General features: G+C 40.0%; 5 protein-coding genes across 5 annotated transcripts in view; 1 reads left to right on the plus strand and 4 right to left on the minus strand.

Moving 5' to 3' along the window:
• The window catches only part of calml4b (calmodulin-like 4b), a 6267-nt gene extending 3590 nt beyond the window's left edge, over nucleotides 1-2677 (minus strand). The window contains exons 1-2 of the mRNA XM_054620525.1: nucleotides 2642-2677; nucleotides 408-438 (exon numbers count right to left, since the gene is read on the minus strand). Of these exons, the coding sequence (XP_054476500.1) occupies nucleotides 408-438; nucleotides 2642-2677 (67 nt within the window). The remainder of the gene's footprint in view (nucleotides 1-407; nucleotides 439-2641) is intronic.
• Nucleotides 2678-3241: 564 nt separating this feature from the next.
• On the minus strand, nucleotides 3242-16102 carry cln6b (CLN6 transmembrane ER protein b). The gene is made up of 9 exons (XM_054620526.1): nucleotides 15771-16102; nucleotides 13116-13394; nucleotides 11102-11222; nucleotides 10177-10275; nucleotides 9540-9728; nucleotides 8307-8362; nucleotides 6894-7016; nucleotides 3593-3721; nucleotides 3242-3407 (listed from the first exon to the last, which is right to left on the minus strand). The coding sequence occupies exons 2-9, from the start codon at nucleotides 13175-13177 to the stop codon at nucleotides 3242-3244; spliced, it is 945 nt and encodes a 314-aa protein (XP_054476501.1). The 5' UTR covers nucleotides 13178-13394; nucleotides 15771-16102.
• A 51-nt stretch (nucleotides 16103-16153) lies between these two features.
• fem1b (fem-1 homolog b) lies at nucleotides 16154-22350 on the plus strand. Its single transcript, XM_054620652.1, has 3 exons — nucleotides 16154-16421; nucleotides 16488-16642; nucleotides 18245-22350. Exons 1-3 carry the CDS (start codon nucleotides 16326-16328, stop codon nucleotides 19878-19880), a joined length of 1887 nt encoding a protein of 628 aa, XP_054476627.1. The 5' UTR covers nucleotides 16154-16325; the 3' UTR covers nucleotides 19881-22350.
• Nucleotides 22351-24509: 2159 nt separating this feature from the next.
• Nucleotides 24510-59903, minus strand: itga11b (integrin, alpha 11b). Its single transcript, XM_054620627.1, has 30 exons — nucleotides 59849-59903; nucleotides 52070-52181; nucleotides 46271-46380; nucleotides 45646-45737; nucleotides 45424-45538; nucleotides 44469-44596; nucleotides 43132-43280; nucleotides 42887-43031; nucleotides 42542-42707; nucleotides 41314-41384; nucleotides 38648-38792; nucleotides 37910-38058; nucleotides 37242-37385; nucleotides 36282-36485; nucleotides 36075-36205; nucleotides 35557-35729; nucleotides 33203-33342; nucleotides 32970-33080; nucleotides 32646-32735; nucleotides 32349-32558; nucleotides 31591-31689; nucleotides 29843-29919; nucleotides 29280-29363; nucleotides 29052-29166; nucleotides 28304-28417; nucleotides 28123-28206; nucleotides 27078-27188; nucleotides 26819-26914; nucleotides 25237-25350; nucleotides 24510-24590 (listed from the first exon to the last, which is right to left on the minus strand). The coding sequence occupies exons 1-30, from the start codon at nucleotides 59901-59903 to the stop codon at nucleotides 24510-24512; spliced, it is 3615 nt and encodes a 1204-aa protein (XP_054476602.1).
• A 9825-nt stretch (nucleotides 59904-69728) lies between these two features.
• The window catches only part of si:ch211-284k5.2 (uncharacterized protein CFAP97D2), a 3537-nt gene continuing 1176 nt past the window's right edge, over nucleotides 69729-72089 (minus strand). Inside the window, exons 3-5 of the mRNA XM_054620527.1 lie at nucleotides 71886-72004; nucleotides 70015-70192; nucleotides 69729-69821 (exon numbers count right to left, since the gene is read on the minus strand). Coding sequence (XP_054476502.1) covers nucleotides 69729-69821; nucleotides 70015-70192; nucleotides 71886-72004 — 390 coding nt within the window. The remainder of the gene's footprint in view (nucleotides 69822-70014; nucleotides 70193-71885; nucleotides 72005-72089) is intronic.

A 72089-nucleotide genomic window follows, 5' to 3' on the forward strand; every position in this document is an offset into this window, starting at 1 on the left:
TTAGCTGTTGAACTCAATTAATGTCACAGAAATAAAGCTTTAATAACTCCTCCATCGTTCTCAGCAGAGACAATAGTCTGAATGAATGTCCCCTCATTAGGCAGAAAACCTCGTTCACATACAGAAGCTTTGTGTTTAATCACATCAGCGGGTCGAGGACGTGGGCCAACAGATCACTGAGTGGATCTGCTCAGAGGGAATAAATGCTGCTTTGTTCACAGGAAACCTCTGATGATTAAATACAGAAATAATCACCTAAAAGCTGCTGAATTCATCCCTTCTGCTGCCAAAATATTAAGAAGAAAAAAGCCTCCATCATCTGCAAAGTGGCTGTTTTGATTCCACTAACTGGGAGCTTTTAATCCCGTCCTCACACAGCGGCAACGTGAAATAAGTGAGCGTCTTACCATTAATCTGATCCTGAGTCAGGAACTTGGCCTGGAATTAAAAAAGGAAGAAAAAAAAACATCATGAGTCGACTGATGAGGCAGAAAGTAGACGAGGGAGGAATCTTCAAAGAGGAACTCAAAAATGTCTCAACTCACCATTGTGTCTGTCTGTGAGTGTGTGTGTGTGTGTGTGTGTGTGTGTGTGTGTGTGTGTGTGTGTGTGTGTGTGTGTGTGTGTGTGTGTGTGTGTGTGTGTGTGTGTGTGTGTGTGTCTGACTCAGCTCAGGAAACTGATCCAGGTCTCTGTAAGATGAGGATCGTAATGGAGGTGGATGGAGGATCCTGTCTGGGACTCCAGGAGAAGGGATCCGAGGGGGCAGGACTGGATCAGGACACACACACACACACACACACACACACACACACACACACACACACACACACACACACACACACACACACACACACACACACACACACACACACACACACACACACCCCTCTCTGCTGTCAGAGCCCAGTGTGTCATGTTCACTGATGAGACTGTATTTTTGAAGTTGAACTGTCTGTAGTGTCTGCAAAATGTATTCTTTCCTGCCCTAAGAACCCTTATAAACCACAGAATGTTTTGATCTGTGGAGAGCAGACGGAGTAAAGTGATGGTTTCCTCTCCAGCTGATAAACGCGTCCTCCCTCCTCAGAACTGCTTTCAGTCTATTTTCTGCTCTTTCGGGTGAACAAACCTCAAAGGTGGATTTTTTTTTCTGACGTAGACCTACGCAAGATTAAAACACACGGATCAACTGGATGAACCTTAATGCTGTGAAAATGATGTTCCCAGACAATGAAACTGCATTATGAATTATGTTACGAGGGAAACTTATTAAAGTCTTTTACCTCCAGACTGCTGTTTGTGTCCCGATGAACAAAGTATTTATGTATCGTTTAAGTTTAGTTTTAATTTACAACATTTTGAATACGTGTTACAAAATGTTTAAAACCGCAAACTTAATCAAAGAGAAAACATTTTCCCCCAAAACGAGTGACTGATGTCGACCTGTCAATCAATGTGTAGCCCCGCCCTAAAGCATCCCCTGCTTTATGGTCTGTTTGACTCTAAATGGAGCATCATTTACTAAATGAACATCATGCTGTATTGAAGAAGACTTGAAACTAGAGATTGAGACCATAAACTCATGTTTTCAACAGTTTAAAGAACCGGAGGATGACGATTGAGAATCAACAGACAAATGTAGAAAACACCGACATCAGCAGGAAACATAGAAGAGCTCCTCTGATGCTGAGAGGAAACAAACAGCTGAACTTCACGGTTGCAGTCATTTTATTTAGAGCAAAATAAAAAACACTGCAGTTGAATCAGAACTGTGGGACTGCTAAAGGTTAAGAAAACAGAAAAACAAGTAAACATGTGGAATGAATTCAGTATTAACGTCCCCTGTTGTGGTTCAGTTTAGTCTGCAGAGGATTCATGGTTCAGACATGATTCATATTTTATAACTAAAGTGATTTTCTCACACAGCAGGAAAAGGATGAAAACATCCGAGGGCAGAGGTTTGGATTCAGAAGTGCCTGAGGGGGAAGACAAAGAAAATAATAAAAAGAGATGTTCGTGATATTTAACTGTGCAAATCACACATCATTAAATAATTCACCCTACTTTCCAGCATGCATTTCTGTATTATTAATGCACTCACACAGATAACTGATATTGAACTTGGTTGCCCCGTGGAGCCTGAGACTGCTGCAGTAAAATGAGAGGTTTTCTAAAGGGACGCTGGTGTTGGAACACCAGAATCAACACTAAATGAAAGCTTCTCTTAGTAGATACAAACCCTGTTTTATTGGGTTCTCACTGTATATTCTGAAGAGTTCTGATGAGTGGGCCCATTTTCACACGTTTATTGTTACCGTGGATTAACCTAAGCTCAGAGCTATACGCTTCACACTGCACTTCTGTAGCCCCAAAAGAGTTATGCTAATTCCTCTTTAGCCCCATTTCACACTGGCAACTTTCAGCCTTCGGTTCAGTCGATTCTTCAGGGGATAAAATCTCAAATTAGAGGCCAACTAAAGCCAGCAGGCCTCGGGCTAAAGTCGGGTTAGCACACTTTGAAAGTGGTGGTGTTAAAATTCATTAGCCCGAGGCTAACAGCTGCCTGAGGCTAAAGGCAAATTGAAAATCTGTGTTATCTGACAAAATACATTATTTTCTTGCAGAAAGTTTTAATTACATTCAGGCAAAGACAGCCTCGGGCGATGTGAGACATGCTCGTCCTCTTCTGTGTTCAAACATTTTGTCAGGTCAACATTTAAAAAGTCAAAGAGAGCAGAGAAAATATATTATTTATACTTCCAAACTCAACAGCAGCAGAGCAGAGCTTCAGATTGAAGTTACACATTAATCGTGTGAATGCTCTAGTTTGTCGATTTCGCCGTCACCATCTTGGAAAACGTCTGTTGCCATCTAGGCCTTTTTTCAACCAGTGAGCAGGAAGTGACCATATTTGGAGTGAGGAGGAGTGACGTAGAGACGCCGTATACGTCTCTGGTGTGGACCTGTCAATCAGTGTGTAGCCCCGCCCTAAAGCATCCCCTGCTTTATGGTCTGTTTGACTCTAAATGGAGCATCATTTACTAAATGAACATCATGCTGTATTGAAGAAGACTTGAAACTAGAGATTGAGACCATAAACTCATGTTTACAATGTTTACTGAGGGAATAAATCAAGAGAGAAGTAGAGTCATTTTCTCATAGACTTCTATACAACCAGAGGAGTCGCCCCCTGGTGGACAGGAGAGAGGATGCAGCTTTAACACAGGAAGCTTTGGCTTCACTTTTCAGAACCAGAGTTGTCTTTCTGGTCCTGACGGAGGTGGAGCGTGTAAACCTCTCGAGGTTGTGGGATGTAGATGAGTCCTGGATGTTTCCTCCTGAGGACGCCGTCGCTCCACAAACACGCCACCCAGACCGCCACCAGGAACAGAGCTGCAGAGAAACTAGCAACAGACACACGTTTTCACATCAGAACCAACTGAGATTCCATAAGAAATCCATAAAGTGTAATCCCAAAGAGGGAAACCTCGACGTCTCCATCTGCACACCTCACAAGACTTCTGGGTAATGTAGTCCATAAACTGCTGAGGTGCCCTCATCAGGTTGACCGGAGCACCTGTTCATATACCTGTAGAGCATGAAGAGGCCGTTGCCGTCGGGAACCAGGCTCCTCCTCCTCTGGTGCATCACCATGGCCGTCATGGCAAAGAAGGTGAAGATGAAGAGGATGAAGGTCTGACCCTCGGTGATCAGGAACCTGGTGGGAAGAAAACAGGAGAGTCGAAGGTTCAATCCATACTTTTCCAACTAAAACATCAATATATCAACATATTCTTTATTATTGATAACGATATGGTGTTTCATGTGTTATTTTGTTAACTGGTGGATGGTTTAATGTATGATGATGACTCAGAGACTCAACAACCAAGCAGTTCTTTTAAAATATTTACTTACAATTTACTTTACAATATTCAAAATGCAAAAATTCAGTATAGAATATATATATATATATATAGAGAGAGAGAGAGAGAGAGAGAGCGAGAGAGAGATTATTTGTTTTTTGCCTTGAAATTAGTGTTTTATTTCATTGTATGTTTGTTTATCATATCACAACATATCAAACTTTGTACCCGTCTGTAAACAACGATGACGTTCCTCAGTGTGCTTAGACAGTTTGTCAAGCTAAATAAGAAGATTAACCACAAAACATGGAGAAAGAAACCTCAACAAAGTGAAATTTCAGATCCATGTCCTGTTAGTGATGATAGAATGTATTAGCTAACGTCCAGGTATAAACATTTATCTGGAGGATAAACGTTATGAGAGACGTTATGAGCTACAAGTCACCAGATGATCAACTCTGTTATCTGTCAAACACCATGAAGAGACTCAGAGGTTTCACTTCATTCACTTTTAAATGGAGCTACAAACAGTCCAGAGGTGGTCAACACGGTTAACAGCTTCAGTCATACACGCTGCTGGTGCATTCGCTGGAAGTCACCAGTTAACACGGTCACTAGTTAAACTGAAACACCTGTTGCTCTGAGTTCTGTAGAACATGAAACACATTTAGACGCTGCGAACAGATTCAATTCATCGTTTTAAAGCTTGTTAACTTGTCTGGATGTCTGGGACAAAACAACAACGCCAACATGTTCCTAGATATTTATGATCACGTTCTTTTTAAAGACTTCAAAGTAAGTATGTTTACATCCAGCTGATTTTATGCAACGTCTTAATTCATGCAATTTATGATGCAAGTCTAGAATCTCAATCCTCACATTAACACATGAAACGAACAGAACGTTTTGCATCATGTTTGATCTTTGACTGAAGTCTTTTAATCACCTCTTCTTCTTCTGCAGGTTTAACGAAACCGACCAGCTGATTTTAGATATTACATTAATATTCACACAACAGGAGTGGATGGAAACAAAACTTTTTTCGCACATTTTTCTGGATGTTCAGTTAATATTTAGATGAAAGTTGTATAATAATGAATATTGTGAGTGTTTGTTGTTTGTGTTTAACTCTCTGAACCCGAAACGCTTCTTGAGTTCTGCTTTCATCAGAGAGTGCTGTCCTCGTTGAGTTAAGTAATCAGTCAGCAACACCTGAGAACCACCTAATCAATTATTACACACACACACACACACACACACACACACACACACACACACACACACACACACACACACACACACAGGTGTTGGCTGTTGTTCATCAGACACTATAAATGTTTCTGTCCAACACACCAACACACAGAATAAATTAATTTACATTTACAGGCCTGTGTTCATGTCCCCAAAATGATAACAGAGATGCTAAATTACCAGAAACAACCACAAAACAACTACAAACAACCCAGACAAATACAAAGAGACACAGAACGACTAAACAGAGACGCTAAAGGACTACAAACAACCCAGAATGACTCAAAGAGCCACAAAAAACACTACAGGGGGACGCTAAATTACTGAAAATAGCCGTTAAACAACCAGAAACATAACAGCTACAAACAAACCAAAATCACTACAGAGATACACAACATAACTTAAAATGACCCAAAACATCAAAGATACAAAACACGATGACAAAGAGACACAAAATCAAAACAAAGAGATGCTTGATGACTGAAAATAGAAAATGACTAGAAAGATACACACAATGAAAACAAAGAGAGGCTTAATGACACAGAATGACAACAAACGACCAAAAACGACTACAAAGTGACTCCAAAAAGACACAGAACGACTGACCTTACATAATGCGACTTCAAAGATACACAAAAGGAGATCAAGAAGACACTAAATGACTGAAAACAGACACTAAATGAATATAAAGACACACAAAAGGACTAAAAATAGATGCAGAACAACCACAAAATGAGCACAGGGAAGTAAAAAACGATTATAATTCAACGTAGAACAACCGCAGAAACATAGATTGTCTTATTTAAACAACTTCAAAGGGAAACAGAATGACTGAGACTTTCTGACCCTCTGAGTCTGGTGCCTTCAGGGTGGCTGTCCCATAATGCACTGTGTGATATGGAACTCGGTATACGAGCTGTGCGATCCTCTCTGTCTGTGTAATTATGAAAACAGAACTTCTTCACGGTGATTATGTCGTTTTAGCTCGTCCTGGATTCTCACATAATCTCTGAGTTACCTTTACTTTGATGTGTGTGTTGTCTGTGAGGATGAGAGCAGCTCTGCATGTAAAGGAGCCCAAAGTAAAGTCACTGAACACAAAGTGAGTCCAGGTCCACGCTGCTGCAGACCGCTAATGAACACAGAGCTTCACCACAGAGACAATCTGTTTGCTTAGTTTTCCTCCAGTGGGGCGAAGATAAAAAAAAGCTGGTCTTATAAGTTTCTGCAAAAAAACAGATTTGTTCAATGTCAAAGTTTCTGAACCATAGAATTTCACGCTTGCAGAAACATACAATGTCACATGGTTAACGGTGTGAAATGATTGGTGATTAGGAGACAAAACTACCAATAAAGGTTAGAAAAAGATCATGTTTTGTGTCAAAATAAAATAAATGAATGAAAATACTAGTGTAATAAACAACAACCAGCCTCAGTGGACTGAAACATAGTGTATGTATATACAGTATATATAGAGAGATAGAGAGATATATAGAGAGATAGAGAGATATAGAGAGATAGATATAGAGATATAGATAGAATATATATATATAGAATTAGAGATACATAGATATAGAGATATATATAGAGAGAGATATAGAGATAGAGAAATATAAAGATAGAGATAGATATAGAAATATAGAAATATAAATAGATATAGATATAGAGATATAGATATATAGAGAGAGATCTATAGAGTCACTATGAGCTCAGGGATCACAGGGAATCGAACCTGTGACTCTCTGTGTGACCTGTGTAGCAGTAAAGCAGGCTGACCAGTAGTAGGCGGCGGTGGGGAGGAGCAGCATCCACGCCGCCGCCGGCATCTTCTCCTCCTGACTCCTCTGACTGAAACAACCGGAGAAGAAGAGGAAGAGGACGAGGAAGAGAGGGACGGACCTGAAGGAGAGAGGAGAGACGAGACAGGGAAATATGAATCTACTTTATGACAGACGGATATGAAACATCATGAGTCACAGATAAAATACGTTCACAATGCAACGTCCTCATTAAACTCCAGATGTCCTGAAGTGTTCTTCATTTAGTCCAGAACTTTAAAAAGATTTAGAAAAGATTTACAGTTCAAGATTAGCATCAAACATAGAAGCAGCAGAAGTTCATTTAATGAACTTCAAAAACTTTTCATTAGCTGGACAATATAAAGATATAATAAAATATAAATATAGTTCTATTTTTCTCCCATAACACGTCTTCTTTCAGACTAGTGGAAAGAAAACATTTATTTTATTACTTTGTCTATTTGTGTCAGTAGATTTCTCCTAAATTCACCAAAAGTTACCATTAGATAATGCCTCATTTGCATATTTAAACATAACATTTCATTAAACTTGTAATACAAAACATAATCATCTTAATGTCAGTAATCAACTGGTGAAGTTTCATGTTGATATCTATTAGTTATTTTTTTTACCCTATTCACCTGTAGTGTCTTCAACATGTATGTAATTTAACTAAACATTTCTTTAAAGGACGTTTTCTCTGAATGAGTTTTTTCTCAGACTCTGATCCATAAATCTCCACTTCAGTAGCTCTTACATACACCAAACTTTACAGCTTCATTCCTCTCTATATTCTGAAGGTTTCTACAGAGGGGTTTGTTCAGATGTCATTCATAGTCTGATTTATACAACATTTAACTACTAAAAATGGAGAAAAATGTATCTGTTTTATGGCTGTTGACAGTATTTGATAAAAAGAGATATCCTAAATTCCTTCTATAAAAACCTTTAAATCTATTATATCAACAAATGAAACAAAAATTTTGAACCTGATTTTATCACATATCTAATAAAATATTGCCTCATTTGCATATTTAAACATAACATTTCAGAATCTTGTCATACAAAAAATAATTATCTTAATGTAAGTTTCATGGTGATATATGTTAGTTACCACATTTTAATGTATTTACCTTCATAGAAGATTACGGATGAAATCTGATTTTTGTGTCTCTATAGATTTGCATCATCAGTAGGAACCAATGAGCCACAGACAGGAAGTGAGACAGTAATAATGGACGGACTGAAATGAATATCACCAGATTTAATAAGAATCTTCTGGGACTTTAGAAAGTTGTCTAGAACTATTATATTACAGTTTATTGACATTGGTTTTACTTCAGCTATTGAACATTTTTAAATTAAACCAGTAACACAAAGTTCATCTCACCACATCAGATGACCGAGAGTGTCGTCATAGTAACACAGAAGCTCAAAGGCATCGATCTGCAAACAAAATATATAATAATCGTCACTTTACAGACTTTAATCAGAACACACATTTTGCAGAATTTATAAAAAAAAGAGCCATTAAAAAAATAAACAAGGAAAACAAGATCACGGTGTTTTTTAAAATCACATGATTTCAGATTCATGGATCTGGTAGAATTTAAGACTGCTTATAAAATATACATACAAAGCAAGAAATGATTCCTGGTCACATGAATAAAACATCTAGTACAGAGAGAGGAGTTATAACCTGAGGGGGAAATCTAATTTAAAAATGTTTTTAAAACATTTATTTGAAGAAATTAATCAAAGTACAAATCAATTTATGAAAAGTAAAGAATCAGTTTTTCAGAGATGATGAAAGGCCTCGTCTCTTTTTAGTTGTTCTTTTATTTATTTAAATGATTACTTATTTGTATATGGGAAAAAATTAAGTTCATTCTTTAAGTTAAGAACCATAGAAGCATTTACCTCGGCCTTTAGAAGATATAATTATTTATTTATTTTATTTATTTTATTTATTTTATTTATTTTATTTATTTTATTTATTTTATTTATTTTATTTATTTTATTTATTTTATTTATTTTATTTATATAATGCTGTTAATGTTTACTGATAATTTTATTAGTTATTCTTTTTTTCCTTGAAAAATCAGGTTCAATAAAGCTTCTGTGTCGTGTCTTTAAAGGTCGTATAGAGTTATAGAGTTAAACATGTTCATTTATTAATTTTATTCATATCACGTCTTCACAGAATTTCCCTGAAGGCCCAGAAGCATCAGAACTCTATTAGTAGATGTAAATTAGAAATAATTGTTAATGTGACTTTGATTAAATGAAGAACATTTACCCTGCATATGGGGAAATAATAAACCACGTATTATTATAATACCAATATCATATGGGTGAGCTGAAACTCTGCTTTTAATAATAATTGTTTGTGTTTTTTAACCACAATTCATGGATTATTAAAAATGAAATGGCTTTTTATTAATCGACTATTTGAGGTGTTTTCACGTGGCTGTTGAAAGGCATTCTGGGAAATGTAAGAAACCACTAACTGAAGTAAAAAACACAGAAAATATATATTTTTTTAAAAAAGTTTCCTCGTTAAAGAAACAGTTTCACCAACAAATAAACAAAATAAATAAAAAACAGAGAAGTCTGAACGCACCAGTGAGGAGGGCTGGAGGCTCCTCATGGCCGGATCCTCTCTGACAGACAGGTGAAGCTGGTAGCCAATCAGCAGGAGGCGCCGGGTGATGGAGTCAGCCACCAGGTGGAGGCTGGTTCCCATGACGACGGCTATGATGCCGAGGTGGACGGCGGTGCGTGGCAACGTCCTGGGGCTGTGTTCAAGCATCTGAAACAACAAGTGTTTACTGTGTGTGTGTGTGTGTGTGTGTGTGTGTGTGTGTGTGTGTGTGTGTGTGTGTGTGTGTGTGTGTGTGTGTGTGTGTGTGTGTGTGTGTGTGTGTGTGTGTGTGTGTGTGTGTGTGTGTGTGTGTGTGTGTGTGTGTGTGTGTGTGTGTGTGTGTGTGTGTGTGTGTGTGTGTGTGTGTGTGTGTGTGTGTGTGTGTGTGTGTGTGTGTGTGTGTGTGTGTGTGTGTGTGTGTGTGTGTGTGTGTGTGTGTGTGTGTGTTTGTGTGGGTGTGTGTGTGTGTGTGTGTGTGTGTGTGTGTGTGTGTGTGTGTGTGTGTGTGTATGTGTATGTGTGTGTGTGTGTGTGTGTGTGTGTGTGTGTGTGTGTGTGTGTGTGTGTGTGTGTCTGTGTGTGTGTGTGTGTGTGTGTGTGTGTGTGTTGTGTGTACTCTGAGCAGCAGCAGTGGGGTGCTGATGTTGGACAGGATGTGAAGATATTCTGCAGCTCCGGGTCGGTTCAGAGGAAACCAGTCTGCTGGAAAGAAGAGCTGCAAATAAAAAAACAAGATTCAAAGTTTTATTTCTGTTTTATTTCTAAAACACAAAATACATGTCTTTCTGAGAATATTTTAACCCAAAAGAAAGATTATTTTTTTTATTGTGACATTTTAATGTTGTTATGACAAAATCAAACTGGAAAAAACTGCATTATTTGTATTAAATACAAATAATAAAACGAGAAAGTTGCTTTAAAGAGAAAATGAAAAACTGAAAACTAACTTTTTTTAATGTTTTGTGACAAAAGGATAAAGTAGATTCTTATTTAATATTAAAAAGGAACGAGAACTTAAATGACGTCTTTATATTGCAATGACAAAATCTTATATGATTCACTAAACTCTAAAAATCTAAACTTAAATTTATTTTATTTTATTGTTTTATTTGGTAGGGACAGTGCACATTAATAAAACATTTATGTAAATGTGCCAAGAGGCTATTTTCATCTGTAGTCCCTGGACAGATGTTTAAAGACCCTAAAAACAGAATATAAGATTAAAACTACAAAGTGATGCATTATTTACCCTTTACAAAGGTTACAGAAACAATAACAGAAGAGAGGATATTAATATAAGTAGTAACATAATTCAGGACACCCTTGTACATAGGTACTATTATTCATAATAATAATAATTCATATTTATAATATAATACAACATAATTTATTTATTTGATAATTCATGATTTAACTTTAATTAAATAAGTTTTCATTTTCTTTTTTTTTCTACATTTTGTTTCTCACTGAGATGATCCTCCATCAAGAAGAACAGTTAACGAGTTAAAGGTGTAGTTTGACCCCAGTCATCCTCCCGTTACCGTGACAACGGGCCGGCCCACATCCAGGATCCAGCTGTGGACGGTGAAGCCGAGCCAGAGGTCCAGATGGAAACGAGGCTTCGACAGAACCGACTCCTCCTCTGCAGAACGGACCGCCCGGCTGCAGAACAGACGGATGAACGAGAACAAAGACATCTGGATCAATAAAGAAACAGCTGATTATGAAAACAAGAGAATCAGAAAGACTTCTGGATGAAGTGTGGAGTGAAGGAGAACTTAAAGGCTGTGATGCATTATGGGATTTATCTGAGATCAGGAAAGAAAACTAAAGTGTATTCTAGTTAAGTTTAGGAAAAGATGATCGTTTGGGTTAAAATAACTATGAAAGTACTTTTACTCTGGTGTGGACCATAAAGCATCCCCTGCTTTATGGTCTGTTTGACTCTAAATGGAGCATCATTTACTAAATGAACATCATGCTGTATTGAAGAAGACTTGAAACTAGAGATTGAGACCATAAACTCATGTTTACAATGTTTACTGAGGGAATAAATCAAGAGAGAAGTAGAGTCATTTTCTCATAGACTTCTATACAACCAGAGGAGTCGCCCCCTGGTGGACAGGAGAGAGAATGCAGCTTTAACACAGGAAGCTTTCTCCCTACAGCATCAACCTTTAACCTCTAAGGCTGTAAAGTGGAATCAACGAGAAAACTATTAATCAGAACAGAGACTCCAGCTGCTGGAAGTCTTTAGTTCTGCATGTGTTTGTTCATAAACCAACATATTATTATATATTGGTGATTTAGTGGATTTGGTGAAGCTCTAATCTCATGTTATCCCTCTCTCTCTCTCTCTCTCTCTCTCTCTCTCTCTCTCTCTCTTGTTTTAAAGAAGGATAACAGCAGCACAGATTATTTATTTAGTTATGTCGTATCCACATAATAAAATAATATAACTGTTTGATTTATTTATTTACATATTTAATTGTTGTTTTAATGGCTAATTATTATAAAATAAATTATAAAAATAAATAAATTAGCTACAATTACAGTGATACCGTGAAATTGTGTTTATTACACTTAGAGAGTATTGGGTACACTAGTAAGATACTAAGTACATTTACTCAAGTATAAAGTATTTAAATAATAATAATAATAATAATAATAATAATAATAGTAATCTTGAGGTACAATCCATGTCTGTTCAACAGCTTTAGTTACTTTACAGATTATTAAAAACTTAAAATACACATTAATGCATCAATTTCTATAATACAATGACATAATATATATATATTTGCATCATGAGTACTATTACTTTTGGTACTTGAATTATATATTGATGATAATACTATATTTTCTTTTACTAAAGTAACATTTTACATGAAGGACTTTAACTTGTTACGGAGGATTTCTTCACTGTAGTATTACTGAAGTACGTTTTCTAGTTTTGGGGAACAACAGAAAAAAAGAAAGTTAGAATTTCAAGAAATTTCAATTTTATTATTATTAAAACAATATTCCTTTTCCTAAAATTACCCTTTGTTTCTTTGAGTTCAAGTCAAATGTCATTTGGTCTGTAAAAAAAATGTCACTAAAGAATTGAACTTTAATTTTTTTTAATAAGCAGGGTAGCAAAAAAATTCATTAAATATGTCAGAAAATATGAAATATATATATATATTAATATGTATATATATATTTTATATGAAAATTAATATTTATATATATATTTATATGAATATTTATATATATATGTATTAATATTTATTTATAAAAAAAGTGATTTTTCGGGGGGTTAAAGTTTACATTTTTTTCTTAAACTTATTTAATTGATTCCCCCCCATCAGAATGACTGGAATACATCCAGTCAAACCAGTTTAAAAACAGAAGAGTCTGTTTTTAAAACTCTTCTGTGATCTGCATTTAGTTTTCAGCAGCAGGAACTTTTTAGTGGTTGTGCACCATTAAACATTAGACACATCTGTGGGATTAATATCTGTAATAATAGATAAAAGGAGAAACTAATTATGGAGAATGAATTCTACAAACCTGCACATGAAGGTCGCTGCATGCAGAGCTGAGTTCTGTCTCCTCCGGCTGGACGTCTGCATCCTTCTGATTCAGATCACCGTCTGTTCTGTTAAACTAAAGTTTCATTTAAACTGTTATCAGGTTTAATAACTAACAATATAAATATAGATGGAGATAATCCTGCTGCTCCTCCATCACTATCTGTCTCCTCTGTGATGTTCTCAGCTCCTTTCCTTCCTCCTCGTTTCCTCTCTTGACTCTTCCTCACGTCGGTGATGAAGCTGAACTTGGTTCGTCCTTGGAAATGAAACAAATCAAATCATTTTTGATGATAAAATACAGCAGCTTTAGATTTAAACAACAGGTTGATCTGACAGAAGATAATCCTGTAATCTGTACAAACCGTCAGCCAGCGTTTTATTCGACAGTTTAATCTGGAGTCAGTTAGGAATGAGACTGATCTCAGGTCAGTTATGGTGAGAAGATCCCACAGTTACTCTTAATTATCAGGTTGATGTCATTATCTGCTATTTTTTGAGGTGGAAGAAGTACTGACATACTTTACTGCAGTAAAAGAACAAAAGTACTATTATCAAAATTTACTCACAGGAACAAAAGTAAAAACACTCATTATAAAGTATATTTTATATTATTATATCATAATTATCTTATTATAAAGTATATTTTATATTATTATATTGTAATTATGGAAGGATTAAAGTGTTCATAAAGGTGGGGATCATTTTAATGATTTTATATACTGCAGGTAGTTTAATCAGTAATAATAAATCATCTTTTATTTGTTTTTCATATTTTGTTTATTAATCTGAAACTGTAAAGTAACTGTTAGTTTTTTTATATTTTTTATGGTTTACTTATTTATTATATTGCTTATTTATTAAATATATATATATATTTTTTTTTTTTTTACTGATGCCTCTTGTTGCAAATTTTCCCAAGTGGAATTTATAAATCTGTTAAATCTTATATTTTCTTATTTATGACCAAATACCTGCAGAACTAATCACGTTCACATCAACCTCAGATGTAATCTGTGTTTACTGATATTAACTAATGTTTGCATTTTATCACACTAAACTAATACGGTGAATAAATGTTCATATAGATAGATAGATAGATAGATAGATAGATAGATAGATAGATAGATAGATAGATAGATAGATAGATAGATAGATAGATAGATAGATAGATAGATAGATAGATAGATAGATAGATAGATAGATGAATAACAAATATAAAACTGGGGTATGAACACTAGAGTTTAGATTGTTTTTGTTTGGGACTATTGTGTATTTGTAATATAATATACATTTATTGTATTTAGTGTCTTTCACTCATTTTGAGTGTATAAATTGAATGAGAACTGTACAGAGTAATGAATGTAAAAAGACTTCAGCCGACAAATCTTCAGTTGGTATAAACTGGTTTGTCACTTCTTTAAAAGTAATAAATGATTGTTGTTTTTTATTATTTCTATATGTGTATTTGAGTTGTATACGTTAGAAATGACAGAAATAAACTTAACTAAAGTAAAGTAAAGGATCTGGATTGGATAAGAAGGTTTAATATTTGATCAAGATTAAATAAAATGATATCAAACCCAGATTATATAGAAATATAGAGATGAAGGAGCAGAAAAGGCTATTTTAGGGTAATACAACTGTTCTGTTGTGTTGATTGATATCTGACAAGATCATTAATAACAAAACTAAAACAGACAAACAGAGTGTGAGAGGCTTTATGAGGTCAGAGGTTTCAGATGTGGAGTGATCCTGTTCTTCAAGCAGCAGCTCTGTGACTGAACGTTTCATGAATATTTCATCATCCATCCACAAAGATTATCCGAGATGATCCGACAGCCGAAGAGGATGATGAGGCTAAAGACACATTCACACACACACACACACACACACACACACACGCACACACACACACACACACACACACACACGCACACACACACACACACACACACACAAACACACACACACACACACAAACACACACACACACACACACACACACACACACACACACACACACACACACTCCAGGTTTCTACAATAATTACATTTTACTGTGATTCATTGTGTTTTATTCTATTTTTATTTTTTATTGTTTGAACAGTTTCATTCTTTTTTATTATTATTGTTTGAATTTCATTCATTATTATTTTTGAATTGTTTCATTCTTTATACATTTTTTTATTCATATTTTTGTACTTTATTTTGCATTTAATAGCTTTTCGTATTTTTGTTGTTTTTTCATCATCCATCCACAATTCTACAATAATTACATTTTACTGTGATTCATTGTGTTTTATTCTATTTTTTTTCATTTTTTATTTATTGTTTGAACAGTTTCATTCTTTTTTTATTATTATTGTTTGAACAGTTTCATTCTTTTTTTTTTGTTTATTGTTTGAATTTGTTTGTGTTTTATTCTTTTTTTTATTTATTTTTATTTATAATTTAATTCATATTCTTATAACAGTTTCATTCATTTAAATACTTTATAATTTAATTCATATTCTTATACATTTCACATTAAATACCTTTACACACACACACACACACACACACACACACACACACACACACACACACACACACACACACACACACACACACACACACACATGTTTGTATTCACCGAAACTGTTGCATAAAGTTTTGTTCAAAACCGGAAGTGAAGAGAGGCGGAACCTTTCCGAGCCGGATAAAGTTCCAGTCGGAGGTGTTTTTAAGGTGAACGGCTGCTTCGGGCAGCAGGTGAACGTGAACGTCTGACTTCACGCACTTTCACGCTTCTTCTGCGGGAAACCAGACACACAGACACACTCACAGCTCCCGCTAGCATCCCAGTTAGCATCCCAGCTAGCATCCCAGTTAGCATCCGAGCTAATAGCCTCCGTGCTCCCCGGCTGTCCGGCTGCCGGAGCCCCAGCAGCGGCCCTCTCCTCCCGGTCTCCTCCTCCTCCTCTCCTCCTCCTCCTCCTCCTCCTCTCCTCTCCTCCTCTCCTCCTCCTCCCTCCTCCTCACTACGGAGCTCGTCCCGCCTTCATGTGTGCGCTGGGCCCGGCGGGGACTCTTTGATGGGAGGCGGGTCGCGGGGGACGCGGGGACGCTGCGGGCCTCCTCTTCCTCCTCCGGCTCCTCTTCCTCCTCCTCCGGCTCCTCCGGCTCCTCCGGCTCGTCCCGGGCCCGGATGGAGTCTCTGGCCGGCTACGTGTACAAGGCGGCCAGCGAGGGCCGCGTCCTGACGCTGGCCGCGCTGCTGCTGCACAACCACCCGGAGGCCGAGGTCCGCTTCCTGCTGGGACACGTCCTGACGCTGGCCGCGCTGCTGCACAACCACCCGGAGGCCGAGGTCCGCTTCCTGCTGGGACACGTCACGCAGGTGTCGGGACAGAGGTCCACGCCGCTCATCATAGCGGCCCGCAACGGACACGACAAGGTGGTCCGGCTGCTGGTGGACCACTACCGGGTCGACACGGAGCAGACCGGCACGGTGCGCTTCGACGGGTAAGACCGGGACAACACTGACTCAATAATAGAGAAATACTGTCTCACTTATAGAGAAATACTGTCTCACTTATGGAGAAATACTGTCTCACTAATGTCTCACTTATGGACAAATACTGTCTCACTTATAGACAAATACTGTCTCACTAATGTCTCACTTATAGACAAATACTGTCTCACTTATGGACAAATACTGTCTCACTTAAGTACAAATACTGTCTCACTTATGTCTCACTTATAGACAAATACTGTCTCACTTATGTCTCACTTATAGACAAATACTGTCTCAATTATGGACAAATACTGTCTCACTTAAACATAAATACTGTCTCACTTAAACATAAATACTGTCTCACTTATAGAGAAATACTGTCTCACTAATGTGTCTCACTTATAGACAAATACTGTCTCACTTATAGACAAATACTGTCTCACTGAGGGACAAATACTGTCTCAGTTATTCTACTTCAGTAAAGGTAGTAGTACCACTGAGGAGGAGTACTCTGTATGTACAAAAGTACTACAATACACTCAAGGTATCAAAAGTACTCTGACATTTCTCAATACTGTGTACATTTAATATTTATGTTTAACTATATATTCTGCCCTCTAAGGGTTAATTAAGTTTAATATTAATCTATAGAATAAAATTATCTTTTTTTTTATTTTTTTTATCTGAATCTGCAAATAAAGTAAAAGTATTGATCCTCTATGTGGAACCAAAATCCAGATGTTTAACTTTTATACAATGCTAAAGAAGTTTTGTATTAAAACTTCTCAAAGTAAACTTTTAAAATGTATATTTCTTTTACTAAAAGTACAAAAATATTGTTATTTATTCACTAGTTTTGAGGGGAATAATACTTATTATTATTATTATTATTATTATTATTATTATTATTATTATTATTATTATACAGAGTGTTCCATTACAGAATAATTTGTATTTTGTTGATAAATAATGTGTACATAGCTTTTTTACTATTCGTCCCAGGGAATTAATACAGTTTTATCTTTATCGTATTAAATCATAATGTAATTTCTATTGTTTTATTCATCTGAATTTGCAAAGTAACTAAAGGTATCAAACATCACATGTTAAATGTTGCACCAAAAACAGAAACTTTTGAGTAGTTGTATTATATGATGAAAGGTTTTAGTAGGAAAACTTGAATATTTCTTAACATAAGCTGTCAGAAGTATAGTTCAGTGACTGTGTTGATCTCTGATCTCTAGTTTTGGTGGAAATGAATGAGAGGCTCAGCCCACAACAGAAACCAGCTGTTCTTCTCATTGTGAGATGAAACTATGAGCTGGTTTGTCCAGCTGGCCACGCCCACTCTGTGATGTCACAGCTCCAGTTTTGACCCAGGTTTCAAGTTAAATACTAATGCTGTAATGTTTAAACATTTATTGGGTTTTATATAGTTGTTTACACTGATTCTAAGCTGAGATGGATAAATCTGATCAGAGGTCAGCTCGTGTGTTTGAGTTCTGAGCTCCGTGATAATAAAGATGATGTTCCTGCTTAAGGTTTAATATGAACAGATTTATTACGAGTGTTGAGATCCGGTCCTGATCGTGTCCCCGTCTGTCCCTCAGCTACGTCATCGACGGGGCCACGGCGCTGTGGTGTGCTGCCGGAGCCGGTCACTTCGAGGTGGTGCGTCTGCTGCTGAGTCACCGCGCCAACGTCAACCACACCACCATCACCAACTCCACGCCGCTGCGGGCCGCCTGCTTCGACGGGCGCCTGGACATCGTCCACTACCTGGTGGAGCACAACGCAGACATCCGCATCACCAACAAGTACAACAACACCTGCCTGATGATCGCCGCCTACAAGGGCCACGCCGACGTGGTCAAGTTCCTGCTGGAGCAAGGGGCGGACCCCAACGCCACGGCGCACTGCGGCGCCACAGCCCTGCACTTTGCTGCAGAGGCGGGTCACCTGGAGATCGTTAAAGAGCTGGTGCGCTGCCGAGCCCGCATGGTGGTGAACGGACACAGCATGACGCCGCTGAAGGTGGCGGCGGAGAGCTGTAAGGCGGACGTGGTGGAGCTGCTGCTGGCGCACGCCGACTGCGACCCGAGCAGCCGCATCGAGGCGCTGGAGCTGCTCGGCGCCTCGTTCGCCAACGACCGGGAGAACTACGACATCCAGAGGACGTACCACTACCTGCACATGGCCATGACGGAGCGCCACCGCGACCCGGAGAACGCCATCGCCAAGGAGCTGCTGCCCGCCATCGAGGCGTACGGCGGCCGCAGTGAGTGCCGGACGCCTCGAGAGCTGGAGGCCATCCGCGTGGACCGGGACGCCCTGCACATGGAGGGCCTGATGATCCGGGAGCGAGTCCTGGGCTCGGACAACATCGACGTGTCGCACCCCATCATCTACCGCGGCGCCGTCTACGCCGACAACATGGAGTTCGAGCAGTGCATCAAGCTGTGGCTTCACGCGCTCCGCCTGCGGCAGAAAGGAAACCGCAACACGCACAAGGACCTGCTGCGCTTCGCCCAGGTCTTCTCCCAGATGGTCCACCTGAAGGAGCCGGTTCTGGCCTCGGCCGTGGAGCAGGTTCTGAGCTGCAGCGTGCTGGAGATCCAGAGAAGCATGGCGCGCGTGGACGCGGCGGCCGAGTCCGAGCTGCCGCAGGCGCTGGACAACTACGAGTCCAACGTCTTCACCTTCCTGTACCTGGTCTGCATCTCCACCAAGACCACCTGTGACGAGGAGGCGCGCGCCCGCATCAACAAGCACATCTACGACCTGATCCAGCTGGACCCGCGGTCCCGTGAGGGCGCCTCGCTGCTGCACCTCGCCATCAGCTCCAACACGCCGGTGGACGACTTCCACACCAACGACGTGTGCAGCTTCCCCAGCGCGCAGGTCACCAAGCTGCTGCTGGACTGCGGCGCTCAGGTCAACGCCGTGGACCACGAGGGCAACACGCCGCTGCACGTCATCGTCCAGTACAACCGGCCGATCAGCGACTTCCTCACGCTGCACGCCATCATCATCAACCTGGTGGAGGCCGGCGCCCACACGGACATGACCAACAAGCAGAAGAAGACGCCGCTGGACAAGAGCACCACGGGCGTGTCGGAGATCCTTCTGAAGACGCAGATGAAGATGAGCCTGAAGTGTCTGGCGGCGCGCGCCGTCCGCCAGCACCAGATCATGTACCGGAACCAGATCCCCAAAACGCTGGAGGAGTTCGTGGAGTTCCACTGAAAGAAAAACGGACACGTTGTCGTTTTAAAAGAATATTTTTTTTATTGTTTTCTAACAAATCCAAACGGTGCTGAGGACGACGGGTCGGCACGCAATGTTTTTGAGCATTTTTATAAAACAGTGGGGATGTTTTCTTTTCTATTTTAAGTATTAATTGCTAAGAAGAAGCAGCAGCAGCCAGAGACGTCCGTCTGTCCGTCTGTCTCGCTGCGACGCAGCAGAGGAACCTTTCAGAGACGGGACGGCGGCGAGCTGCTTCCTGTTTTGCCTTATCTCCGTGACGAGGAGCCGCCATCTTACTGTGATCCTGCAGCATGAGAGAGTGAGAGATGAACGAGTGATCAACACACACACACACACACACACACACACACACACACACACACACACACACACACACACGATTCTTTTAATATGGAAAACATTGGCTTTAGTTTTTACTGAATGAGATCAGGACACGTGACTTCATTAACAACCAGCTCTACTTTATATTAAATGGTTTGCTGGTAACAATTATTTGTGCAAGTCCTTTTTCTCTTTCTGAACTACATGGCCTAAAGTATGCAGACACCCCGTCCTCGTATGTTTGTATGTCCGTTCTGATGGAGGACATCTTAATGATATTGACACCACCCTTTTGGACTTGTGTTCCTTTAAAATAAAACAATATCCCTCGTATTAAAGTTGTCAAACGGTCAAATTATTAGAGAGTAGTAAATCATAATAATAATAATTGAGTGCAGTGTTTTTAATTCTCTCCTGTCCTGTTGATCATCAGAGACTCATGTGTTTAGTAGGGAACCAGTTTTAGACTAAATTAACAGTTCAGCTTTGTCTCTTTTCTGTTGCAACATAAAGAAAAACGCAATTCCGGGTGTCCACATACTTTTGGCCGTGTAGTGCACCTCTTCTGGTGGTTCAAAACACAAACCAAATATTCCACATTCATTCCGATGGATACTCCGTTGATTGCTGGTGCATGAGCTTTTATTTTGAAACCCGTATCTGAGGACACGAGCACAGGAACTATGAATGTTTTCCCAGATGGGAAGAAATCCTCATTATTTTAAAGTGTGGATTATTAGTGAAGAAGAGGACGATGTTAACGGCTTCGTCTTCGTTACGTCTGGAGAAAAAAACCCTGAAGAGACTTTGATGTGGTGATCCAACGCCGTTAACGAGCTGTGATCATGTGACCGTCTTCACCCTGCAGGTGGAAACGGGTGGAGAGCTTCTATGACTTCACATTATTTTACTCTACATTTATTTATTTGCTGCGAGTGTCCTCATGTCTCTGTTGGATTCCTTTGTTTCTGTGGACTTTTATCGTTTTATTTTTTACTGCTGTTTGTGCCTCATAGTTCCAGAGCTCACTATCAGACTCCAAAATATGAATAACTAATGATCTTTATTAAACCCAGAAAGAAAACAAGATTGTTAGAAGAGTCTCTGAGAAAAATCCCTTCAGACCAGCAGGAAGTGATCTTCAGCTGTTTCTTTTTTAACCTGATGCTTTCTGGATGGAAGTTAATGGTTAATCATAAGAAGCACAAGAAGAACCGACTGTACGAGGGTTCTGCTCGAGGGTTCTGCTCTGACGGTGTTCAAGGTCCCTGACATGATGAGGGTTAATCCTTTAAATTCATCTTAGAGGATGTTCATGCTGAGGTTCTGTTTGATGATGTAGAGAGGTTTGAGTGTGAAGGATCAGAAGTTCCTCTGAAGCTCATTAGTCTTAACAAAGCCGACTGATTGAACATCAAACCGTCTGCAGCCCAAAACAAAGACGAAGCAGTTTGCTTCATCTTCCCTTCTGGTGATGATGGAAACCTGCAGAGAGGAAATGATCGTCACAGTCGGGTCATTAGCTCCTCATCAGTCTTCACTGGAGGAACACAGACCATGAACGCATCAGAGAAACCAGCTGCTGCAGAAGAAACATTCCATCAATCTGATTTATTATATTATATATATATATATATATATATATATATAAAAGTTTAAAAGTCTGGAAACACAAAAATCAGCATCAGTGGCCATAAAGACAAATTGAAGATGTGGAAAATAAAGTTTTTCTGTGATTCTCTGATCAGGTGGAGGTAAAGTTGAGTATTCCTTGTGCGGGTTTGATTTTTCCTGAACTAATGCAGCATGTGAATGCAACACAAACTAATTTTGATTGACAGACTTTTCTGTTAACATGCAAACTCAGCGTCCGTCTGTCCAGCAGAGGTCAGAGAGGTCAGAGGTCGTTTCTGGTTGGAGGGTTTTAAGGTTTGAGGTGATGATTATGTGCCATCAGAATGCTCCTTTTTATTTTATTTAACGCTGCAGGAGTTTTTATTTCTGTCTCGTGTTTTTGTGTCTGTGGCTGAAATGAAGCCAAAGATTCTGGTGTTGATGAAAGTTCAGAGGACGTCAGCTGTGATGAACTTCTGCAGAATGAATGCTGTCAAATTAAAAGTCTTCTGTCTGCATCAACCAGCGTCTCCTGTTCTTCATTCACTCTTTAGAGCGACGACAGAGAGTCTAAACCTGTTTAACCTTCTCACCAATCACACGTCAGTCATTGTGAAATAAACCAGTTGCTCTGCTTTCTGGTTTGGTTACCTCTGTGACTGTAGGACGAGTCTGTTTAAAACAAACCTTTAGTTCTCTGACATAAAACAGGTCAGTGAACGCACCTCTGGTGAGATAAGAAGCTTTTACGGCTCTTAAAAAGAGTCTAAATGAGAAGTTCATGTCACAATTCAAACGGGATCAAATAATTATGTCTCTTGCTGTTGACTATGCTAAATATTATTTCATACATATGCTCCAACAATTCCACCTTTAATATTTGTATTTCTACATGGAGTCTGGTGATGTTTGTATTTGCAGCACAACATGAAACAGGTTTTGTACATTTCATGTCTTTATTCCAGAATAAACACAGGCTGAGGGAATCAAACCTGCGGAGCGGAGCGGCGTCACACATCAGTACAAACGTCTTCATATCAAACAGCTTAATGCCACGATCCTTATTAATTCAGACATATTTACAAAAAAAACAAAAGTTCAAGTTTGTCTTTATACAACAAAAAGTGCATCAGATATAAATTCTGAAATAATATACAAAGTGTTCATACGATGCATTTACATTTCCCATTAGTATAAAAAAGAACATTAAAATCAGCCATCATAGGTAGTCTAGTGTTGTCTTTGTAATGAGTATTAAATATGAATTAATACTGTCTTGTTATTCACCTCGACTCCCTTCAGTTTAAAATCTCCAGCTTTGTTTTTTAGATTTGCGTTCTCAGCATACCTCTATGACATCATCAGGAGGCGTCATGTGACGTGGTCACACGGGTTCCTCCGGTCCTGAACTGTGACTGTAAATATGTTCCTCTCTTTGTTCCTGGTCTCAGTGGTATTTCGGTCCATTCTGCTTCATTTACTAGAGTAAAGCGAGGCGTTAGCGTTGAGCTAATCTGTCTCTTCAGTCTCTTCAGAGGACCATAAACCGCTGGTTGGTTCTTGGATACTTGATGCTACGCTGAAATATGAATAAACTCACAGACCAAATGAAGCTCTGGTGTCTCCCTCTAGCCTTTTACAAACCAAAGCATGTGTTTTAATCTGGGGATTAATGTGAAACCTAAAGGATATGAACGGCCGACGTTCCAGCTGCTTCATCAGTGGCTCGTCCATCAGCTGATTGGCTACCAGCCCAACCTTTCTTCATGCAACAGTTTGTTTGATATCTTAAGAAAAGTTACTCCTCACTCTTCCTGCATTGTCCTACTAAAGTCCAGCAACACTTTCATCAATTTCTGCTCGTTACATCAAAACTGTTTTTTCAAAATAAAGGTTAGGCAAAGGTCATGATCTGGGTGAAATAACTACAGAAGTGGCGTTACTCAAGTACTCGTCAGGCTATGGAAGCCCAGAGGACCCAGTAAACACTGTTCCCTCCTCAGTCTGTCTTCGTGGTGTCTTCTGCCTCTGGTGTCCCCAATAGTTGGTTGAATTGTCATAAAACAATTATTGTTATTGTTTCAAACGGAGAACTTCCCATCTTGTTTCTTCTTTGTGAACACAGATTTGATGTTCCATAGAATCTTTTGCTTTAAATTCTTTGTTGAAATAACTATATATATATATATATATATATATATATATATATATATATATATATGTGTGTGTTGGGACACCTTGTTGTTGTGATAACGCATATTAAATAAACGTTAATATTGTTCTCTTGTTGTTGTCTGGTTCATAAATGAACTGTAGTTGAGTCTTGGAGCCACATGCTGTTAATCGACCGTTCTGATTGGCTGAAACAGGAACATCTGTTTAGGGTTGTGGTTGGGCGTCTAATTGGTTAATTGGCTGATCTGCTGATTGGCTGATAGGGGCATCAGGTTCCCTGAGTGACAGGTGGAGGCTCGTGATGCGTTCAGGTGCTCCTCATCCACTCATAAAGTCGTAAATTTCCATCAGATCAAAGTGAATGAAATGAATCACTTCCTGTGTGTGTCATGTGACCAACGTCTGACCTCACAGCTCCAGTTACTGGTGTGATGAACTTTTAGGACTTTAGGTGATGAGGAGGACCGACTGAACGCAGCACCGTCGTCTCCCAGGTTACAGCTCCTCTGCTGTCTTCCCATTGGCTGCCGGTGGCTCCTTCTCTTCCCGTCTCCTCCGTCTGTTGAAGAAGCCGAGCTGAGCAGAAAACACATTCCACTGATTCAGGAGGAAACAGACCAGAACTACAGGCAGCCGGGGGACATTTCTATTATTTATTGTATAACAATATTATGTTGTTTTTTTATATTAAACTGAACCTAAACATGATTCAAATAAAAATGTATTAAATATAAATGTTGTAACTTTACTAATAAATATATTTGCAGTAAAAAATCATTGATGACATTCAGGGAACACTGACTTTAATGATAGAAGTATTTTAATTAAAAGTACTACAGTTTAAAAATACTCTGTTACAAGTAAAAGTCCTGCATTCAACATTTTACTTATTTAATTATTCGAATCAAAAGTGAAAGTACTAATTTTACAGAATAATAAATATTACGTTATTGTGTTAGAATACAATAATAATATATAATAATAATAATACAAAAATAATATTATAATACAATAATAATCTGAATCTGTAAAGTAAAATTATTAAATAACTGTAGTGAAGTAGAAGTATAAAATAGAAAATAAATAAATAGGTTTAGATTCCATCACTGCTGGACTGTGTGTGTGTGTGTGTGTGTGTGTGTGTGTGTGTGTGTGTGTGTGTGTGTGTGTGTGTGTGTGTGTGTGTGTGTGTGTGTGTGTGTGTGTGTGTGTGTGTGGCTACCTTCCACAGGGCCAGGACCAGTAAGGCCAGCAGCAGCAGGCCTCCCAGTGAGCTTCCCAGTATGATCCAGACGGGGATGACGTAGTCCTCGTCCTTCCTCAACTCCAGAACGATCTGAACTCAAAACACATCATATTATTTTCATAAATATCACTGACGGAGTTTAATTTATTCTCTGAGCGTTGGAATAAATGATCTGATGAAGAGGAAACAAACACAGCTCAGTTTATGTTTATTAATACTTTATAATCTGAGTTTATATCTTTAACATAGTGTAGCTTCCGACCAGCTGGGTGAATAAATATTAAGGTGCTTTTATTATAATGAAGCTGATTATTGTTAGTGTTTGAATTCATGGTTTGCCAGTTTATAACTGTGACAGATAGAAAAAACACTGGTTTAAACACAGTTAAACTTAAATAATTAAAACAGTAAAAATGATTGAAAGACGATGATAAAGTGCTTCACTTAAAATAAAAAATATCATTTTAAACATTTAATGTACAAATCAGACAAAAGTGATATAAATAAAACATGTGTATGTTGTGATAATAAAGTCAGACAGCAGGTGGCAGCAGAGCTTCACATGAGGTTTACGAGGTACAGGTGTTTGTGAATCTAACCTTCCTGACCTTCCTATTGGTTAACGACACATTATCGAATGTAAATATTTCCTCATTAAGTAACCGTTAAGACTGAACAGTAAAAACATATTTTAATATTTTTTAGAAATTAAAATTTAGATAATAATCTTGACAGAAATCACTATTTGGTAGGAAAATGTGGGAATAAGTAGCAGACAAGGTCAATTTTTTTTTAGCTTTTCAAATTTTTCCACTGAATTCACTTCATCGTTTTCATACTTTTTATTTTCAGATTTAAGGGAAAGTTTTCCAATTTTTTATGTGGACGTCTAATCAGTGTTTATGGTAAATGTTGCTGATTGAAGCAATAAATTCCTCGGTGCTCTGTCGACCCAGAGAGCTGAGTTCTTCTGTTCATTGATCCATTGATTGATCAGTGAACAGGAAACTAAACTAAACCAAAGCCAGCGTGTCATGCTATCTTAACAAAAGTTGCTCTTCATTTTTCATATATTTTTACTACAAAAGTCCAGCAACACGTGACAATTACTGCTCGTTACATGAAAACAACCTTTTAAAAATAAACTTCTTTCTTCACAGGAAGCAACTTAATTAGGTTTAGTCAACAAAACTTCTTCAAAAATCTAATTGTTTAGGTTAAGATAACAAAATAAATATTGTTTCTCAAGTACACAAGTTACGTTGCAAATAAATGAATATTGACTTGCCCTGTGTGGGTTTTTACGGCTTCATACTGCCTCGTTCATAATGAAGTTGTTGTGTGAAGAGGGAAGTTTAATTTGAAAAGACAGAAATGAGCACATGTTGCTGGACTTTTGTAGTAAAACGCACGAAAAACGAGGAGCAACTTTTCGTAGGATTTCATACGAAGAAACAACAGCAGCACTGATTGGACGTCCACATAAAATACACAGCTCTCACTGAGTACATCTGATTATTGATGAGTGTGTTTATTGATTGATTGGCGGGTTGATCACCTGTCTGACCGGTCTGTCCTCCTGGAGGAACATGGGACTGGATGCTTCCAGCTGGATGGAGGCGGCCGTCAGAAGCTCCAAGGACCTGAAGCTCACCTGAGACAGGAAGTCGGTCACATGGTTGAATAAAAGTACACAAAAACTACAAAACACAGTATCAAGAATTAAACATTTGAGACTTATTGAAGAACAACTGGATGTTTGGTTTTATTATTAATAACACGTAAACATGGAGATTCCTCAGAGAGACCAGACTCACGGCGAGCAGAGCGGGAAGCAGAAGTCGTCCTCTGAGCGTCACCTTCAGCTCTCTGGAGGCCGGAAGGTTCAGACGGCACTGGACCGCCACGCTACCGCTGGTACTGAGGTTCTACACAGACAAAGAAGAAGAAGAAGAAGAAGAAGAAGAAGAAGAAGAAGAAGAAGAAGAAGAAGAAGAAGAAGAAGAAGAAGAAGAAGAAGAAGAAGAAGAAGAAGAAGAAGAAGGAGAAGGAGAAGGAGAAGAAGAAGATGAAGAAGAAGAAGAAGAAGAAGAAGAAGAAGAAGAAGAAGAAGAAGAAGAAGAAGAAGAAGAAGAAGAAGAACAAGAAGAAGATGAAGAAGAACAAGAAGATGAAGATGAAGAAGGAGAAGAAGAAGAAGAAGATGAAGAAGAAGAAGAAGAAGAAGAAGAAGAGAAGAAGAAGAAGAAGAAGGAGAAGAAGATGAAGAAGAAGAAGAAGAAGAAGGAGAAGAAGAAGAAGATGAAGAAGAAGAAGAAGAAGAAGAAGAAGAAGAAGAAGAAGAAGAAGAAGAAGATGAAGAAGAAGAAGAAGAAGAAGAAGAAGAAGATGAAGAAGAAGAAGAAGAAGAAGAAGAAGAAGAAGAAGAAGAAGAAGAAGAAGAAGAAGAAGAAGAAGAAGAAGAAGAAGAAGAAGAAGAAGAAGAAGAAGAAGAAGAAGAAGAAGAAGAAGAAGAAGAAGATGAAGAAGAAGATGAAGAAGAAGAAGAAGAAGAAGAAGAAGAAGGAGAAGAACAAGAAGAAGAAGAAGAATGAAAGAAGAAGAAGAAGAAGAAGAAGAAGAAGAAGAAGAAGAAGAAGAAGAAGAAGAAGAAGATGAAGAAGAAGAAGAAGAAGAAGAAGAAGAAGAAGAAGAAGAAGAAGAAGAAGAAGAGAAGAAGAAGAAGAAGAAGAAGAAGAAGAAGAAGAAGAAGAAGAAGAAGAAGATGAAGAAGAGGATGAAGAAGAAGAATAACTCAGCTGTCTCTCTGTCTCAGAGGATAAAGACATGAACATGAGATAAACGGATGATGAAGAGTCGTACCAGCTGAGACAGGTGAGACAGGTCCTCAGCTGTCACCTGATTGGTTGTTCTTTGCTGAGGCAGCGTGCAGTCAGAGCCGGCTTCCTGCAGAGGAAGAAGTCACTGTATTGTATTTCTTCTTTACGTGCTTTATGTAAATGGATAGATACTTCTGTATGTAACGTAAAGGTTTCTCTCGTACCGGCTCAGTGCTGTAGTCCGTGATGTGGACCAGCTGGTTCCCCCGACGGGTCACAGCCCAGATATCAGCCCTGAACAGGACGTCCTGCACTGAGAAGATCCCCAGGTTCTGGATCTGTAAAGTAAAACATGATCAGAAAACTCTTATTGTAAAAGAACCATAAAGTGACGTCTCACACATTCCTGCAGTTATTTTGTGTTTATTTATAAAATCATTGTTTTCCAGAATTCCTTTCCAAATCCCTTCAGTGTTCATGAAGAGTGAAGTCACTGCTTCCTGTGTTAAAGCTGCATTCTCTCTGCTGTCCACCAGGGGGCGACTCCTCTGGTTGTATAGAAGTCTATGAGAAAATGACTCTACTTCTCTCTTGATTTATTCCCTCAGTAAACATTGTAAACATGAGTTTATGGTCTCAATCTCTAGTTTCAAGTCTTCTTCAATACAGCATGATGTTCATTTAGTAAATGATGCTCCATTTAGAGTCAAACAGACCATAAAGCAGGGGATGCTTTAGGGCGGGGCTACACACTGATTGACAGGTCCACACCACATGATGTCCAGTGTTTGCTTGAACTAAACATTATACGAAGATGGCTGCTTATTTTTCAGTAGGTTCTTTGCAAACAAGTCTGTTTTTTTGCTAAAATTAGCATCCCAATTAAAACCACAAGCTTGATCCTCAGATGCTCCTTGCAGTTTGTCAATAAGACGATTCTTCCTGTACAAAGTGTTTGTTTGATGAACTCACATAATAAGTGAGGTTGAAGGTTGGAGAGCTGCTGTCTGGTTGGTCTCTGGAGGAAGAGGAGGAAGAGGAAGAGCTGTCTGCAGATCTGATTTCAAAACGAGGAGGGTTTGGGTCTCTGACGGAGGAAGAGAGTTGATTTCATGAGAAGTATTATTTATAAAAGTATATAATATTTACTCATATTTCATACTGCAGTCTGTGTTTATGGTCTATTTCAAGAGGATTTACCTGGTGAAGAGGAGGTCTGTTTGGTACTTCAGAGGGATGAAGATGTCGTTGACGTTGTCGTCTGGGTAACCATCCTCTCCCTCACTGGTTAACACACACACACACACATTCGTTAACTTCACCTTGTGGGGACCGATTGTTTTGTCCCCAGATGGGAGGTGAGTCCCCACAATGTAGCTGTGAGAACAGATGTGTGTCTCCACAGTGTGATTATTACACAGAGACACACATGTGTACTTATTTACGTTTGAGGAACCTGAACTTTATTTAAATATGTCATTTTAACCCTAAAATATCGTTTGAAGATGCGACAACAGAAACTAATATTTCTGACTTTATAAAAACATTCTCAAGATCTTGTTCTTGTTATTTTAAAAAGATCCTTTCATAAAATATATCTTCTCTCAACATCCTGTGTAAACTATAAAATACATCAAATTAATAAAAAGTCGTTAAATTGTCTTTTAATGAGGACTTTTCTCCACCACTTCCTCTTCATGAAATCTTCAAACAAACACTGAAATAAATCTAACAAACGTCAGAAGCGACATCAGCTGTCTCACCTGCTGGTCGCCATGACGACCCGGACGTGATCCAGGAAGACGGAGCGGCTGAACTCAAACTCCAGATGGAAGGACACCTGGACGGGAAGAGAGCAGGTTCAATAAGGTACGGTCCTCCTCTTCCTCCTTTAGATGATCTTTAGATCATATTTCTGCAGGAAGTGCAGTTAGTGACAGTGTGGTCTCCATGGTGACGTAGCTCTGACAGAGTAACAGCTGGGGGCGGGGCTTAGCCGAGGGTTAATTGCACTCCAACTAGCCCAAGACCTTCACTTAAAGCAAAAAAATTTATTACATATACCAATAAACATTAAAATGATGTAGAAACCAGCTGCTCATCTTTTGAATATTTTATATTCAAATGATTCATGCAAGCTACATCTGTGGTTGTTTTTAAATGTTGTATACTAATAAAGTTTGACTTGACTTGAATCTGTGTCCAGAGGAACAATTAAGTCTGTGTAAAGACAAGGAGGCTCTTTCACTGTGACGTTGTTGGATTCTGCAGTGGGAAGCTTGGAAATTTAGTTTGGTACAAATGTGGGTGATGGTCTGAAAAGTTTGAAACCCTCTGCCGTAGTGAAACCAAAACTTACGTCTTCTTTATGTAGTCAGCTACTTAACAAACTTACTTATTTGAACCCAAACCATAATCTCTTCCTAATCATCAGTAGATTTGTTTCAGTTCAGTGTTAACGAGGTGTTAATTACATTTACAACAACCAATAAAAGACATTTAATGAGCTGATAACATTCAAAAAGGGTTCATTACTATATTCAGTTACTGTACATTTTAGTAATTTAAAAGGACAGTAAGAAATATCTAAAAATGTTTAAATAAATGAATACTTTTATTCCTCTTTTACCATCAGGTTACATTATATTCTGACTGTTTTAACATGTGAAACGTTTGTTTCCTCGGCTTTCCCTCCGGCTGCGTCTCACCTTCAGATTCCTCGTTAACAGAAATAATCTGCTCACAGTCTGGACCAATAAACTGGACTTTATTAAGACAGGCCTCCGTACGGCGGGCCCTCTGGGGCCTGACGGTGAGGGGGCGGGGCCTCCATCATGTTTACAGGACGGTCATTAGGCTAATGAAGGATTTCAGTCAGTAGAGCATATTCCTCTGGTTAATCACTATCATTAGTCTGACTGTATAACTGTATGAATAACACCTTTTAACTGCTACAATTACAGCAAACTTAAATTCATATTATCTTTGAAGTCTGAAGGTTTTATGAAACTATAAAAACCTCTCTGAGGACTAAAGAAATGAAGTATCGACTAAGAAATGGATCAAAAAGAAGATCTGAGCAGCAGACGCTGAAATATGCAAACTTTTACTCCCTTATTTGGGATCAATTGACAAAAACACTGGATCATACATTTCCCATGATGCAACTCTATGGTGTTTTTTGCAGACCATCCAGTTTGTAAAGCAGGCTGTAAACTTAAAAATGTATCAGCATGTAATGAGCTTCATATTTATTCAACATTAACAAATTTTCATTGAAATGTTCTAAATTCAGAGATTATTTTGTCATAAGTACTCAGATAAAGCATCTACAATTCTATGACAAGTGGGCAAACCCAACAATATGATCAAAAGCTCCAGAACAGCTACTAAAGGACTCCAATCACATGCAAGTGTTGCAGGATTAGTACATTAGTAAATAAAAACATAAAGTGTTAGATAAGTGGTATAAAAACATCATTAGAGGAGTAAACTTAAAGATGAAAACTACCTGAGACAAGGACTTCATGAATGGAGCACTGATGTTACAGCTCCTCTGATTGGCCAGTCTGTCACCAGAGAAGCACTCAATCTGAATGTCTGATTGGTCCTGTGGGGGAAGGGGAGGAGCCTGATGAGTCAGAGAGTCACCTTCCATCTCACATGATGTGTGAACGCTGCAGCACGAACGAGCTGCAGCCAGTGAAGTCAGTGCTTCCTGTGTTAAAGCTGCATTCTCCCTAGTGTCCACCAGGGGGCGACTCCTCTGGTTGTATAGAAGTCTATGAGAAAATGACTCTACTGATTTATTCCCTCAGTAAACATTGTATACATACATAACTTGCCTACTTTAGTTAGGATACGTTTGCGGTTATTTTAACCCAAACAACGATCTTTTTCTAAACATAACTAAGAAGTTTCCTGTGAAGTCGTAAGTTTATTTTATAAATACTGTATTCGTGTAATGAGCAGAAATTGACACGTTTTGCTGGACTTTTAAAGGAGAACACATGAGTAATGTGGAGTAACTTGTTGTTACGTATCATATGAACCGTTGTATGAGGATACAGGTTTTTTACATCTTTCTTGTGTTAGAAACACTCCAACTGCAAGTTACCTGAAAAGATACCAGGCTGCAAATATTTAGAACAACAAATGGAAAACTTTGATGAACTGAATGAAGGTTGGATCACAACTGTTTGTTTTCAATCAGATAAAGAATTTGTATCATTTAATAAAAAATGTCAGATCTGATTTCTGATTGAACACCTTGACTATGAGGCTGGAGAAGAGGAGGTTGGAGGAGGTGGAGATGTGGATGGTGGCTCCGTAAGCGTTCTCTCCCTGGTTCTCCAGTCGGGCAAACACCACCATCCTCCTCCGCCCGGCCTCCACCACGTGAACCAAACCCTCCGAGCCCTCCGACGCCCCCCGGAGGCTGCAGAGCGACCAGGCAGCCCAGTCCCTGGAGCTGCAGAACTGCCTTCAGATAAAACACAGATCATTAATCACCATGTTGTTCTTTGATAAATGATAATAATTGTGTTTGTGAAGTCCAGGCGTCACTGACTGGACATCCACGAGGTCGGTGTGACTCTGGAGGATGAGGTCGGGAACGCAGGTGTCTTCCTGCTCGCAGCCGTTCCAGAAAGGAAGCTACGGCAACAAAGAAAGATCATTTCATTTCTCTGTGATGAAGAACCAGAATTCAATATGCAAAAGAATCTGGATCTTCCAACAAAACTACTTTGTTAGGTTCAAGAAAAGATCGTGTTTGGATTCTACGTTTTTTACGTAAAATAAGTATGTTTGTTAGTTAAGTGCAGAGAAATACCAAAACAAAGGTCAAATAAGTCAATGTTGGATTTCTGGATGTGAATGCAAACTCACCTCTGTCCTGAGGACACTCGGCCAGTCGGGGTCCAACACCGGTCCCTCATCTGGACTCTTTAACCCCGTCTCCAGGACGACCACAATGGGACGCCTGTAATCAGCCGTCTCCTGTCCAGAGAGACGGTCGACCACAGTCTGAGTGACGTTTGTTTGTTTACGGGTTTTTAGTGGACTTTGAGGGTTTTTTGTGTATTTCAATCTTGTTGTGTGTGGTGGTGTAACAGTCTGACCTGGATGGAGAAGCTGAAGCGTTGGCAGCTCTGAACTTCGACCTGCAGAAACACACTCCTTGGCTGCTGTCGGTCGAATTCGTCCAGAACCGCTCGAGGAGGAAAACGTCTCTCATCCAGCACCAGACTGTACCAAACCGCTGGGAGGAAGAGGAGGAGGAGGAGAAAGGAGGTTTAAATGAGGTAATGCAGCACCATGATGTTGTAAATACATGGAGAACAGACTTTACAGGTCTTTCAGTCGGAATTAATAAAGTGTTCTTTAGTGCAAACTGCTCTTGTGTTTCCACACGAACCAGTTACATTATTGTTGTTATAAGTGCTCAAGAGGACGCAACGAGATAACCGAGCGCTGGATTAAACACATCAGGCAAGATAACATGACATTTGTACCTAGCTAGTTAGCTATCTAGCTAGCAAGACAAGCTAACGGCCATGTTGGTGACGTACAGTGTGCGAGACAAGAGATGTAGTTCACTAACAATACTACCACAAACTGAGACTTTCCTGATGAGCGATATTGATCTTTTTAATTGACAAACATTATATGTGAGGCAGAATCAAATGGGATCAAATACATGTTTGTTTCTCACTCATCATACGTATTTTTTCCGATATAAGGTCACATGGGGACACCAGAAGGGGCGGGACTCAGCCTCTCTATTTCCTGCTCCTTATTAGCTGTTGGATGCAGTATCTTAGTGTAACTGCAGAGCTCATTCTCATCTGTTTAACAGCTGAAGTTTCTGGGTTCATGAGTGCAGCGAGGAGTTAAGCTGCTGCTGTCCAGCACAGTTCATGTCAGAGAACGCCACGTCTGCACTGAGATAAATAAACCAGAGTCGCTCTTAAAACCAACGTTAAGATTCATAAAGCGTTTCCTGTCCTCTATCTGTCAGCTGGAGCATGGGTGCGTTTGATGTTGGCGTGTTGGCGTGTTGGCCTGTCTGTTCCTAAAGTGTGTGTGTCTAATCTGGTCCAGATGATCGGGGGAGGACGAGGACAAGGAAAGAGGAGAGGAAGGTATGAAGGTATGAAGTGATGGAGGGAGGAGGAGTGACACAGATTAGCTGGCTGCCGTTAGCATGTTACAGCGAGGTTTCCATGCAGCCGGCCCGAACATCTGCAGCCAATTACACAAAAGACACGACATCACAAAGCACTGTGGGTAATCTGTGCTGCGAGGAGAAAGAGAACGACAAGACTCTCCACGTACAGACGGTCAGAAAACACCAAACATCTGGGTGATTAAATGACCACACACCTGGGAGACCAGACAGCTGGTATAATTTACCTCCACTCATTCAGGACGCTGTGGGCTCCAACCACAAGCTGCTACTGGGCAGCTGGGAGTTAAACGCTCTGCTCAAAAGCACATGGTCATGACTGGCCAAGTGACATCAAGTCCTGCATGATCTCATGATGGAAAGTGACTAAATGAGTTAAATCTCTAAAACACTAGGTTAAGTTGATTAAGTGTCACCGTGAACTTTCTGCCTCCTTCCTTCCAGACCAGTATCATGGCAGTTCATTAAATAGTCACAAATTGCAATCTATTGGTTTGTGTTCATGGACACAAATTGTCTGTTTTTCTTGTGTCGCTCAGGATGAAAATGATGCCAATGTAAAATCAATAAGGAGCCTCATTTGTGGTGGAAACACAAATGAAATGCATCCACGTGACTAAGAAACAAGTGACTGTTTTATAATATCCAAAAAGAAGACTATTGGTGGACTGGAGGGGAGGTGGATGAGTCCAACAAACAGGACTGTAACCAGAAGACCGGTGTCTATGGTGGTGATTTTCGAAACTGTTCTTGAAAGTTTTCCTAAATATTATTACGTGGTTCTATAGTCTGGTTTTTTTGGTGTTCGACACCAAATGGGACAGCAAAATGTTTTTGACCGCAGTGCAAACATTGTTTTTGAAAGGCTAAATGCTAACAAATGTGTATTGGAGCAGAAAATATCGTTAGATAAAAGCATGTTTGGAATTTTGGAAATTATAACATCTATCTCTTTTCAATACAACTTGAAATTGGATTTAGGACTAAGACAGTGGCACACACGTGATTTTGTTTTCAGTATTTGCCTCGGACAGACGACTTCTCCGTGATCCACACGACGTGGTGCAAGGCCTCCAGCTCGTCAAAATGACATTACATTACATTACATTACAGTCATTTAGCAGACGCTTTTATCCAAAGCGACTTACAGGCTTTAGATGTTCAACCTCTGAGGGTCAAGAGAGTAAGTGGATATCACCTCCAAATATCTGAGGCCCTATGGACCTCTTTCAGCGGTTTGGTAATCTCACTTTGTTCATGTTAACTGAGCGTGTGCGTCCCACCCACCAACATCTGTCCTGGTCTTCGTCCTGGTCTTAGTCCTGGCCTCCAGACTCAGGCAGACGTTCACAGACATGCATGTGACCTCCTTCCCACCCCGACGACAGTCTTTGTTAAAGATGTTGACCTTCTCGGGTTCAAAGATCAGCTCTGCCTGAATCCGGACCACACCACGAGACCTGGAGGAGGAAGCAGGTCTCCATCAGGGCGTTGTGGTCGTTGTTATCCTCAAGGGACCTCGAATATCTGTTTTACATTTTATGTCAATCAATCAAATTGTAATATAGATATTTCACTCTAGACCACAATAGTGAACCCAATAATGGCACTAGAGGTAAAGTTCATGGAATCACTACAGTCAGTATGATTCATCCTCTGGAGAACATGAATGGCTGCAAAGAATGTAATGGAAATCTGTCCAATAGTTGTTGAGATATTTCAATCGAGACCAAAGTGGTAGAGCCATTAAAAACTGTGTATCTATATCAATGATAACAAAAAAACCAGTATGTGTCTGGTCTGACCAGATGATGACAGCAGCTCCCAGTGCTCCCACAGCGAGGTCGACCAGCCCGTCTCCATTAACGTCCAGAACACCGTGAAGACTTTGACCGAAATACAGCAGACCTGCAGAAAACCCGGCTGCAGACAGACGCTGGAGAGAGAATCCACAGAGTGATTATTTACGCCCAGACTGCTTCTACTGTCTGAACTGGTTCTGGGTCTGTTACCTGTCTGTACTGGTGTTGGATGGTTTTGTCCCGGCCATAATAGACGTAGACCGCCCCCTGGTGGTCGTCCTCCAGCGGCGCTCCCATCACCAGCTCCCTGAACCCGTCCCCGTTCATGTCTGGTATCTGGGCCATCGCCGAACCCAGCCGGGAGTTCTGAGAGCGATCAGAAACCTCCAGCGCCCCCTGCAGGATGAACGAGGTCTGGAGGGAGAAGGTTTAGTTTAGTTTGAGTATTTACCAGAATGATGCAGCGTTGAGTCCAAACAAAGTTCTGTTTGTTTGTAAAATTTACTTAGTTTAGATGTATTACTTGTTATTCTGATTGATTGACCAACAGCCAATGAGATTAAAGACTTAGGAGGCTCTGATCAGCTTGTTTTGATCAACCCTGTAGCAGTAAACCTGGTGTACCTGTGTGTGTATGTACCTGTGTGTGTGTGTGTGTGTGTGTGTGTGTGTGTGTGTGTGTGTGTGTGTGTGTGTGTGTGTGTGTGTGTACATGTGTGTGTATGTACCTGTGTGTGTGTGTACCTGTGTGTGTGTGTGTGTGTGTGTGTGTGTGTGTGTGTGTACCTGTGTGTGTGTACCTCTGTGTGTGTACCTGTGTGTGTGTACACATGTGTGTGTATGTACCTGTGTGTGTGTACCTGTGTGTATGTACCTGTGTGTATGTACCTGTGTGTGTACCTGTACCTGTGTGTGTGTGTGTGTGTGTGTGTGTGTGTGTGTGTGTGTGTGTGTGTGTGTGTGTACCTGTGTGTGTGTGTGTGTGTGTGTGTGTGTACATGTGTGTGTATGTACCTGTGTGTATGTACCTGTGTGTGTGTACCTGTGTGTGTACCTGTGTGTGTACCTGTGTGTATGTACCTGTGTGTGTGTACCTGTGTGTGTGTACCTGTGTGTGTGTCTGTGTGTGTACCTCTGTGTGTACCTGTGTGTGTACCTGTGTGTATGTACCTGTGGAGTAACGGTGTAGATGTAGACCTTCCCTCTCTCCCAGCCGTCGCTGTAGAACATGGGAGCTGCCACCAACAGCACGTCCGTTAGTCCATCATCGTCTACGTCCATCGATAACAACTCACTGCCGAAATACGATCCGATCTGGAAAAGAACCCAAAAAGAACATTTTCAAAAATAGTTTTTATTTCGACGGATCAGTGGTTGGTTCTGGTTCTACTGAGAGCCCATCATGGAGACGGCCTGTCCGACATGTGTGGATACATATTACGTTTTAACATCTCAGCTCAGTCTTACGGTCACAAAATGTAATCACTCAGGACGAAAATAATGACGACAAATTAAATGCATTAATGTGATTAAGCAACAGTCAGATCAAATGACATACTGTTGGTTTAGTTGTCTAAACCTAACTGTTGGTTTTGTTGTCTAAACCTAACTGTTGGTTTAGTTGTCTAAACCTAACTGTTGGTTTTGTTGTCTAAACCTAACTGTTGGTTTTGTTGCTTTAACCTAACTTTTGTTTTAAACGTTCCGAGGGAAACCCCCAAAAATCTGACAATTCATGTCCTTGTACACAAAACCAATAAATTACAATTCGTGACTATTTCACAAACGGCCATGATACTGGTCTGAACAGCTTCATATATTCTATGTGTGAGAGTGACCTGCTCCCCCAGCAGCGCCTGCAGGATGGTCAGGTTCCCCGTGTTCTTCAGGCTGAAGACGATGACCTTCCCGGTGTGGTTGAACCTCGGAGCTCCGGCCACGTAGAGCTGAGAACCGTGGGACGAGATGAGTGAACCCACCGAGTAACCTGAAACCAGAATCATGAACAGAAACAGTAAAAATGGTTCCGTATTTCCCAGTAAACACAGACCAACGATGGAGATGGAGGTCAGTTAGTTCAACATTTTGGCCACTAGCTCTCTTACCAACCGATAAGAATATTAATGGTCTGCAAAAGGTGATCACATCTTATTCTGGTGACCCAATGAACCTCCTTGTGTCGCCACCATCAGGCCAAAGTTCCCACTTGTATTGAACACAAGAAATAGCTAAATCTTTTGGGTACATTGCATTTGAAATTCAAACTCAAACTCTCTGATTTCAGTGACTGTATGGTCTCGTCAATAGTTCCACTCTGAGTTGGATAACTGCTTAAGGCAAAGCTCAAAAAGCAAACATCAGTGTATTGTTTGTTTTGTCTAATCTTTTTTTGGTGTAATTATTATTGCAAACTCTAGGGGGCACAAACAGGATGTTCAATAAAAAGTATTTCCGTTTAAAACTGGGGACATATTCCTTAGTTATAATGCTGTAACTATCAAACTAATCACACATCAAACTCAAAGACACGAGATATAGATATAAGAGTAGAGGTCAGTCCGGTCCGGGTTCATTACCCAGGTAGGCTGCGTGGTTCTTCAGCTCGTCTGGAAACTCGTCCTTATAGGAGGACTTTGGTGGAACGACTTTGCCATGTTTTGTGTCTTTCAGCACGGCGCCGTTCCAGTCGTAGGCACCGACCGCCCCGAGCAGAACGCCGTCCTGAAGGAAGAACGAGGGATATAATGGAAGATAAATAAGAACGTTTCTAAGAAGGGACACTGAAAATAGAACAGAAAAGCACTAAGAGCAAAATAAATATGATAAAACAATTTAACTAAAATTGAAAAAGTAAATCACAAAAACATAGAAAACAAGAGAAATATGAGAAATAAATGTAAAAATTCTATATATTAGAGAACACTTAGCACAGTAGGAATAATGTACCACACAAGACATTAGAAGAAGAAGAAGAAGAAGAAGAAGAAGAAGAAGAAGAAGAAGAAGAAGAAGAAGAAGAAGAAGAAGAAGAAGAAGAAGAATGGTTGTAATGACGCCAGTAAAAACTGGAAGTCTTCATGTGTTTTTGCTTCTATTTCACATATTCTGACTGGAAATGATTTCCCCATCGTGCAGCTCAAGTAACAGAATGTTGAAATCTTCCAGCTTCACAGTTCCTGAGTAGATTTTACCATCTGAGATCAGAGCAGATTTCTTTTTCATTAGATTTATAAAGGTCATTTGAATGTTTTTGAAAATATTGTTTTAGTAAGAGTAAATCCAAAAACAAGTAAACCTAAAACCAAGTAAATGTTGAAAAATGATTGGAAAACAGACTGTACACATGTAAGAAGAGTAAACTGCATGTTTCTAATGAAAAACCTGACACTAGATGGTCATCTTTTGATAGTAGGACGACTGACCAAGCATCAGTATTTGATGAGTTTGGAGTGAGAATGTGTTTAGAGTTTTATTCCAACAGGTAAAAGAGAAAGTGAGCAAAGACAAACATTGTCATCAAGGTTGAGTCAATCTGGAACTTTTCCTGAGACAAAAGAGACGCTGCTGTCTCTTCTTGTTCACCATGTTGGTAAGTAGGCTGCTGATCTTAAATGTCCAGTCCCCAAATACTTACAGGACTCCAGTATTTCTATTTGCCGGCCATCAATCCCTCTACTGTCAGGATTGGGGTCAAAATCAATGGACGCCCTCAGTCTTTGACACATTCAGTACTAGAAACGTTTTCTCTGTTGAGCAGCAAACCTCCAGATGGGATGGTTTTTCATACACCTAAATGGGAATACTCCAATGAAGTAAAAGTACCTCAAAGTTAAGCTAATAAACTTGTGGTAAAAACTATAAATCAAGTCTTACAGGGAGAGTTCACAGCTGGACCGCCATAAACCACAACGCAGATCCAAAAATCAACTTCCAACTCCAACGGTCTCATGATTGAAAGTCATCTCAGCTCTGAAGCATTGAATCTGAACTGGCTGCTGTTGGTTTATCATTCATCGAACCTGAACGTCTCACAACTCGTGTGTGTGTGTGTGTGTGTGTGTGTGTGTGTGTGTGTGTGTGTGTGTGTGTGTGTGTGTGTGTGTGTGTGTGTGTGTGTGTGTGTGTGTCAGATGAGCACTGGCTCTCGTTGAATCCAGATATAAAGCGTTGAGTCATGGTCTCTACGGTCCACTGAGTCCAGGACCACAGTGGATGACTAGATCCTTGGCGACGGCAGCGCCACAAAGCCTCTGGACTCTGGATCTGCACACAGACTGACTCTGGATAAATGTCAGCAGGCTGCTGTTGTGACCGGTCTGAAGAGGAGGACTGTTGTCCTGCATGAGGACTCACTCAGAGATGATTCAGCGCCGTCTGTTTTCCTCATCAGACTGACGGAGTTCACATTTGACCTTTTAATCCTACAGAGCAGGAAACACTTTGCATATTCGTCTGTGATTGAATGCAAGTGTCTGTGTGTGTCTGTGTGTGTCTGTCTGTGTCTGTGTGTGTCTGTGTGTGTCTGTCTGTGTCTGTGTGTGTGTGTGTGTGTGTGTGTGTGTGTGTGTGTGTGTGTGTGTGTGTGTGTGTGTGTGTGTGTGTGTGTGTGTGTCTGTGTGTTCCTGCATGTACTAATGTGTGTGTGTGTGTGTGTTTAGTTGGCAGCTTTATGTTCAGGAAAACCATCTGCTCTGCGTTTCTCATAGAAAGTTTCCACGACACCACTTTCTCTCCCTGACGTTGGAATTCAGTCGAGTACGATTTTCCCTGGACGAGAAACAACAGAAATATTTCTAGAAGCTTCTTATTCTGCAGCTTCAGACTTCTGCCAAGAACCAGAACCAAAACCAATGGTCCACGTTTCAGGGTTAGTCCTGATATCAATAGTTGGATCTTTTGTTTCTGTTGGAATCAGAATCAATAAAATACATAACTTGGCTCCTGTCGTCTGCTGGTTTTATTAGATCATGATTTGCTTTTTTGGAGAAAACTGGAAGAAAATCTGATTAGTTCATCAAGTAGAAACTTAAACTTTCCAAGTCCCTGATTCCTGTAAAGATTTGGGGGAAATTATAAGGATTCTTTATCCAGATCGGATAGATCTTTGGAAATAAAACATGATAAAACTACACAAAATCTAAAGAGTCAGATCAGAAACAATACAGAGTTAGAACGTTGGACTCTTTCAGAATTCAGATGTCAGCTCTGTAAAACATATCAGAGTGTCATGTGAGTTACTCACTTTGACTAGATGTGAGGAGAAACCAGCCTGAGCCATCTGCAGACCAAACCCTCGACCCTGACTGCTGGTTCCTGCACAACGGAAACAGCGTCATCCTGTTACATTCACATTTTAATAAAGCTCTTTTGAACGTCACATGTGGTGCCAGTAGCACTAATCCCACTGGGAATCAACAGCCCAAATCACAGCTCTGTGCAGCCGTAAGGTTTCTCTTTTTGTTCGTCAATCTGTACAGCGGACTGGTATGAAAGTTAAAGCAACATAAAAGTTCACAGAAGAAGAATGTAGATTTTGAGAGAAAGTGAGGGGAAGAAAGTGGAGCATTTAGTAACATAAAGATTGATGAAAATATAAAAGGTAGAGAGATTTCTCAGTGGGAAAAAAGTAGAAACTAAACAGGTGACAACAAAATCGACTGCTAGCTCATTTTTAACCTGCATAATTAACATTTTTGGACACTAATTAGATATTATCACCTCATTAAATTGATGTGATCTGTTTCCTATTTCAACATCCAGCAGTTACTGGGCACCAAGAGGAATCACTGTTGGTTTTGTTGTTTAAACCTAACTGTTGGTTTTGTTGTTTAAACCTAACTGTTGGTTTTGTTGTCTAAACCTAACTGTTGGTTTTGTTGTTTAAACCTTGTTGGTTTTGTTGTCTAAACTAACTGTTGGTTTTGTTGTCTAAACCTAACTGTTGGTTTTGTTGTCTAAACCTAACTGTTGGTTTTGTTGTTTAAACCTAACTGTTGGTTTTGTTGTTTAAACCTAACTGTTGGTTTTTGTTAAACCTAACTGTTGGTTTAGTTGTCTAAACCTAACTGTTGGTTTTGTTGTCTAAACCTAACTGTTGTTGTCTAAACCTAACTGTTGGTTTTGTTGTCTAAACCTAACTGTTGGTTTTGTTGCCAGGCAGGTCAATAGATTGCATTTTGTGATTTCCCAAACTGCGGTGACACTGTGTTGACTTTGTTCACCAGCTAGTTTGTCAGCTGTGTCTGCTGCTGGACACTAGGTTGATGAGAGCGCTAAAGACACAACCAAAACAGTAAAGTAGTGGGACTTGCTTAACAGATGCCATACATTATATTTAACTCTATATAACTATATAACTATAGTTTAACTCAAGTTACATCTCACTGTCACTCTTTATCCACTAACAACATGTAGGTATTTCAAATGTACAACAATCAACAACATATTTGACATTCTGATGGTCAGCTGACCTTCCAGAGAGAAGATCCTCTCTCCCAGCGCGTCCACGATGTCCTTCAGCGCCGACTCGTCTGACACATTGAAGAAGTGCTTCTCATCCGGGTCGCTAGCGATGAACTTGATTTCCTTCAGAAAGGCTTCAGGGTTGATTCCCCGACGGTTGTAATAACCCAGAACCTGGAAGAGAAGCAGAACAAAGCACATTTAGGAAAGAGTTCCTGAAGTCCAGAACAACAGAGTGGGTTTGATGCATCTGCTAGGATGAAGGAGAAAGAAGGAAGTCCAAGTTCTCAGGAAACGAACACTAAATCCGGATCAGACAGGAAGTCAGCAGTGTATTTTGGGGTCAGACTCACAGCGATGGCGTACATGGTGACGTTGTCTCTCTCGCTGTCGGCGACGGCCTGCACCAGATGTGGACTATCATGAGACTCTCCGTCCGTGATCACGATCATGACCTTCTGAGCGCCAGGTCGACCGCCGCGCCTGAACGCCTCCGACCTTCACGTCAAAGAGAAGTACCAGACGTAGTGTCAGTGAACCTGGTTGGTTGGCGTGTGATGTTTATTCATTCATGAGCGACGTCATTTTTGTGTCGTACCGCGCCACGTTGATGCCCAGCGCCGTCCTCGTCTCCTCGCCGCCCCTCTGGTCGATGCCCCTGGCGACCTCCACCACCTCCTCCACCGTCTGGTACTCACCCAGACTGAACTCATGGACCACCGTGGAGCCGTACTGAACCACACCAACCTGCAGCCAAAACACACCACAGCTCAGTCCAGACCTGAAACCCTGCACCTGAAGGTCTCAGAGACATTTTCCTCTGTCAGCCTGTTGGTCAGCTTCCTGTGAAACCAGTCTGCTACTGGTGGCCGCTCAACTGCAGCAGATAAAGGTTTAAATCTTTGCTCAACGGCATGTCAGAGGGAACAGTCGAATGTGGGGAGACTGTTCCCTTTTCTGCAGAACATCACCCAATGCTTCCACTAGTTTTGGAGGTTTCCTAGTTTTCAGTTGCATGCTGGGACATAAGTTGACACGAACATCTGGACTACTGCCGTTCGTGAGCTCGGTTTTCACTACAGGCTTTAAATTTGAGTCTTTGTCACAGAAAACCTTTTTAAGCTGCATGGTGATAAACTTCCAAAGCTACTAATTACTTAATCAAACTAGTTACTATATAATTAATGCTCTTCATTATTGTTTTTTACCCATTTTTAAAGAGGAATTCATAGAATATTTTGCCATGTTAGAGGAATGGCTCCAAGGATCACAAGGTCGTTGGTTGGTGTTGGACGGAACTAACTGAAAATAAAAGTCAAATAATATTACCCCAATGCATGTTTTAGTTTTTGTCAATCATCTGCTGTATGGTCCTGAACACATGCTGTAAGATGACAGTCATGGAAACAAAAGGTGTGAGATGCTCTGTGAGCTCAGGCTTTGACAGAGGACAGCAGTCAGCAGCTTCCAGGTTAATGGAAAAGAAAGTGAAAGTACAAAAGACATGACCTCCATCCTCATTGGCAGTCACAGCCCTGGTTTGTGGGCACATATACATTTTGCAAAATTATTCCAAGTATTCCCTTAAAATGACCAGTGAAAAAGCTTCTGAGAAAACATGACTCATAGATCATGACCAGGCACCAAAACTACAGTTTATAGGTGATGTATGTATTTATAAAAAACACTTATTAACATAAGTTTAAAACTCCAGACTCCAGACTCTAAACTCTTCTGTAGATTGGTAGGAAAAAATACGTATTGCACGGAGGTGAATGATATCGGATACATTTTCTTACTATATCCATGATATTTAAACATCCTGAGAATTTTTTTGACAAATACAATCTGAAACAGGGGGAAAAAATGAAACAGTACTGGCTTTTATTAATGCCATATAGAATCCTTATTGCTTAAATTCATTGATGAACCAACCTGCGTCTGACCTGGGCCGATGTAGAACTTCTGCAGGATGGTGATGAGGAAGTCCTGGACCTCGTACCACGGATAGATGGAGTTAGAACCGTCCAGAACGATCACGATGTCCATGAACGTCTCACATCCTGTAAGACAATAAATAAACAAGACAAGATACAGGACAGGTAGATGGATGATGGATGAACAGAGGGATGGAGGAATAGATGGATGGATGGATGGATGGATGGATGGATGGATGGATGGATGGATGGATGGATGGATGGATGGATGGACGCTGCTGGTATCTTTACTAGTTATTGTTGTTGTTTAATTATTATTCTGCTATTATTGGTGATACTTCTGCTATAACTATGATAAATTCAATTAAAATTGAATTGAATAGATGGACACATGGATTAATCATTGGGTGGAGGGATGGATAAATGGATAGATGGATTGACAAACGGATGAATGGATGGATTAATAATGGATGGATGAATGGATGGATGTACGAATAATTGAGAGATGGATGATGGATGATTGATGAATATATGGATGTATAGATGGATGTATGAACTTATGGATAGTTGAATAAAAGTATGACTAGATGGATTGATTGATAAATAAATTGATGGGATAGATGGATTTATGGTTTTTTGGATTTATGGATGGATGAATAGTTAAATAAAAGTATCACTAGATGAATAGATGGATGAATAGATGAATGGATGGATGGATGAATAGATGAATGGATGGATGGATGGATGAACAGAGGGATGGAGGAATGGATGGATGGATGGATGAATGGATGAATGGATGGATGGATGAATGGATGGATGGATGGATGGATGGATGAATGGATGGATGGATGGATGAATGGATGGATGGATGGATGGATGGATGGATGTGGATGGATGGATGGATGGATGGATGGATGGATGGATGGATGGATGTGTTCATGTGCATTGATTACTCTGCAGGGCGGGGGCGATGGTGTGGGACAGTCTGAAGTTTCGGCCGACTTTGGAACAGATCCCGGTGCTGTACAGAGAGCTTCCACATTCATGAGACCAGAGAGGACCACAGGTCTGAGGACACATTCACACACAGCAGAGACACAAAGACACAAAGACACAAAGGTCAATCTGAAGGTCAATCTGAAGGTCAATCTGAGTGTTTGGGTCATGTGACTCACCACAAAGCTGTGGTCTTTAGGGTTGGAGGTCAGCGTCATCCCCAGTCTCATCTTGTCTTTCCTCTCAGACACGTTGTCCAGAGAAAGTTTCCCTGATTCACAACAAAACTTCAGATGAACAGGTGTGTTTGTTATCAGTTATTTCTTACAGGAATATTGTCTTTTTGTTCATTAAATTAAGTAAAATTGTGAGGTATCATCACTTTACTAGAGTATTTTTAATTTATTCTAAATATGTATTTATGTATTTTATTCTTCTCCTTAATGTTTTATTGTATAATAAATGCTCTGCATACCAACAGAGGAGTTATTGGAGCAGCTCAGGGTGAAACTTTTTTTTTTGTATAAATGAGTTCAATAAGTAAACTTTTCCTGAAACAAAACTAAAACAGCCTCTGAAATTCTCAAAGAATAACTGTTGCACACGATAATAACCAAATACTTTCACCTTTCTGCATAATGAGTTCTTTTATTCTGGAGAGTAGATTTTGTTTCTAAATGTTTCTACTCGTACTTTAGTAGTATCGTTACGTTTACCTGCAGAATGTTTTACGTTGTGGTACTTTTACTCTGACTTAATTAAAGGACGGACGCCTGCTGTGATTCTGTTGAACATGTTACTCACCAAGGTTCAGTCTGGTGCAGTTTGCAGAGTTTCTGGTGTCCAGGGGACACTTGAACACATCACCAGTCTGCTGCTTCCCTGTGGATTGCAAGGGAGCTCCAACCAGCAACCTGGACACACACACACACACACACACACACACACACACACACACACACACACACACACACACACACACACACACACACACACACACACACACACACACACACACACACACACAGACAGTGATGGGTTTGTTACTAAGGAACCCTGCTGGACTCAGAAGAACCAGCCAGATGATGAATTTACTGTCAGTCTGGTGTTTTTAACGTCATCATTTAGTAAGAAACTCTGTCAACAGGCTCAGTATGAATACTTATAGTCATCACCTGATCTCCAGACCTACCTGCACACCTGCTCCCTATCTCTCATTAACACCTTCAGTATATATATATATATATATATATATATATATATATATATATATATATATATATATATATATATATATCTCAGCCCTGCAGCCTCAGAGCTTCTCTGTGTTTGTGCTCAGAGCTCCAGTCTTTGTCTTGTTTTCAGCCAGCTGTAGTTTTAAACCCTGTCTGCTCATTTAAACTAGTTGGACCGTCTCTGGAGACTCATTTGTTTCAGCACAGTGTTTCTACTCTCTGTGTTCATAAACTATGTTTCTTTGGGTCACAATTTAACTCCAGTGTCGAAGTTCAGTTCTCCTGTAGTAAATAATGAGCTCTTTATTCAGTGAAGCACGAAGTGATCATCCCTGAGACATTTCTCTGATCTCAGCCATCGTCACCATGCTCATTTATTGTAGAAACTTTAACTAAAGATCTATTTCTGAATCAGTCGAAATCCACACGTGATTATCAGTCCACAATTCAACACTTAACACCTTTGTTTGTAGTATTAAAGCAGAAGTCAATGTTGACATATTCGTCAGGTTACTTCTGTAGTTATTTAACCCTCAACCACAATCTCTCCCTGAATCGAACTAAGTCATTTGTTGCCTAAATGCTGCAGGATCACTCGTGTTGCTGCACAATCTTAAGAAAAAACAAGGAAACTTTTTTAAAATACTTTCTGTAAGATATCATACAAAACATTGTATAAGGAGATTTTATCTTATAAATTAAGTCTTAAATATTAATAAGATTCCAAGTAATCATATTTCTGTCAAAGTGACATAACATGAAACAATCTAAAGGTTGTAACATTCTCAAGTCCCAACTCCTTTGCTTCTTGAGGATTTGCTGCTTTTTCTGTTTTCAGTGGGTGTAACTATGAAAAGCTCTCTCTGCTCTTTCTGACTCGTTATAGGAATATAGTGCAGATAAATAAAACCCAACAAGCCTCAACACAAACAACGAATTGAAAACCGTTCAGAGCTCTTCTTTATCCGATGTGATGAGTCGGACTCAGAACCCTGAGATGTGCTTCATGTTGTCAAATGGAGACAGAAACCTTATTAATGGTCTGATTTAATTCTTTATAGGTGAAAATAAAATGTGCAGTAGCAGTTTGTTGATGGTTAAGTAGCAGGTCACCCAGCTAGCAGGTTGTTGGTGTTAAACCGGAGTAAACAGCAGCACATGTGGTCCGGACGGCGGTTCTGGGAAGAGGACTGAGTCACATTCCGGAGGAGATTCTTTAGTAGAGCGTTAACCCTCAATCTGTTAATGTGTCTGCCGTCCACATCAAACCAACCACCAACCACAGAGTCCACATCCTGCAGACACAAACCTCTGACATCACTGCGGCGTTTCCTGGACCGGTGCTGTCATTTAGACTCATACCTGCTTTATGGTGCTGCTTAACTACCGGCCTCCTGCAGCTCCTGGAGAGGACGTTATTCTGGAGAGGGTTTATATAAAACGGTGGACGGAGCAACATTAAGAAAAGAGAGAATATTCTTCTTATTTCTTCCTAAAGATCACAGATGTGTGAATTGTTCTTTTTCTCTGATGGAGTACAATATTTGAGAACAACGTCGTTATTTCTGTCTGTGTTTTTAATCTTCTTTTTATTTGTATAAATCAATGATTATTCCAGTAAACTCCGGGTCTGAAAAGTCAAGATCTGCATTAGTTGTATCCATGGCAACGCCTGAGGCATGAGGTCATCTAGTCCAAATCCAAAATTCAGTTCACTTCATCTGCAGACTAAACTCCAAAAACAACCAATAATTAATAAGTTAAACAACAATAACAATGATATGATATTATTGTTTCATATGTCAGTTGGTGTAGTGATGTTTTGATAATGTTTCGATGGAGGCTCATGTTTTACTGCCCGTTCTAAATCATTTCTGTCACAGCTATAAGTTCCCATATATAATCAGCGTTCAGATTACTTAGAAATGACACAGCTCTACAAAAACATTAAGATCTCTGCAGATGTTTTAGACATCGTGGTGCTTTCAAGCTCCGCTACTATGCTGGAAATGTTTGGAAATGGTTTTACACTAAAACGAGCCAAGAAAAACCAACAACTTGTCAGCCGTGCTAACAGTTTGGTTTTAGTGGCGGCGGTGCGGTCGGTTGGCATGTTGAATGTGAGGAGATAAAAAGAAAACCAACACACACCAACCACACACACACACAACCACACACACACACACACACACACACACACACACACACACACACACACACACACACACACACACACTGATCTCAGCAGGACGGCCACCAGGCGACATAAACACTCGTCTCTGTAAACACGAAGCGCCGGAGGTTTGACCTCAGAGGTCGACACATGTCAACGGGTTTAACCTCTAACAGACACAACAAGATCCTCAAACACACACACACACACACACACACACACACACACACACACACACACACACACACACACACACACACACACACACACACACACACACACACTGCAGTTTTACTTCAGGATTGTTGTGATTGCCTCCATCTTCGTTTTTAATATCTTAATGATTTTGAGGGTTCAAATTTGGTCAGTGAAGTGTACAAGTCAGACAGAAGTGTAACTAATAGCAGTAATAATGTAAACATTAAGAGTTCAGGTGTTTCTGTTCAGAGAACCATCTCCTGTTCATGTAGGTTTATAACATTGTCTCTCCCAACTAATCAAACCCGTCAGCTCCATATTTTACCAACACCAGTTACATAACAAACGTCTGAACCCATTCACTGATTTATAAAGACAACGAAAAGTCATTGATGGCTTATTTTAACTTATGCAATGTACACAATTTCATTTACATAACAAACACAATTATATGAACCCAAACCATAAACCATGAGTCAAAACAAGAGTAAACTGTCATAAAGCTCTTAGCTTGCATTCAGACTGCAAAAAATAAATCTGCGTTAAAACAACACAAACAGGCTGCACTGGGTCACATGGTCAGGAAGAGTTTGAACAATAAAATACGTTCCAGCAACTCCAGTTTGAGTCAAACGCCAAAAAACAGCCGGTTATTAAACTTTGAGACGGGATTGAACATCTCAAGTTCTAACGTTTACAAATTATTTATCTTTCATCATAACCATCGAGATGTTAACAGTAGATATTTTATAGTAGAAATATCACATTACAAGATAATCTACAGGGAACGTGTGATTGTAATGCAGCTCATTACTGGATGACGTTGAGTTACACTGTTACAGAAGTTGAGCAAGGTTAAAGTTTTTTGCAGACGACTCTGCGTTGTTTTGCTAGAACGTTCTCTGTTAGCGTCCCCACGGAGGACGCCATTCAAATGAATGAGAGGGCTGCAAGTCTAAACGTGGTTTAGTTCTACCCACAGAGCCAGATCACTGATGAAACTAACTACTGCTGGCACTAAAAGAAGATTCAGCACTCAGTTTGTATAGGAGTTTGCCTTTTCGTCAAGATTTTCAGACAAAAACATAACTGTTTTTATTATTTTATCTATAGCATAGTTATCTATTGTTGAATGATCTGACTGCATGAACCTTGACCGGACATTAACTCCAAGCTTCAGTGTTTACAGCGAGCTCCTTTAAGGTCTTTGAAACCTTTATGGTGTCTTTATGTGGGTTTTGTGGAACACGGCACATTCTTTAGGAACAGTGAAATTGTTTCTAGATGTTTGTTGGACAAGAAAATGTCATAAAAACATATAAAGTACAGGTCAAAAGGAGTGCAGGGACCCTGATGGTTTATGGGTACTGAGAACAATCCTGGATGAAGGAGAAGAGAAGGATTATGTTGTCTGGATCACAACTCCAGACAAACACCTGAGATGTTAAATGTGTAGAAAAACAACCTCACGGAGCGACGTGATGTTCTTCCCAGAGGGAGGTCAGGGAATAACAAACCGCAGCACATAGTTTCCAGATCCGCCGCTCTGCCTCAGGGACGCGGGAGAAGCCGGTCGCGAGACAAATACTTTCCACTTATTTACCTGCGACTTCAAAGGCCGAGAGATTCTGTAATCCTGGAAGACTGCGAGGTTTAAAATGCTTCCAGATAATAAAAAAACGAGAGACGGAGAAGCGGGAATGTTGTTCAATCTCACCTGAAGACAGACAACAACAAGATTCTCTCTTCTCCTCTAACTTCTCCTCCTGTTTTCAGAGGGACCTGCTGCCTTTAAGATTATATTTAAATAACAGGATTAGACTGGATTATCGACCTCACATAGACATTACTGCACAAAGGGATGAGATTAAAGTTGTAACTGTGAGAGAAAAAAATTGGATATTCTCTCAAATTAAACTGATAAATTTACATTAAAAAACTTCGATATATTCTGAGATTAAAAGGGTTAATTTAAGGGAAGAATTTAGATATTCTCTGAGATTAAAATGGTAAATTAACAAGAGATTAAGAGATTCAAGTCATGAATCAAAAAGAAAAAACTTGAATATTCTCTGAGATTAAAGTGGTAAATGTTCGCCGTCCGCCCTCTGAATTCCGTCTCTCATAAAGTTGTGTAACTAAAATAAGGACAAGCTCCTGAAAGATTCATCAACACGTTACTGTTTTCTTTTATGATCATAAATAAATATAATGAATACATTTTGCTCTCAGTGTCTAACGGCATCTTTAGTGTGAAAGTGAAGCGATGCAAGCAGCTGCTCAACAAAAACAAAAAAAGATTTCCAGTATTGTTTCTTGAAATTTGAGACTTTAATCTCAGATAATTGATGTATTTCTATGTACAATGGCCCTATTTATACTTGTAGAAATGAGCTGAGATGAGAAGAAGATCTCATCTGAGGAGCTGGAGGTTGAAATGTTGGAATCATGAAGGATGGAGAGCCAATCAGACAGATGGAGAGCCAAGAAGAAGTGTCCAGAGGAGACGAGAGAATGTGATTTATAGCAGACAGGAACATAAATAACCTCCAGCTGATCCTCAGACTCGCTTCACTTCAGACACATCGCTGGAAAACCTGTCGTCCCAACATGAGTCCGACTTCTCAACATGATTCACTGACAGAAAGCAACTTTCCTGGAAACATTTCTGAGTCAAAGGATTTAAAATCTGATTCCAGGACACGATTCATTCTGTCTCCACCTGAAGACACGAATTCTATAAATATAGAGAGACCAGTACAGACTGGTTTCTGTAAATATAGACAGACCAGTACAGACTGGTTTCTATAAATATAGAGAGACCAGTACAGACTGGTTTCTGTAAATATAGACACACCAGTACAGACTGGTTTCTATAAATATAGAGAGACCAGTACAGACTGGTTTCTGTAAATATAGACAGACCAGTACAGACTGGTTTCTATAGATGTAGATGGACCAGTATAGACTGGTTTGTTAGTGTACTGGGTTTCTCACCACTGGTGCCCCCCCGCCTCGTGCTGCTGGACTGTGTATCCAAACTGGTTTTCTTTGGAACCGGAGAAGATCTTGAAGTTCTTGGTGTCGAAGTTGAAACAGAGCTGAAGATCTGAAACACAGAAGAAGAAGCTGAAGAAGCTGAAAGCTGAAGAAGCTACCCAGTATAACCAGTAAAACCAGTTTAGATTTAAGTTAACGACAAGGGAAAACATAAGTGACTCTTCATCACTAAAAGATCTCGTCTCAGAGATCCTCTGGTCTGGAACCAGTTTCCCACAGAAAGTAAAGAATGAAAACACTGAATCACACACAGGTGTGTGGAGGGACAAAACAATGTGAACACCTGCCAGTAGAACCGAGCCCAAAACCACAACACTAAATTAAAATATATATATATATATAAATATATATACTATATATATATATATATCATATAAATACAGTTTTTCTCAGTTGTTAACACACAAAAAGCGAAAATTCGGCACAATTTCACACAACCTTCACTTCATGTACCAATCGCTCGACCCAATTTGGCACGACTTCACACTCCCTTATCTGCATTAGACTCTGACTTTCCTTCTTTACACTCTGATGTCAATTACACATCACCTTGTTGTCAAAACACTACACACAATGTTCAGTTGTTGCACACACTTCTCAAGTAAAATCTCAAAGCATCAACCTACAACACACAAATATTCAAATCTCTAAACATTCAGGTCTGTTGAGCAATTTGCAATCAGGACTGCAGCATAAAAGTGCCTCGAGCCTCTGTTCTGTTTGGTGAACAATGGAGAACTTTGAAGAGATCGACAACCAGAGAAGGAGAGGGGTAAGAGTGAGAGGAGGAGGAGGAGGACAAGGAGGAGGAAGAGGAGGAGAAGGACAAGGAGAAGAAGGAGGAGGAGGAGGAGAGAAAGAGAAGGGTCATCTCTAATGAGATTCGGGCCACTGTGGTAGACCATGTGCTCTGGTTTGAGCATGAGGGAGGCAGAGGGTCCAACCAAACCTCAGCCGCTTCACAGTTGCTGCCATCATTAGAACCTTCAGGATGGAGAACCCTTGTGTGCTGTAATACTGCATATCAATAGAATACAGTGTGCTCACAGTATTTGTGTTTTGCAGGACTGAAAGAGAACCACACCGTGGAGGAAGAACACACACTTTCACAGCCGAACAGGAGACTGAAATTGTAAATATGGTTCGTGAGAACAACGCTATCACACTCTGACCACGCTACATTCAGGAACGTCCAGACCGTCAGGCCGGTTTACAGTACTGTACTGTTCTCTGTGTGTACCCAAATAAAACTTTTTTTGCTGCATATTTGTGTGCTGTTTTATGTTTGACTATGAAAAAAGTCGGCCTACACTGAGACATTTTACAAAAGGAGAAATGGCTCATTCTCCAGAGTCGTTGTCATTCATATGGTGTGTTCCATTTCTATGATTGTGTTTTCAATTTTGCACTTCAGTGTGCTGTAAATGCTTAGTAGTGTGTACTCAATGAATGGTATGTGTGTGTCATTTGAAAATATGGCTGTGTACCAAATGAAAACACGAGTTCCATTTTGTGAACAGTTAAGAGATTTGATGGCAAAGAGTCATCTTGCAAAGGGAGTGTCCGGTTTAGCATTCTGTGTGTGAGGTTTTCAGTTTTGTGTGTGCAGTTTTGAGAAAGCCGTTATTGTTTTGAGAAACGTGTGTTAACAATTGTGAAAAACTGTAATCATCATAATAATAAACAGAACTTTTCAAAACAAAGTCACAAAGTGCTTCAAGGTTGAACCAGAATTAAAACATTTTCTGTTACAAAATGCAAAGAAATTATTTTTACATTTGTATGTGTTTTCCTTGTAGTACTTAGAGACAGTAGTAAGTACATTTAAATATACCATATATACAATTTAAAGGAAAATATTACATATTTGTGGTAAACAAGTGAAAAGTTGCAAAATGAATAAATGTTTTATAGTAAATGTACATGTGTTAAGAGAAGTAATATGTAAGTATACACACCAACGTACAGAGCTGGAAAGAAGTATTCTGATCCAAAAGTACTAATACCACACAGGTGTACGAGAGGAGAAGTAGAGAGAAGGAGGAGGAGGAGGAGGAGTAGAAGACCTTGAAACGCTGCCAGACTCAGACATAAAGTGACATCATGACAGATGATGAAAAGATGAAAATCATAACAGAAGATGAAAACGACGTCACTGAGTTCATTTTTTTTTCCACGAAAGGAAACTAAGATCCGTCTGGAAAAAAGGAGCTCAGAGATGATGTCATCATTTCAACAGAATCTCTATCATCCAGATAAAAAGAAATGCAATAAATAAAGAGTCAAGACAATCCAACAAATTCTTCCTCCGTCACATCATCAGAGGAATACAGAAGTTTTCCTTCCTCAAGGTTTCAGTGACCGTCAACTATTTCAGTCTCTATGAAATATGAGCAGCATGAAATACAAACGTTTAGTTTATAGAAATCTCGATATGTTATTGATGCTGATTTATCACAATTATGAGCAGTGGATGCTCTAGAAAGTAAAATGTTGAGGTAGATAGAGAGAAAGATAGATTGATAGATAATTATAATCCAAACGCTTGTGATATTTCATCAAAACATTTTACTCTCCATGTTTCTTTTTAAAATCTCGCTATAAATAAACCATTTGCTTTAAACTATTTCTGTAAAAAACATTAAATTCTGAGCTCCTCAGTGAAACTATGAAGACATGATTGATTCATCTGAGACCAACAGTCATGTGACAACAAATCTGTGAAACTGTGACTGAACTTCAGGCTGCTGAACACAGAGGAGAGGAGAGGAGGAGAGGAGAGAGGAGAGGAGAGAGAGAGGAGAGAGAGAGAGAGGAGAGAGAGAGAGAGAGAGGAGAGGAGAGGAGAGGGAGAGAGGAGAGGGGGAGGAGAGGAGAGAGAGAGAGGGGAGAGGAGAGAGGAGAGGAGAGGAGAGGGAGAGAGAGGAGAGGAGAGAGAGAGGAGAGGAGAGGAGGGAGAGGGAGAGGAGAGGAGAGAGAGAGGAGAGAGGGAGAGAGGAGAGAGGAGAGAGAGGAGAGGAGAGGAGAGAGGAGAGAGAGAGAGGAGAGAGGAGAGGAGAGGAGAGGAGAGGATGGAAAAATATGAATAGTTCAATATTTAGCACGTATTATATAATATTATAGCACGTAGATCCTCCATATTTTTCCAACATTGTTAAAACTTGTAGATACTTGGAACAATGTTAAATATATAGATTCCATTGTTTTCCAAGTTTTGTAAAATAAATTATTAAAGAAATTCAACTTTGTTTTTATGATTTATTTCATCATAACTGTGTTATTCTGCACTAAAGACATGTTTGAGTTCTCTACTTCTAGTCATGATGGTTCTGTTTCCATAGAGGAGCAGGACTTTTATTTTGAAGTGTAAATTAAAAGCTACAGAGAGAAAATTGTAACAGGAGACAAAAAAACTCTGAACTTTGGCGTTCAGAGGGTTAAAGGTGTGTTTGTTTCTTCGCGGTTTAGAGGAATCTCCTCCCGTCTGAACCGAGCCAGAGACCAGCTGGATTTATCAGAGCTGTTGGAGAAAGACGCAGAGAGGCTTAGCAGAAATACAAGATCCAGATCCTGATCCTGATCCAGATCCAGATCCAGATCCTGATCCAGATCCAGATCCAGATCCAGATCCCAGTCTGACGGTCTGACGGACTCAGACGATCCTCTCTGACACATTCTTTAAATTCTCTCCACAGCAGAGGAGTCGGTGCGACTCTTTTCAGGTGATTGTTCCAGATGTGTCTGAGCTGAAATAACTGACGACATATAAATAAACATCTGCAGCTTCTGCAGCAGATAATACTGAATATTTATGTTAGAATACAAACAAAACAAACGCTCGAAAACAAAGTCTCTGGTTTTTAAAATCAGATGCAGAAGTCGAGGAAGTGAGTCTCATCGGGCCAAAGAGGGAAGTGATTTAGTGAACAGAACGCCGTCTGTGTCACTCCCTCCAGACGGCGAGCAGACGGCTCTGTTGGCTGCAGCATCACTGTGACCCGCTGTCAGATCGACCTCAGCCAGATGACCCTTGACCTCTCTGACAGGCGGCGTAGGTCAGAGCTCACCACCTTGTACAGTCTGGGAAATAGGTTTCTAACCTGTCAGGTTAACCTGCCAAACTCCCTTAAAAAAACTTACAAGATGCTTTTGATACAAATCAATATTTTTGGGAACCCCTAGTCATAAATCTTATATTCAGCAAACATATAATTGACCAGGCAGCACTCATACGACTGTACATCGTTGGTTTAGAAATATTCAGTTTGATCAAAAGCTCCAGAAAAGCTACTAAATGGACCTTATGTTGGGATTGTTTTGTCAACAACTAAAGTTCATTCTAAAGTCAAGAATTAACTTTTTAAACCTCTTTTTCTTTTATCACAGTGGGTGGAACAAGTGAGATAATAAAACAAGTTAAGTTTCCGTGTTAAACTGGTCCTTGGAGGATGAAATATGAGATTAATTAACATAGTTCGTTTAGCAAGGACGCTTTAAACGCAGATGTTTCTGGATGAAGTCTGGTGTGGAACCTTCTCCTTACATAAGGTGACACGTGTTCAGGATCAACCCTTCACTCAGCACTGGATGAAGAAAATAAGGATTCATTTTATTTTCTTTGGTTATATAAAACTTTTTTATGCTTCAGAAGAATTTATCAAACTGTTCCGTCCCTGAACAAGAGACTTTGTTTCAGACAACATTAAAACCACCAATCACGTCTGTGGTTACTATGAAGAGCAGCAGGACGGGGCCAAGAAGACAAACAGGACGGGGCCAAGAAGACAAACAGGACGGGGCCAAGAAGACAAACAGGACGGGGCCAAGAAGACAAACAGGACGGGGCCAAGTTATGTTTTTATATCAGGTGAGCGCCACACGGGTGGAGTTTAATGAGAGAGAGCGAGAGAGAGAGAGAGAGAGAGAGAGAGAGAGAGAGAGACATAGAGAGAGAGAGACAGAGAGAGAGAGAGAGAGAGACAGAGAGAGAGAGAGAGAGAGAGAGAGAGACAGAGAGAGAGAGAGAGAGAGAGAGAGAGAGAGAGAGAGACAGAGAGAGACAGAGACAGAGAGAGACAGAGAGAGAGAGAGAGAGACTTCTGGGAGAAGTGAGGCCGGTGGTAATGGTTCCTTCCTGTGTGGCGTTACCAGCAGAAAACCACATCAGGACAAATGAGTGATGTAGATGTTGAGAGTTTAACGATCCCTTTAAAAGCCACAACATCTGAGTTCCTGGATAGAAACCATCACATGACCAGAGAGAGCTCACTGACCTGCAGGCCGACCCTCCAGGGAAACATCCTCCTCCTCACAGCCATCAAACCAAACTCCACCCAGATTCAATTTAGGGGCCGGAGGGATCCAAATGCTGCAGCTTCAATGTATGGAAACACAATGTAATCAGAGAGAAACAGGAAAATGCTCTCTGGCCTCATCCACCGGGACTGAAGGGGCTCATTTGCAGATGGTGCATGAAGAATCAGATGTCAGACAGTTTATCTGCTCGTCAAACATCAGATATACAACATAAAATAGTTCTCATATAAACAGCTTGTGGTTTCTCTTTGCCTTTACCGCCATTCCATTCTCATTTTCAAACTGTTAAACAAGAAAATATGGCCAAAAAGTATATGAAGTTTGGAGTCAGTATTCATGGTCCCCAGAGGACAGAATCAGTGGTCTGCACCTGTTAAGCTTTGTTACACTCTGCAACCACGAATCCACCGTTCACACCTAATCCGTGGTCAGTGATTGGCGAGGTGTAAAAAGGTGTGAAAGGAGGCGGGGCTTTGACTTAACTCATTCTTAAAAACAAATGCTTGTGTTACAAACCAGATGTGAAACCGTCAAACTGAACTCACTGAACTGAATCAGTGGAGCTCCACACCGCTGACTTCATTCAAAGTACGTTACTTCCTCTTTAAGAGACAGGAAACGCCACGGAAATAATCACAGTGTGATCATTCTGGGTTTTTTTTCAGTTTTGTAATCAAACCAGCATCAGACTGAATTAAAACCAGTAAGAACCAGCACTGAACGTCTGCACCAGATAAACGGTGATACGTTCACTTACTGCAGTTAATTCTGACGTTTAAAACAGCTATAAACACTGTGATACATTCTGCAACCTTGTTAGCATTATGAGATCCTAGTGCACAGATTCACGCTCCTCAGAAGATGAACCATTTTCATTTTGGAAACTCTACAAGCTTTTCTTCAACGTCCCCTTCATGTTAGACGGTCGGCCATATGCACACAATACAAAATCTGTTAACAGGTTAGTTTTTTGTGACTTTCAGGGATTTTCCTGCTCCCCTGAGGATAAATATCAGCGGTGGACTCAGGTTGACTGAGAATCAAAGGAATAAAAACCCCGGCAGGTGTGCAGAAAGTTTTCCAGCAGCCTAGAGGTCACGAGGATGCACATGACCTTTCCTCTGTCACAACAACAGACTGTACAAAACATGGACGTAGCCTCGGTGACGTAGCCTCGGTGACGTAGCCTCGCTGACGTAGCCTCGCTGACGTAGCCTCGGTGACGTAGCCTCGGTGACGTAGCCTCGGTGACGTAGCCTCGCTGACGTAGCCTCAGTGACGTAGCCTCGCTGACGTCATCCAGCGGTTTCTGAAGAAGAATGAAGCTCAAAGCGATCGACTCCGGACGTCGCCATCTTGTTATTTGTCTCGTTATTTGTCCGATATTTGCTTTAAAAATTCAAACAAACGGGATCTTTCGACCAGGAGAACGCTGTCCGTTAAGCGTGGAAGACGAGAACTCATCGTTGAGGTTTTTATCACGTAACTTGCGTACCAACCCAAACGACAATATATTCCAAAACCTCACCAAATGGTTCTGCTGTTCAATTCTAAATTAGTTTCCTGTGAAGAGAGAAGTTTATTCTGAAGTATCGTATTCATGTAACGAGCTGCTGGACATTCGAAGGAAAACTCTTTTTGTGAGATATATTATGAACTGTTGTCAGAGGATATGTTGACCATGTACATGTATTAGTATGTTAACACTCATTGCTTTAAGTCTTATTTATAACATATTGACTGATTTGAATACCTACTTTGAAGACAGAGGGACAGAAACCAGTTTGATGTAGCCGGTTTTTTCACTTCCTCATCTGCTTTAAACCTCCAACACAAACCAGAACACCTTCTCACTCCTCCAGTAGTGACGACAAAGACTCCTCACATCACAGCTAGTAGTAAACGCTCACTGTAAAGACTTTAAGAGGCTTAGAATATACTTTTTAAAGTCTCATTTAGAGGTAAATAAATATAATAGCTTTAAATAAACCCATGTGTTCTGCTTCACAGATTCATCTAGAGAAAGAAAATCAACACGTTTTGATTCTCGGTGGCTTTGTGAGGACTTCCAGTCAAAATAAGATGATGCAGTGGATTTAAAACTCATCTGATGGATGATGCAGGAAGTAGAATCATCTCTTAAAAACAGAAGGAGCAAAAGAATTGTAGAGAAATGTATCTGATACGTTTTTATTCTGTCGTTTTTCTCAGATGCTGCTTTCAAGTGTAAAAACAAAAACAGGAAAAATATTATGAAGCAACTTTGAACACAAACTCTCATCAAGTCCATCAAACACCCCTCTGTCGCTCTCTCTGTCTCTGTCTCTCTCTCTCTCTTGGTGTAGTGTGATGCTCTCTCTCTCTCTCTCTCTCTCTGTAGTGTGATGCTCTCTCGCTCACCTGGCAGGAGGCTGCAGGTCCACAGCAGCAGCAGAGGAAGCTGATGATAATCCATGAGTGTGTTTGAAGCAGAAACAGAGAGAGTGTGTGTGAATGTGTGTGTTGGTTCTGAACTCTGCTGATGTGATGTGTGAAGGAGAGAGGAGGAGGAGGAGGAGGAGGAGGAGGAGGAGGAGGAGGATCACAGAGAACACACCTCCTCAGTTTGTTTTAACTTCACCTTCTCTTCTTTAACGTCTCCATTGTTGCAAAAACAGGAAACCAGTCCAGATGTTAACATCTGTCCAATAACAGAGACCTCCACAAAACATGAAGCTTTTAAAGATAATAAATAAAACTTCAGTTCAGTTTATCGAGTGTTATTTTAAACATTGGCAGTGGTGATTTGTAGAATAGATTAAAGGTACTTGTACTTTAATGAATATTTTCTACTTCTCCCGTTATATGTTACCTTTATTTAAATGTATTTTTATACATATCTAATTATTATATTTGGAGACTTTCATCACTAACGACTGCTTCTCTATAATTATTGATCTCTTGACAATAAATGACTTTAATCTCTAATCTGAGAAATCTGGTTTCCTCCTTTAGCTTGGCTCTTAAAACTACAATACCCACAATCCTCTGCTGCACCATTGATGCTGAATTCTAAACAAGGATAACCCAGAAATGAAAAGTAAATTGATTAAAGAAAAAATGTGGATTCAGCTTGCTGTAAGTGGCGTAACAGAATTTGGATCTCTCCGATTGGATGATTCTTGTAGAACTGCATCTTGGGAGTCGCAGTTGATTTATCTTTTTGACATATTTTTTACTTTCACATCAATCAAGAACTTGAGGAGACAGAACTGTCATGATTCTTTTACCATGAAATAACTCCTTTAATGGTGCATTCAGGTAACATCGGGAAACACCACATTTTAACATGTTGTGTCTCTTCAGGTGCTAAAATTCTATAATAATAATAATAATAACAATTATTTATTTATTTATTTATTCATTATTATTATTAACTATTTAATTTAGGTACCATCTTAAATAATGAATGATCACATGAACAGTTTTACCCAAAAATATTAATACGACAAGAAAAAACTCACACTAATAACTTTCTTTTCACTCTGAATTTAATTGAGAAACCATAAACTGAATGTTTGACTTTGTGAAAACCAGAGTCCCCACACTGTAATTGTGTCAACACGTTTTAGTTCCCACAATGCAACACACACAGTCACACACACACACACACACACACACACACACACACACACACACACACACACACACACACACACACACACACACACACACACACACACACACACACGTTCCCTCCCTGTCAATAAAAAGATACTGCAGTGCAGAGAGCTGGTCGTCTGCAGGCTACTGGAAATAACAAGTGGAAACTGAGAGTCAAAGCAGCGTTAAAGTGAAACAGACGGTAAAACTGCCATTAAATCAGCCTGAGGGTCAGTCAGTGAACGCAACACCCTGTTACTGTCCAACATGTGTACACTGGAAAACTAAATCAATTTACTAATTTGCATGTAAATATTTTAAATCATTATATTTTCACTAATAATTCAGACTCCCATTTAACAGTTCTGGTTTAAAAAATTAAATATATATGATGATAAACAAACATAATATATTAATTCCTGTCATGTGTAACAGTTTTAATCCCCAGAAGGAGAGAAGTCCAAAAGAAAACTCAGACAAACAGAAGCTTCACAGCCGACAGAACAAACTGCTCTGAGATCATTTTAACCACAGAACAAAATAACCAGAAGACTAAAAATACTGTTTATGAACGTCTGAACAGAGACTTCGGTTTCCTCCAATTAACAGGCTAACAGACGAGATGTAAGACACAAATATAGAGGACAGACATACAGAGGACACAAAGACAGAGGAGACAAAGACAGAGGAGACAAATACAGAGGAGACAAATATAGAGGTCACAAATACAGAGGAGACAAATACAGAGGACACAAATACAGAGGAGACAAATATAGAGGACACAAATACAGAGGACACAAATACAGAGGAGACAAATATAGAGGAGACAAATACAGAGGACACAAATATAGAGGTCACAAATACAGAGGACACAAATACAGAGGAGACGAATACAGAGGAGACGAATACAGAGGACACAAATACAGAGGAGACGAATACAGAGGAGACAAATACAGAAGATACAAATATAGAAGATACAAATACAGAGGATACAAAGAGAGAGGACACAAAGAGATAGGAGACGAATACAGAGGACATAAAGGGAGAAGATACAGAGCCCTCTGCGTCGGCCATCAGACCTCTGGAGCTCGTCCAGAAAGCTGCAGCTCGTCTGGTGTTCAATACCCAAGTTCTCCCACACAACTTCCTTCTCCGTTCTCTACACTGGCTCCCTGTAGGAGCATCCAGTTACAGACTCTGGTGCCTACAGGGCAGTGAGAGGAACAGCTCCTTCCTATCTCCAGGCCATGAAGCCCTACACCCCCCCACCACTCCTCTCTGCTGCCTCGGGGTGACTGGTTGCCCCGTCGCTCAGAGGTCCCTGCAGCCGATCCACCCGGTCACAGCTTCTTCCTGTCCTGACCCCTCAGTGGAGGAATGAACTCCCCACTGACCTCAGGACAGCAGAGTCACTGCCCATCTTTAACCTCACCTCTTCAAGAAGTACTACCTGATAAAGAAGTACTACCTGATAAAGAAGTACTACCTGATAAAGAAGTACTACCTGATAAAGAAGTACTACCCTGAGCCTTCCTCGTAGCACTTATTGCATTTGTATTAGTTCGTTGCACTTATTGTTTTCGTAGTAATTTGCCTCTGCACTATACTTTTGCTCTGGTTTATGCTTTAAGATGCTTGTTTAAGAAAGGAGATGCACTGATGACTTCTGGTGACTAGTAGTTCTCTTGAATACCTATGTTGAATACACTTCCTGTAAGTCGCTTTGGATAAAAGCGTCTGCTAAATGACTGTAATGTAATGTAATGTAAATATAATAATATTGTACTTTTTACTACTCTACATTTATCTTGCAGCTTTAGTTACTTTACAGATTCAGATAATGAATCGACTAATAAATGATGATGTATTATTACATATTAAAATACCAGCAGTATATAAAATCATTAAAATGTGTTCCCTAAATAACGAATACCAGTAAAGAAATACAAAGGTATTAGTACTAACAGCCACTGTGTTAGTAACAGTTACAGAAATAGAGATGAGCTAAGTTTTATGACTAATCTGCTACCAGCGATGGAAGAAGTATTTAAATCAAAACGATTAGGGTTGATCCTCTGGGGACCAGGATGGGCCGGAGCCCAAACAAAGAGACAAGAGGAACCGCAGCTGACAGCGAGTTATGAAAAACATAATTTGATTTATAATGCAAAGTGGTTAATGATGGCAGATGACACGCTGGATGAAATATTCCGACAGAAAAACGGAGCGCTTGGCTCGACGTTGTCTGAAAGACGCAGGAAAATAAATCTGATTCCTGGACTCGTGTGAGGACTCGTCTTCCTCCAGCTGCTGTCAGCGACCGGAAGGACGAGGAGTCGAGAAAATAACCACTAAAGCCTTCATCATCTATACGTCCCCTTTTTAAACGACCGATCAACATCAGCTGCTGTTATTCACAGAATTCAGCACTCAGATTCATTGTTTACTTAAAATTCAGGTTTCCAAAGTTAGAAAATGTATTTGAAGCATAACTTTTGTTCCTTTATTTGTTTTTTTACCATCTTTTTTATCAGTAATAATCATATTGTACTCACCAAAGTGATTTCTGAAATCTGTGAGTCAGGAAAAACAATCAAAGAGTTTATTCAGCTTAAAAAATATTTAGTTTGGAGGTGAAACTGACAGTGAACAGGTGTGTGCAATAAAAAATACTTATCTCACCAGAGATTAAAAAGTATGCAGGTCCTTTTCTTTAAATCACAGCACAAAAACATGCATGTCAAAACACTGCATTAGACAGTTAGATAATTATTAATACTGATGATCAATGTGACAGCAGCATGTTACAGTTGGAGCTACTTTAAACTTCTTTGTATACAGTCAGATAGTTTACTCCAGAACCATAAAGCAGGAACAATCAGGTTTATTGTCAAGAAGGTTTTCACAAACAAAAAATTTGTTTCTGTGATTTGTTGAATAAGAATAAACATAGTGAGAGAAAACTAAAATGACCTTATGTTTGTTTTCGTCCGACAACCAGACAGTTTACATCCACATCTGTCCAAAATGTTTTCACTTCATCATCTTATCTTATTGGATGATTGTGTGAAATTGTCATTATTAACATATCAATTGTGACCAAAGACGCATTTGTGAGGTCGATGCGACCTCTGACCACCAAAATCTAATCCAATCATCTTTGAGTCCAAGTCAGGCTTCAACATCTGGTTCTTTAAAGTGAAGTCACTGCTTCATGTCTTAAAGCTGCATCCTCTCTACTGTCCACCAGGGGGCGACTCCTCTGGTTGTATAGAAGTCTATGAGAAAATGACTCTACTTCTCTCTTGATTTATTCCCTCAGTAAACATTGTAAACATGAGTTTATGGTCTCAATCTCTAGTTTCAAGTCTTCTTCAATACAGCATGATGTTCATTTAGTAAATGATGCTCCATTTAGAGTCAAACAGACCATAAAGCAGGGGATGCTTTAGGGCGGGGCTACACACTGATTGACAGGTCCACACCAGAGACGTATACGGCGTCTCTACGTCACTCCTCCTCAGTCCAAATATGGTCACTTCCTGTTCACTGGTTGCAAAAATTCAAGATGGTGGCGGCCAAATCGCCGAACTCAAGGCTTTAAAACAAAAGATTGGATTGGTTTCTACAGTAGCCAAGAATTGACAAAGCAACCATCTAGAGAGAGACTATCACTATTCATTTTGATCCGGTTATTTATTAATTTATTTTAATTCTTCTTTATTTGTTATTATTCTTTAATCATTTCACTTATCATTTGTGTTTTCGGCCTATTTTATCTTCCCTATTCTTCTAATGCTCCTTTTTTTTATGTATTTTGTGTATGTATATATATATGCCGATATTTTATGTGTAGATATACATGTGTCCTTTATTACCACCTAGCCTCATTCAGCACCCCTCACTCACCCAGTAACCGGATCACATCAGTGAGCAGTTCTTTAAAGGACAATGAACAGTTTTATAGAATATCACATTCTTGTTGTACTCGAGATGATCAGAGGGGCGGAGTTTTTACCACCATGATTGGGACTGGGACTGAAGAACGGGTAGAGTTTCTCAGTGAAGAAGTATCCAGTAAAGGAGTAGATAAGTTTTGCAGCATCAACATCATAAAAGGAGACCAGCCCCTCCTCATAATCCACAAACACCCCCACCCTCTGAGGCCGAGAGTTCAGAGAGAGACGGACTGGAGGACCAGCAAGAGCTGTGTACTCATTGTGATTCCTCAAACATATCGTCCAGTATCCGTTCTGAGGGCTCAGAGTGATGATTCCCTTCCTGCTGACCGACGCTCTGGCCACTCCTAAATCCCATGCAGTCTTCCCTTTAACCTGAACGTCATAGTAGAATCTCCCTGAAGAGAAACTCTGCTTTGCCAAGACACAAGTACAAGAGTCAAATCTCTTGTGTTTGTCTGGGAGATTATTCTCTTCGTCACAGTGTTTGACTTGTTTCCCGTCAGCAGTCGGGATGAGTTTGGGATGAGCCGTATCTGGATCGAGGGTCACATCCACTGCAAACTGCTGGATCCTCTTCAGCTCCACCTCGGCCACCACCTTCCTCATTTGTTTAATCAGCTGATTCACAACTTTCCTCACAGTCCCCTCATATGAAGGTAGACTGACCTTGACTCCCGTCCAGTCCTTGGTGGGTGGAGCAGCGTTCAGCGTTTTGAAGCTTTGTAGGAGGTGGAGTTGGTCTTCAGAGCGTGAGAGCTGCTTCACCTGAGTGCTTCTTATCTTCAACATAGAGATTTCCCATTCCAGCTCTTTGATGAAGCCTTCAGCCTGTTTCTCTGTCTTTCTCTTCTTCTCTTTGATCGTGTCGATGAGCTCGGCCTTCCTTCTCTCAATAGACTCCTTCAGAGCGGTGAAGACCTGAACACCATCTGCTATCTCTCTGTCTGCATCTTCCTCACTGAGCTCCACTGAGTGTTGGATCTCCTGAATCTTCAGTTGGCTCTTCTGGATCATCTGCTGGATTTTAGCCTCTGTGATCCGCAGCCCGGCCTTCTTTCCTTCATATTCCTCTTTAGGAAGAACAAAGTCATGTTTCTCGTGGTCTACATTCTTCCAGATAATGAAGACACACACCAAACTCAACAGGGTGCACATCAGGATCATCAGTTTGGTTCTTAAGGAGATGTTAGGGGGAACTTGAACAATCTGTGCTAATTGGCTCATCTCTGAGATTAAAGTGAAAGATCTTGTGTTGAAAGTCCTTTTAAAATGCTACACAGATCATCAATATTCCAGTGTTCAGAAGTTCTGTCCACACGGTTGGTAAAGAAATCCAGATAGAAACTGATCTCCAGTCAGCTGGCAGACGACATATCTGAGGACAAAGATGTAGTTTGTTAATGTCAGAATGAAAGTGAGTAGAAACTGAATATGATCATCTGACCTCAACACTGTTTGGAAGAGACTCCTGATTAACTTGTGACAAAAGATAAACTGAATCTCTCCTCTTCAGTGTTGCTCCGCCTCTTCTTGCACCTCCTACCTTCTATCATCAACATAGCTTTTGGTTAACGATTAATCAAATCTGACAGGAGACACCTTGACCAGAGACAATAACACTAAAGCGTCCAGTGAAAGATTCAAAGAAACCTGTTGTATCTTTAGGGCCTCCAAAGTTCAGCACGCCGTCTATAACTGTCACGTGATCATCCATCAGCTGATTTCTTAGTTTCAGCATCAGTAACTCATTAATAGATCTTTATGCTGTAGACAACTCAATATTTCGCACATTACCTGCACAAATCTGTACAGCTGTTTCATCTTGAAACAGAAATGTTACACATGTTTTATGGTACTTTTTCAGATTTAAATTGTAAAATGTTCAGTTCTACATGTATGGTTTTTTTTCACATTTTTTTCAGTATTTGTCTTTTATTTTCTTAATATGTACAACAGACGCAGAAGGAAGCAACAGAGACAAAAATGCAGCGGTCATACCTGGGAAGGAAGTCAAAGAAAACAACCAAGTCCAGTCAGGGAAAAAACACAAAATATGAAATCCAGGCAGAGTCCAAAACCAAGCAAGCCAACACAAGGAAATTAAGACAGGACTGCATGTGCACACTAAGGAGATGAAGACAATCTGGCAGAGGGTGAGTGGAAACACACGGTCTAAACAGGGCAGGCTAGATTACAAACAAGGTACAGGTGTGTGGGGAAACCTACAGGAAGTAAAACTGGACGCCACACACAAGAACCGTGACAACAAAATAGAACAGGAAGTGAATACAAAAGAAAACAGACTGAACAGATCATCACATTCCTGGAGGAAATTTCTCTTCCTTTTTCCCAAATGTTCATCTGGACCAAAGACTGTATCTAAGAAGTCATGACGTCACCCATTGGTTTGTGGAATGATGTTTTGAAACCTCCAGTTCAGCTTTTTTGCTGTCTTGTTTTTTTTAAAACTAATAAACAGGAAGTGACCATATATGGAGTGAGGAGGAGTGAGGTAGAGACCCTGTATACGTCTCTGGTGTCGACCTGTCAATCAGTGTGGATGTAAAATGACACTTTACTGGTTGGCAGAAGAAAACAACCACAAGTTCATTCTAGTTTTCTCTCACTATGCTAGTTGTTATTCAGCAAATCACAGAGAAAACCTACTTGACAATAAACCTGATTCTGTCAGACTTATAAAATGTAGTCATATTCATATTTACAGGTTCACAGGACGACCAATCATTCTCACTTTCACTGAATAACGAACCTGCAAAAACCTCGTCATGCTGCTTCTCCTCCACCTCCCAACCTTTATCTCAATACAATAAATATATGATTTAAAAAACATCATCAGGTAATATTTTAGTCCCAAAATGTCACATGTATAATAAATTACAGCCACATGAAGTGATATCACAGTAACAGGATACAGAAATAAAACCTTTTTTAAACATTATGCAGCTGTTTTAATAACATAAATCATGTTTATGATTTATGTCATAAACTGAAGCTGGTTATTTAGTGTTTAGTGTATTGTTGGTCGGCTAATGAAGCTGGAGGAGCAGCTCTGCCTCTGATCCTAATAAAGTGAAACGTTGTAAAACAGGGATCCTCCTCGGTTCTCCTTTAGAACCAACAACAAAACTAAATAAATGAATGTTTTTGAGGAAACCTGCAGCAGATGCTCACATCATAAATGTGACTGAGCCCGTTATAAACATCTTTAAAGAGAAGAAGTAGAATAACTGTTGGTACTACGGTGTTTGGCTTGCTGCTGGTGGGGGGGGGGGGGGGGTCTGGTCTGGTTTACTGGTTGCAGACGCTGGTTAACTGGTCCCAGATGGCCCAGTGTCCTGGCCCGAGGAGGCTTCCAGTGGAGCTCAGCATCAGGACAGACGTTTACTGCACCATGCTGGTCTCTCTCTGTAAAGTGTCGTCACAGTGAAACAATGTGGAACGTAATTATTTTGGTTTGTTACTGGAGATTTTATTTACATCTACTGGTTCATCTCGTAGTAACTAAACTGTCTAAAGCTTAAATTACTCTTCAGGAAAACGTACCTTTACCCTACCAGCAGTTTATAAAGTCATTAAAATGAGCTCCAGCTTTACCAGCTTCAACATGAAACTGATGAACACATCAATGCATCAATAATTATAATAGTATAATATAATACATATCATGAAGGACTATTACTTAGTCATTCTACACCTGATAATAATACTTTTACTGAAGTAGTTCTTCTGTGTTTTTTTATAATGAGTTGTCTAAATGTAGTTTAATGACTAATTTGCGTCTAATTTTGAGACAAATGTTTGTAGAATAAGTAAAGTGACTTTAAATGCAGGACTTTTACTTATTAAAGTATGACTACTTTTACTTTTGTAGTAGATCTGAGTACTTCCCTCACTACTTGTAATAACATGGTAGTACATGAGGCCCCGCTGTTGTGCATCACAACTGTCAGTCTGAGTCTCTGCAGAAGTTGGAGTACATTTTCTCTGTTTGTTTGTTTGTTTGTTTGTTTGTTTGTTTGTTTTTGTTTGTTTGATGATATTCTGAAAAATAAACCCAGTGAGCTGAATGAAGAAGCAGAACCTCTTCAACACTTCTCTGCTCCTCTAGGAGTCGTTCATCTTCTGTCCTCGTCTCACCAGAGAAAAGAGGAGATGTGAAGTTATTTACTGCCACCTCCTGGACGAACCAGCAGAAGACATGGGGGGGTGACTGGGACTTGTTCTAATACAAAAACATATTTTGACTGGTTTGAAATGGGTCAACATTTCACTTTAAAGGGACCAACACTTAATGTGATAGAATATTTTAATAATATTCAATAATCCAGGAGCTTTTTTAACTGGAGTAAAAACAAAAAGGAACAACAACACAAAAACAATCAAGAATATAAGACACGTGGCTTTACAGCATTTTGTTGGAAAGATTCCAAAAAAGAGAGATATCTTTTTAATCTTTATATTCTTAACATGAGAGGGGTTAAACATACACAAGTTTAGTGATAATAGAGGATTACTAAAGGAGTCAAATCACATCACTCACATCCAGACTGTTAGCGCTCCATTCCCATTCCTTTCCTTTAGTTGTAGTTTGTTAGCTAAATTGAGTGTTGTTTTTAAATAAAGTTGAGTTGACAGTTTTCCGTGTAGTTTGTGTCTCAGGCTTCTCTGTCGGTCCGGTCCGTGTTGCTGCAGCTCGTCGAGCGTTCGCTGCCCTCCACGGCTGCAAACTTCACCTTCCTGCTCGACCTCTGCAGACACAAACATGCAGCACAGATCACGCACACTCTGCTTCATGGTTTATGTTATAAAGTGGATTATGTGTACTGGGTTTTTACAAGAGATTCAGAAAACATTTTACCCACCATGTATCTCTTCAAAGTTCAGAGTCTTTTTGTGTAATTTACCAAGACTGCCACATGTTTCCGTGACGTTTGGACTCACCTGTTTCTGTCCTCGAGGGAATCGGGAAATGTCGTCCCGCCGGTGCTCCGTCGTCTCCCAGTCATCCAACCACAGCTGGCGCCGGTACTCTGACTGGCGGGACGTGATTCGCTGGTAGATGGCCTGGTTCTGACGGCCGACCAGCAGAAGCTCCTCCCTCCTCTTGTCTGCATTCAGACTGAGGAAGAAACACAGGAGGACGAGGAGGGAGACGGTTGATGGACGGGCAAAAAACATAGTTTAAAAGTCAACCACTACATGCAAACTCACAATATATAAAAATAAATAACCCAATGGGTATTTTTAATCCTCAAAGCTTTAGAAAGTTATTTTTCTGGTGAACTTAGTGGAGCATTCAGCAGCTTAACATTCATAATAACTTCAGGAGGAGGTGGAGACCAAAAACAGAGCTAAGAGAGAGAATATTGGACTTTTAATTATCATCATGTTGCTCTTCAACTGCCTAAATTAACTTCAACATAAGGTGATGATCACTTAAATGAATTGTCTTACCCCCCAAAGCAACACTTTCTTTTACTAATCAGAATGATTTTATTGGTGTCACTGTTCTGTTCCTGGCTGTTGATGTGGATTTATAGCCGCTTCCTGTCCCCCTGAGTCCCAGAATAAAAGTTTTCAGAGAAGCTTTATGGCTCCATGTCAAGATTAAAGATTTTACTCCCAGTGTGAGGCCAGATAAATACCAGAGACTGTCACCACCATCACACATCCACATCCAGATCAATAATTCAACAGCGTAACAGAGCAGGACTGGTCACATCAATTATTTAAAGGTCCAACAAGGAGCGCTGGCATCATCGCAGCAACATTAAAGACCTCCGAGGGAGGAGAAGAAGTCCATGAAGGTCAGCGTCACATCAGCTGAAGAAAAGCTTTAGGTCACTGAACAAACCTCCGCTCTGTGGAATAATCTGATAAATATACATCTGGAGTTTTTATAGTATGTGATACTCTGACTGCCTGTGCTGATGATCGCATGCAAATGCCATGACAGGTAAAACGTAACACCACGTAACACCACGAGACACCACGTCACACAACGTAACACAAAGTAAAACAACGTAACACTACGTAACACAAAGTGACACGGCATAAAACGAGGTGACACCATGTAACAGAACATAAAATGTAACACAATGTTACACCACGTAACATGTAACACGACATAACCTGACATAAAACAACATAAAATTAGGTTAAATGAGATAACACAACGTAACAGGATGTAAAACGAAGTAACACAACGTAACACAACGTAACACAGTATTAACACGAGGTAAAACGAGGTAAAACGAGGTAACACGACGAGGTATTAACACGAGGTAAAACGAGGTAACACGACGTAACACAGCGTAACAGAACATAAAATGTAACACAACGTAACACAATGTACACGACGTAACATGTAACACGACATAACCTGACATAAAACAACATAAAATTATGTTAAAATTATATAACGCAACGTAACAGGACGTTACACAAAGTAACACAACGTAACACAACGTAACACAGTATTAAACGAAGTAACACGATGTAACTGAACGTAACACGATGTAACACGATGTAACACGATGTAACTGAACGTAACACGATGTAACACGATGTAACACGATGTAACACGATGTAACTGAACGTAACACGATGTAACACGACCTAACATGACCCAAAATGAAGTTACACAAGATAACATGTAACAGGACATAACACGATGTAACAAAACATAACACAACATATGTTATTACAGGACAACACATAGCGTGACAGACATGTTCCAACAGGACGTAACATGTCGGGCCTGTCCGTCTACAGCAGATCATGACCATCCCATCATTTCAGCAGGTTCTCACCTCCTCAGGTGGTACTGGTTCCGATGGTCCACCAGTCCTTTAGAGCAAACTATGTCGGCCAGTTTGGAGGCGAGGAGACGGTTGTCTCTGTCGATGACGGACAGACGCTCGTCCTGCAGCTGAACCACACGGGCCGAGAGTTAAAACTGAGACTGTGTGTGTGTGTGTGTGTGTGTGTGTGTGTGTGTGTGTGTGTGTGTGTGT

This window comes from Anoplopoma fimbria, chromosome 19 (genome assembly GCF_027596085.1).
Source record: "Anoplopoma fimbria isolate UVic2021 breed Golden Eagle Sablefish chromosome 19, Afim_UVic_2022, whole genome shotgun sequence".
Classification (NCBI taxonomy): domain Eukaryota; kingdom Metazoa; phylum Chordata; class Actinopteri; order Perciformes; family Anoplopomatidae; genus Anoplopoma; species Anoplopoma fimbria.

Bases quoted from the DNA above. Each gene is read 5' to 3' on its own strand.
- cln6b (XM_054620526.1), bottom strand. From the start codon at position 13,177: ATGCAGACGTCCAGCCGGAGGAGACAGAACTCAGCTCTGCATGCAGCG. The intron at 10,276-11,101 runs GTAACGGGAGGA...TTTTATTTGCAG, and splicing joins TGGGCCGGCCCGTTGTCACG to CTCTTCTTTCCAGCAGACTG. The intron at 3,408-3,592 runs GTATATGAACAG...GTCTGTTGCTAG, and splicing joins GGCCTCTTCATGCTCTACAG to TTTCTCTGCAGCTCTGTTCC.
- fem1b (XM_054620652.1), top strand. From the start codon at position 16,326: ATGGAGTCTCTGGCCGGCTACGTGTACAAGGCGGCCAGCGAGGGCCGC. The intron at 16,422-16,487 runs GTCCGCTTCCTG...CCGGAGGCCGAG, and splicing joins ACAACCACCCGGAGGCCGAG to GTCCGCTTCCTGCTGGGACA. The intron at 16,643-18,244 runs GTAAGACCGGGA...TCTGTCCCTCAG, and splicing joins GGCACGGTGCGCTTCGACGG to CTACGTCATCGACGGGGCCA.
- itga11b (XM_054620627.1), bottom strand. From the start codon at position 59,903: ATGGATTATCATCAGCTTCCTCTGCTGCTGCTGTGGACCTGCAGCCTC. The intron at 44,597-45,423 runs GTAATCAATGCA...ATTGTCTTACAG, and splicing joins CATCGCCCCCGCCCTGCAGA to GATGTGAGACGTTCATGGAC. The intron at 33,081-33,202 runs GTCAGACTGTTA...CTCTCTGGACAG, and splicing joins GCTTCAGCTTCTCCATCCAG to GAGACGGCTGATTACAGGCG.